Source organism: Aquarana catesbeiana, linkage group LG11 (assembly GCF_042186555.1).
Source record: "Aquarana catesbeiana isolate 2022-GZ linkage group LG11, ASM4218655v1, whole genome shotgun sequence".
Classification (NCBI taxonomy): domain Eukaryota; kingdom Metazoa; phylum Chordata; class Amphibia; order Anura; family Ranidae; genus Aquarana; species Aquarana catesbeiana.
In genome coordinates this window covers 42,192,504-42,254,431 of record NC_133334.1, presented here as the reverse complement: position 1 = coordinate 42,254,431, position 61,928 = coordinate 42,192,504, and the positions used below count along the sequence as shown (strand labels likewise).

At 43.5% G+C, this 61,928-nt stretch overlaps 1 protein-coding gene across 1 annotated transcript; it reads right to left on the bottom strand.

Moving 5' to 3' along the window:
• Positions 1 to 1,192: 1,192 nt before the first annotated feature.
• LOC141111972 (guanylyl cyclase-activating protein 2-like) lies at positions 1,193 to 30,605 on the bottom strand. Its single transcript, XM_073604219.1, has 4 exons — positions 30,123 to 30,605; positions 24,840 to 24,989; positions 11,561 to 11,669; positions 1,193 to 3,885 (listed from the first exon to the last, which is right to left on the bottom strand). Exons 1-4 carry the CDS (start codon positions 30,315 to 30,317, stop codon positions 3,758 to 3,760), a joined length of 582 nt encoding a protein of 193 aa, XP_073460320.1. The 5' UTR covers positions 30,318 to 30,605; the 3' UTR covers positions 1,193 to 3,757.
• Between the last annotated feature and the right edge of the window lie 31,323 nt (positions 30,606 to 61,928).

Here is a 61,928-nt window from a genome sequence, read left to right as displayed (position 1 = left end):
CCCTCCTGGGCGACAGGTATGCGTTAAGGAGCTACCTCGTGCTCCTCCGATCGGGAGGCCCACGATGCTACGGCGCAGGGGTGGGTCCAGAGCTGTCGGTCCTGTGTGATGAAGCTGGACAGCCGAGGAGATCCCAGGGGAGGACCCGTCATGAAGAGATCACGCAGCGTGCTGGTCTATAGAGGGGCCTGGTGACTCGGTTGGAGGACGTATCCAAAAGAAGTAACCATACAGCATAGTGTTGCCGGTTCGGCTTAAAGGTTCAGGCACTGTGACTGACCTTCACTGCAGAAGATCTGACACGTCCTGTGGCAGAGGATTGTGCAGATTTACCCCCCCCCAAGTAAGTCTGTGGCAGAGACTTTAGATTTGTGCTGGCTGCTAGACTGGTGAGAGAGGCCTATCCAGACGAGCAAAGAGTGTATCCCATGAGGGGAACGCATTCCACATAATTATCTGAATTCTATCGGGACATTTGTCGCTAAGATCTTGTAAGAAGATATTTGAGTTTCTCCTGAAGGTTTCCTTTTCTGTCTCTTTCCTGCTACTTCCTAAAGTTTGACTGTTCAATAAAGCATTGAAAACGTACTCCAGTGTTGGTGCGTGTGTCGTCCAGAAGTAAACTCAACGGAACCCCTAGACCCGGTGCCGGTGAAACAGACAGAAGCAAAGTGAAGGTAACAGACCCATTTAAACCAGCAGCTCCACCGTGAGTTAGTGCTACATGTGTGTGTGTATATATATATATATATATATATATATATATACACTGTATATATATAGTAGCTGAGTCGCCCACCCTGAGCTGGTCTGATAACGCGGTGGGGGGGGTGACACCAAGTTTTACTGCTCCTGGTGACACCAACCCTTGTGACGCCACTGGGTGTAAGCAGCACTGAGACCCACAGCCCTTTTTTGGACAACTTGCCCGACAGACTAAGGTGGCATACATGTGGTTGAACCTCTTTTTTTTTTCTTCTAATTAAACAATTTTCTAAAAAGTTCTGAAATCTCCATGTGTGAAGCTTTTCTGTTGGAAATAGTTGTAACTTCCTCCTAGGAGTATTCCTAAACAACGTGATTTTTGTCCCACCATCGCTTCTCGCTTTCAGTGGAGGGTGGGATTCTGTAGTTCGTGACAAGCCTTACTATATACAAACAATGCGTCTTCATTATTAAAACACAAAAAAAAACATGGCAGAGCTGACTTAGACAGAAGAAATCACATTTAAGTAGTATTTATTGCTCAGTCGGTCTTTTAGCATCTCAATTTTTAATGAGACGGGTTGCAATGACTCTGAAATGCTTTTTACTTGGCACACATATTACAAAGTGATTGTATAATCTCCTTCTAATTTACTAATAAATGCATAAGTGCCTTTAAAATTTGTCAATCCTCACATGGGCTTCAGCAAAGCATTTGCAGAGCTTTCAGCAAGCTTTGTTAAAGCTTTTAACCACCAGGTCAAACAGAGGCCAAGATGGCTGCTTCCTTCGCTGAAAAGGATAGGAGGGTTTAGTTCCACTTTAACCACTCAAGGCCTGGAAGGATTTGCCCACTTAACGATCAGGCCATTTTTTGCGATACGGCACTTTGTCGCTTTAACTGACAATTGCGCGGTCGTGCGATGTTGTACCCAAACAAAATTGACATCCTTTTTTTCCCCACAAATAGAGCTTTCTTTTGGTGGTATTTGATCGCCTCTGCGGTTTTTATTTTTTGCGCTATAAACAAAAGAAAAGCAACAATTTTGAAAAAAACACAATGGGGGTTATTTACTAAAGGCAAATCCACTTTGCACTACAAGTGCACTTGGAAGTGCAGTCGCTCTAAATCTGAGGGGAAGATCTGAAATGAGGGGAAGCTCTGCTGATTTTATCATCCAATCATGTGCAAGCTAAAATGCGTTTTTGTTTTATTTTCCTTGCATGTCCCCCTCGGATCTACAGCGACTGCACTTCCAAGTGCACTTTTAGTACAATTTCAAGTGCACTTTCGTAAATAACTCCCAATATCTTTTACTTTTCGCTATAATAAATATCCCACATTTTTAATCAAAAAAACGAAATTTTTCCCCAGTTTAGGCCGATACGTATTCTTCTACATATTTTTGGTAAAAAAAAAATTGCAATAAGGGTATATTGATTGGTTTGCGCAAACGTTATAGCATCTACAAAATAGGGGATAGATTTATGGCATTTTTATTATTATTTTTTTTTTTTACTAGTAATGGCGGCGACCTGCGACTTTTTTTTTTATCGGGACTGTGAAGTTGCGGCGGACACATGGGACTTTTTTGACACATTTTTGAAACCATTGACAATTATACAGCGATCAGTGCTATAAAAATGCACTGATTACTGTGTAAATGTCACTGGCAGGGAAGGGGTTAACACTAGGGGGCGATCAAGGGGTTAACTGTGTTCCGTATGTGTGTTTCTGACTGTGGGGGGGGGGGGTGGGACTGTCTAGGAGGAGAGAGAGATCAGTGTTCATACATAGTATGAACACACAATCTGTCTCCTCTCCCCTGAAAGAACTTGGATCTGAACACAGATCCCGGTTCTCGCTCTGTAACGAACAATTGCGGGAGCCTGGCAGTCATCGCAACCACCGGGCACTCGTCTCCGGGGACACACGCTGCGGGCGTAGGGTTGCTACCTGTCCGGGATTCACCTGGACAGTTTGGGTTTTAAATCGTGTGTCCAGGTTTCAGACCATCTGAAACCCGGACACAATATTCAGAATGGGCTGTGGCTCCCCAAGTAATCAAGTACTACAAATGCCAAGCGCTCCCCTTCGCACCCCTACCCCTCTGTCTGCCCACCCACACTCCAATCCCCAGTGTTCTGTGCCTCAGGAAAGGGATGTGTGGGCTGGAAGTTTGAAGCTCAGCAACTCAGCTCAGATACATGGTGGATGGAAGGTGTTGATGCCTGAGCCTCCATCCTCAGGTGAGTAAGCTCACCATCCAATGTCTGTAACTGAAGTCACCCCTCTCCATCCCTTCTCTCTCCTGCCTCCAAGCAAGTAAGTACACTAAGGTAAGGGGTGCCCTGTGGACTCTGATGTATGGGGGGGCTTTAAGGACCCTAATTTAAGGGGGAATGCTGGGAACTCTGATGTAAGTTGGAGGTTTGGTGAGCATTAATTCCTTTACATCAGAGTTCCCCTTTACACCAGAGTCCACAGTGTTCCGCCTTAAAAATAAAAATTCTGTGCGCCGCTAAAGTGTTCGGGTTTGGCTTGAAGAAAAGGTGGCGCCCCTAGTGGCCAAAAGGAAAAGCGACGTAAGGTAATGCCGATTTGCCCAGCCAAGCCAACCTGCCGCAGTAAAACTGCGGCGCCTGGTCGGCAAGCGGTTGAAGTACTAATTCAGCTCCGGTTTGTAAATGCTGAACACAGATTCTAATAGCAGTGCTGATCGCCACTTTAAGCAAGTTGCTAGCAGGCTTCAGAACTTCTTGGAGCTTGAAGAAAGCCCGCTGAAGGCTGCTAGCAGCTTTCTTAAAGTGGCAATCAGCACTCCAATTAGGATCTGTGTTCAACAATTACAAACTGGAAGCTGAATGGCACTTTAAAAGCTTCAACAGAACTTGCTGAAAGCTCTTCAAAAACTTTGTCAAAGCTTGCTGTTGACACTGCTCCTATACATGCTGAAGCCCGTGTGAAACAAGCCTAAGGGAGATTGTACTATCAGATTGTAACGTGAGCGGCCACCATTATGCATTTCAGAATAGGTCCGATGTCTTCTCTCTAAAACAATGCACTTTTCCTCCTTTGCTCCATAAACCAGGTACAGGGATTAGTATCCAGTTGTAACATCCTTGAAACCCATCTGTCCTTTTTAGCTCCTTCCACAAACTCGTGTAGCGTGAGCTGGCCTGAAAAAGAGGAAGATTAAAAAAAAAAAAAAAAAGTGTTACTTTTGCAGATCATTTGATTTAGATATGGATGTTTTTTCACAGTTTTTTGGGCTCTGACCATGTTGGGTACTACATGGAGGCACCACTACCTTTGCCATATTGCAGAATACTGTGTATTTTTATGAATATTTGGTATTGGTTGACACAATAGTATTGTCAGTGATAGCAGAGTTTAATTGCTGTCATAACATTTGTTATCATGATTGCAGAAATTTCAACTTCTGTATATGTAAACCCAGACAATGAACGTCTCTTATTTGTTTCATTTTGGTCTGCCACTTGCCGACCAGCCGGCAGAATGGCACGGCTGGGCGAAACGACGTTATGTAACATCGCTTCGCCCTGTGGCCACTAGGGGCTGCTCGCCCCCTGAGCCGATGCGAGTGCGATCGCTCGTGACACACCGAGAACCGGGATCTGTGTGTGTAAACACACAGTTTCCTGTTCTCTGAGGGGAGAAAAGACAGATCGTCTGTTCATAGAAAGTATGAACAACGACCTGTCATCTCCCCTAGACAGTCCCATCCACCCTTCAGTTAGAACAGAGAGAGGGAACACAGTTAACCCCCTTGATCGCCCCCTAGTGTTTAACCCCTTCCCTGCCAGTGACATTATTACAGTAATCAGTGCATTTTTATAGCACTGATCGCTGTATAAATGCCAATGGTCCCAAAAATGTGTCAAAAGTGTCCGATGTGTCCGCCATAATGTTGCAGTCCTGATAAAAATCGCAGATCGTCGCCATTACTAGTAACAAAAAAAAATTAATAATAAAAATGCTATAAATCTATCCCCTATTTTGTAGACGCTATAACTTTTGCGCAAACCAATCAATATACGCTTATTGCGATTTTAATTACCAAAAATATATGGAAGAATACATATCGGCCAAAAGAAAGCTCTATTTGTGGGGAAAAAAGGACATCAATTTTGTTTGGGTGCACCGCCGCACTTGTCAGTTAAAGCGATGCAGTGCCAAATCGCAAAAAATGCTCTGGTTATTCAGCAGACAAATCTTCCAAGGCTGAAGCTATTAAAGTGTTACTAAACCCCGGACCCTGCATTCACTATATCTGGTCTCCCACAGTACACAGAACATGGGAATACAATTATTTTAGTAAATTGAAACTGCTAAATACCTTTTCTCATCAGCTGTATATAGCAGTCTTGTGACTTCTGTCAGTGTCTGGTTAAAGCTTGTAGGAGGAGTTTTCATTCTACTCTGTCCTATGTGGCTGCAGGACCCCTGACCCTCTGTCTGGACAGTGTTGATTGGCCCTGAGCTGATCACATGCACTCGCCCAAGAAAAAAAAACTCTCTAGCAATACACACCAAACTGAGCACCTGTAGAGTGCTCCAAGGCTCTATAATTTCAGGATGGATTGGGGACTATGGAAGAAGGGGAGGATCAGAGAAGACAGGATTAAACAGCCTTATTACACAATGTGCAGGATTAACCCCTTACGTTCCACAGTGAGTATAACAAGCATGCTTTACTGTATATACAGACTGATTTTACTGTTGTGGGTTTAGTAACACTTTAAATAAACTATTGAAAGTGTTTTGATATATCTGCTGATAAGTTAAAAAATACATGTTGATCCTGTCAGAACTAGGGTGCCACCTGTACAGGATTCACCCGGACAGTACGGGTTTTGAATGGTGTGTCCAGGTCTCCTTCTGCCTGGTACCCGGACACATGATCCAGACTGCACTGTGGTTTCTGTGCTCCATCTGCTCAGCTGGTGGAGGAACACGACTAGTTAATGTTATCAGGAGTAAGTTCTTATCTTTATTCAGCAGTTCCTACAATCTAACCTGAGTCCCCACATCCACTTCTATACAGATCCACCGGACAGTGTAATTGCTGGGAATCGCAGCACAAGATTTACTCCGCCTGAGCCCGAAAATCAGCAAATAGCCCCGGCGGAGTAATCCTTGTGCTGCAGTTCCCGGCAATTACGGGAAATAGTGTTCCTTCTCCTGGCCTCCAGCTGAGCAGAAGTATTTTGGAATGGCTGCAGACAGGAGGTTATTCCACAGAATATACCGGCATGGCTGAACAGCCTTAGCCTGGGTTCACACTTGTGCCAACACAGACATCGCATGTGATTCGCACCTGCATTGCTGTGCCGATCGCATTCGATGTCTGTGCAATGCAAGTTCAGCCATACAGTTGTATACAGTTGTATGGCTGAACTTGCATTAGATTTGCAGGAATATTGTGCAGGGACTTTTTTTTTCCCCCTCACTGGAATCAGATCGCATGGGTGTTCTCACCTATGCGATCTGATTCCTGTGCGAGTTCACAGTTCACACTGCGATCTGTGAACCGATATGAGGGTGTCATTAACAATGTAATGACACCTGCAGATGGCAGTGTGAACTGCCTGCGGGAGAGATGCAATGCAGGAACCGGCGCTGGAATCGCGCTGGTTCCCACATCACATATGTGTGAACCTAGGCTCAGGGCTCCTTTACACATGTGGTGCCCTCTGAAAAGCAATCCAAGTTTGGATTGCTCTTCAGAGGGAATTTGACAGGCAGTGAGGAGGTGTTATATCGCCTCCTCACCACCTGTTTAAACCCCACAGCAGCACCCTGCTACTGAATGCATTGCACACGGATGCAGGAAACCCCCCTTCACTTGGATGGGCCACATTCAGCAGGCATTACTGCTCGCTGTACCCAACAGTGCAGACAATTTTTGCCACACTGTAATGCAAAGATTTTCAGCTATTGCGTGTGTACATGCCCCCCCCCTGCTGCCTTTGCAGCTTAAGAGGAACAGTTGGGTAGCAGTAAAAACACAGCTCAACCTCTATTTTTTACTGTCCCCAACAACAAGTGTAAATGAAGTCACAGAGCACTCTGAAGAGTAATCCACAGTGGATAATTTTTAAGAGTATTTGACAGGTAGTGAAGAAGCGTTATGTTTTCTCCTCACCACCTGTTTTTAACCCCTAAAATCCCATGCCACTGTCCTGTAGCCATGTGCATTGCACACAGTTACTGCACAGCCCCATTCAGTTGAATGGGTGAAGTTAAGCAAGCGCAGTGCCATAGGCTAGTGGGCTCTTTCACATCACGATCCTCCCGGCGGACTCCGCTTTGCTCAGCTGGGGGATCGATCTGCTGATCTCCGCTGAGCAAGCAGATGACAGGTCCGTCTCCGCTCACTGTGCAGAGATGGACCCATCAGAGCCCCGTTCTCCATTTTCATCCGATCCGCCAGACGGATAGAAAATAGGGTGTTTATTTTACTGACAGAATCGGATCGCAAAGCGGCGGGTGTCAGTGAACATGTCACCGCTGACATCCGCCGTTCCATAGAGATGAATGGAGGCTCCGATCAGGTCCGCCTGAAAAACTGACAGGCAGACCTGATCAGAAAACCCGTGTGAACGGGGCCTTAGTGTTCAAGTTTTGCTTGAAGAAAAGGTGGCAACCCTAGTCAGAACTCTTGTCAGCTAATAGCTTCCTGTGCTCTCTGCTTGTATTACATTCTTATCAGTTGGCAGTGGTGATAAACTTGATATAGTGAGCCTTAAATGCTGTCAATGACATTACCAAAGGGCCACACATAATATTTAGTCAATATAATGTTACAGAAAGCTGTGAGAGGCTACAGGCATTTTATAAGAGATGGTCAGAGACTGTGGACATGCTACAGGAGATAGTCAGACTGTAAAATTGCTACAGAATATGGTCAGAGATTACAGGCATGCTATTGGAGAGGGTCAGAGACTGGAGACATGCTACAGAAGGGGGTCAGAGACTATAGCCATTCTACATGAGATGGTCATATACTGTGGACATAGTACAGGAGATAGTCAGAGACTACAGACATGCTACAGGAGTTGGTTAGAGACTACAGACATGCTATAGGAGAGGGTCAAAGACTACAGCCATGCTACATGAGATGGTCATATACTGTGGACATACAACAGGAGATGGTCAGAGACTACAGACATGCTACAGGAGATGGTCACAGATTACAGACATACTACAGGAGATGGTCACAGACTGTGGACATACTACAGGAGTTGGTCAGAGACTGTGGACATGCTACAGGAGATGGTCAGAGACTACAGCCATGCTACAAGAGATGGTTAAAGATTGGAAATATGCTTCAGGAGACAGTCATAAACTGGAGACACATTAAATGAGACCGCTAAAGATCACTATTACTGTACATATCATTGCTTCCACATTTGTGGTCTCTACAGCCCACGTACTACCGCATTTGATATTTTTCTCAGCAAGATCCATTATAAAAGATCAAAGGAAAAAACACTTAGTTGTAAAAGTAATAAACCAAACCTAGCCCCTTCGGTACGAAAAAAAAATCTATGACTTTAGATCAACTTTCTCATTTTTACATTTACCACCCTGACTGAGTGTTTCTATGTATTTCCTAATAGACCAATATCTTTGTACCCTGTGCCCTCTAAGGAGCTCCTGTGCCCTCCGGGGTGGGTCATCCTTTCTTGGGTCCCTGGCAACCTGACACTCTTGGTAAGACAGTTGATCATGAAGATACTCACAGCAGATGCTTTATTTACACTAGTATAATATGCCATTATGGTAAAAATAATGTTTTTTTTTTGTTTTGTGACTAATATATATTCTCTTTACCTCATTGCTATGTAATAATCAGCTTTTAATCATTATCTAACTGTATAATAAAGCTCCTGAAGAAGCGACTAATGTGGTCTGCAAAACATGTAGAGCAACCAACATACAGATGGTATCCATATTATAGTTGTCACATTGTAGTGCGACTGTAGAAGTGAAACTAATACTTGCTTGATGATCACTATTGGTTTTAATATGTAAAGGTCAAATGTTATATATGTATACTTTTGTAATAAACTTTTTTCAATATATTATCTACGACTGTCTATTGTCAGTTGGGATACGGTACCATTAAAGTCCATTATAGCCTACCCCTCTCAAATTGCACTTTATACTTTTGGGACGAAGGTACCACTTTTAAAACTATTACTGTTAGTGCACTCTTCTATAATAAACCAAACCATTTAGCTACTAGAAGCCATTCTGAAGAATATTTTTCTTTACTGGCTTGAGTAAACACCAAGATCACCCAAAGGCCGCACATAACGGTGAGTGAAAGTAAGGTTCCAGCAAGCTGTGAGAGACTGCAGACATGCTACAGGAGATTGTCAGAGACTACAGGCATGCTAGAAGAGATGGGGAGAAACTGTGAATATGCTACAAGAGATGGTCAGAGACTGATAAAATGGTACAGGAGATGGTCAGAGACTACAAGCATTCTGCAAGAGATGGTGGACATGCTACAAGACATTGTCAGTGACTGTGGACATGCTACAGGAGATAGTCAGAGACTACAGGCATGCTACAAGAGATAGTGGACATGCTGCAGGAGATGGTCAGAGACTATTGACATGCTACAGGAGATGGCCAGAGAAAACTGACATGCTACAGGAGATGGCCAGAGACTACTGACATGCTACATGAGATGGCCATAGATTACAGGCATGCTACAAGTGATGGTGGACATGCTACAGGAGATGGTCAGAGACTACAGACATGCTACAGGAGATGGCCAGAGACTACAGGCATGCAATAAGTGATGGTGGACATGCTACTGGAGATGGCCAGAGACTACAGGTATGCTATAAGTGATGGTGGACATGCTACAGGAGATGGTCGGAGACTACTGACATGCTACAGGAGATGGTCAAAGACTACAGGCATGCTACAAGAAATGGTAAAGATTGTGGACATGCTACAAGACTTTACACATGCTTTAGAAGTTGATGTAGACTGGGTAAATGTTTCAGTAGACAGTCATAGACTGGAGACATAATACATGAGATGGATAGAGATCACTACTTTTACATATCAATTCTTCCACATGTGTGCTCCCTACAGCCCCCTTACTACCACTGATATTTTTTCAGCACTATCCATTATAAAAAATCTGAGTAAAAAAACAGAGAGTACTTGAGGATGGACAACACGGCGTAGAATAATGTGAAAGAAGTAAAACAGACCATTTAACTACTAGAAGCCATTTTAAAGCAGAACTTCAGTCGTTTTTCATCTTTCCATCTAATAAATCTTCTGCCCTTGTTGTTGTTTTAACTTTGGATAGTAAAACATTTTTTTTTCTGCCAGTAAATATCTTATACAGCCCACTCCCTGTTTCTTGTCTGGTAAAAAGCCTAGGCTTATGACATCATGCACAGCTCTCTCACATTTGTGAGAGTTTGCCAGGAGGGGGGGGGGATTAGTCATAAGAGGGCCAATGGGAGCTGCAGAGCTGGAGGTGTGCCTTTGTGTGTCTGTGTAAATCCAGGAAGTGAACAGGCAGCAGCTTCAGCTGCCCACAGTTAAAATGATTGCAGCCATACTCAGTGGAGGGAGATTTCTGCAGAATATTTGGCAAGTACAGAATTACAGCATATATAAAATAATATGCAAAGTGGTTGGAGGGAAGCTTCAGAATGGCAAAGATATTTTTATTACAAATTATGTGAGCAGACTGCAGTTCCTCTTTATGGAATATATTCCTTTACTGGCTTGGGTGAGCACCAAAAATCCCATGGGTTGCACAACAAGTTGCAAAGGTCATATGTGGCCCCTGGGCCACAGGTTGGGCACCAGGGCTTTAGTGTTTAAGTTAATATTTAGGGATACGTTTGGGAGCGAGGCTAATGCCGCATACACACGATCGGATTTTCTGACAACAAATGTTGGATGTGAGCTTGTTGGCGGAAAGTCAGACCGTGTGTATGCTCCATCGGACATTTGTTGTCCGACTTTCCGCCAACAAATGTTGGCTAGCATGTTCTCAAATTTTCCGCCAACAAATGTGTGTTGTTGGACTTTCCGATCGCGTGTACACAAGTCCGTCGGACAAAAGTACAAACACGCATGCTCGGAATCAATGCTCACCAAACACAGCATTAGCAGAAGGAGCCCAAAGGGTGGCGCATGACTATTGAACTTCCTTTTTATCGGCTCGCCGTACGTCTTGTACGCCACTACGTTCGGAATTGATTGTTGGCCAACGGTGTGACCGTGTGTATGCAAGACAAGCTGGAGCCAACAACCTTGGAACAAAATTCCACGGTTTTGTTGTCGGAAAGTCCAATCGTGTGTACGGGGCATTAGAGTTTCTAAACCCAATAACAAAATGTTCAGTTGCAATTAACTATACAGGTTTCCTGATGTCTCCTATACAGGGGCTTGTGTGCAATATCTTAACATTTTCTTATATTTTTATTAAAGGAATGGACACAAAGCATGGAAATGTGTGGAGGGCAGGGGCGGACTGACCATTCGGGCACTGCCCGAGGGCCCTGGGCCACTAGGGGGCCCCATCAGGGTTGTCAGCCTCGGTAAAACCAGGGACAGTATGTATAAATCTGTGTTTTTTTACATCTGTCTGTGTATGCTGTATGATTGTATACTGTGTGTGTGTATACTGTGTGGCCCCATAATCTCCTATTTCCCGGGGGCCCCATGAGTTATCAGTCCGCCCCTGGTGGAGGGGGTAATTAAATATGATAAAGCACAGAATGCACACAAATATTGCTTTTCAAGAGAATGTGTAAAAGTTGAACTTTAGCTCTCTCTTACCATCACCATTTTCATCCACCAGTCGAAAGATTCTCTCACAAATATCATCCGGGCTCAGTAGTTGTGTGTCCTGGGCTCTCTTCCAATCTTTCTTAACGCTGTAAATTGACTGAAAACAAAGTTTATGCAATTCCTATTTATAACTCTGGCTTGCAGCACAAAAACTTTTTTAGGCCTATTACAGTATATTACCCCCCCCCCCCAAAAAAAAAAAATGCATAGAAGAGTTCCTCGTTCACTTCCGTTTAGAATACTAAACAAAATTAAATTGTATTTGTAGTGAAAACTATTTTTTACTTCAGATAAAGTAGTCAAGGATTAAAAACCTTGTCCTATTACATTTTGCTGTTTATGTCCTGTTGGGGAAATTCCATTCCTGTCTTCGAGACGCAAAAGGAAGATTGAAGAACGCTGAGAGGAATTTTCATATATTAAATATATATATATTATATTTATACAGTATCTCACAAAAGTGAGTACACCCCTCACATTTTTGTAAATATTTTATTATATCTTTTCATGTGACAACACTGAAGAAATGACACTTTGCTCCAATGTAAAGTAGTGAGTGTACAAGTTGTATAACAGTGTAAATTTGCTGTCCCCTCAAAATAACTCAACATACAGCTATTAATGTCTAAACCACTGGCAACAAAAGTGAGTACACCCCTAAGTGAAAATGTCCCAATTGGGCCCAAAGTGTGAATATTTTGTGTGGCCACCATTATTTTCCAGCACTGCCTTAACCCTCTTGGGCATGGAGTTCACCAGAGCTTCACAGGTTGCCACTGGAGTCCTCTTCCACTCCTCCATGATGACATCACGGAGCTGGTGGATGTTAGAGACCTTGCGCTCCTCCACCTTCTGTTTGAGGATGCCCCACAGATGTTCAATAGGGTTTAGGTCTGGAGACTTGCTTGGCCAGTCCATCACCTTTACCCTCAGCCTCGTTAGCAAGGCAGTGGTCGTCTTGGAGGTGTGTTTGGGGTCGCTATCATTTTGGAATACTGCCCTGTGGCCCAGTCTCCGAAGGGAGGGCCATGACACTCCCACCACCATGCTTAACTGCAGGCAAGACACACTTGTCTTTGTACTCCTCACCTGGTTGCTGCTCACACTTGACACTATCTGAACAAAATAAGTTTATCTTGGCCTCATCAGACCACAGGACATGGTTCCAGTAATTCATGTCCTTAAGGGGTTGTAAACCCTCGTGTTTTTTCACCTTAATGCATCCTATGCATTATGTAAAACTATTAGAATAGAATGGGGTACCTTGAGACTGTCCATAATTTTAAAGGGTGCCTTGACTGAAAAAAAGGTTGAGAAACACTGCTCTGGACTAAAAAAGTTAAGAGAGGCTGATTTTTTTTTTTTTTGGGGGGGGGGGGGGATATCTTTCACAAAATTTGCCAAATGAATTTAAAAACTCCTGATTTTCTAAGTTCCCTGGCTGTGTTGTTGATTCAACAGTTTCAATGCTTTCTTAATCATTGACCCAGAGCAAGTTTAGAGATAATAGATTCTGACTTTTCTCTAACTTTAATTTGTAACTTTTTCTGGTGTTCTGACAAGAAGTGTCCTCCTATCGGATAGTGTCTGCCCCGTACTGCGCAGGCGCAGCGCTTGCGCAGTACGGAGGACAAGGAGACGCCAAAAGTGTCCGAAGTTGATCAGCTGACCATCAGCTGTACACGGCGCTTGGGCACTTAATAGTGAAGGCTTTGTAACAGGGCCCCTCGCGGGCTCGCTTCGCTCGCCACACTTTGGGCACGGCCTCGCTACGCTCGGCATCTTTTTATTCTAACTCTATGTCCACTTGGATAGTGGGGCATGAACCTGGACACAGGGCACAATAAGTGCGCAGGCGCCGTGTACAGCTGTTGAACTTCGGAGACTTTCGGCGTCTCGTTTGTCCTACGTACTGCGCCTGCGCAGTACAGGGCGGACACTATCCGATGGGGGACAGTATTCGACAAGACACCGGCTCAGTGTGGACGGGCTTTGATTTCTTTGATTTCTGGAGTTACAGGGAAATTATCCATTACAAAGAATGGATAGTGGTTTTGCATATACACTATATTACCAAAAGTATTGGGACGCCTGCCTTTAAACACACATGAACTTTAATGGCATCCCAGTCTTAGTCCGTAGGGTTCAATATAGAATTGGCCCACCCTTTGCAGCTATAACGGCTTCAACTCTTCTGGGAAGGCTGTCCACAAGATTCTATGGGAATGTTTGACCATTCTTCCAGAAGCGCATTTGTGAGGTCAGGCACTGCCATTAAAGTTCATATGCGTGCAACAAGTTCCTTTTTGGAACACTTTGTTTTTAACAATCTCTATGTTTACCACAAATTCATATAGAAATACCACCATTGCGGTGATAAGGAAAGTGAAAGTAAATAAGACATTTTTCAGTAAATGTATTCTGTCATTCAACAGATTCAATCACATTTAATCTGTCACAAGTTGTGCCATTTGTCATACAACCACAATCCAATGAGTATCTATTACACTATTTATGCATTTCACAGCTGTGTTTTTTGTTTCAATTATTTTTATTGAAAGTTGCAAAACATTTTAGACATTTTGGAGTAAACTGTTTGCCATAGCTTAGTATAATTATACAACGTGTTCTTTGCAGAAAAGTAAATTATTTTCTTCCGGCCTGCACATCTGGTATCGTATTATTACAATTCCGAAAAAAACAAAACATTAACACAGCCAGTCAATATTTCTGTAGTCTAGAAGTTAATTATGAACATTTCCCGGCCCCCCCCGGGGAGGTGGGAGGGGGGGAACCACAGACCAAAGGAAAGGAGTAAAAGTAATAAGAAAGGAATTTCAGAGGGGAGTGCAATCCCTAAGATTGATTTGATTACTCCCTGATGTCTCACAGGGGGTCAGACAAGTATTTTACCCAGGGTACCCATATCTTGTCAAATAGGGTCCGTTTGTCCTGTAAGATCGCCAAGAGGCATTCATTTACCATGATCCATGTCAACTTATTTTTTACCAGATCGAATGGGATCATTGGTGTCTTCCATGATCTGGCAATTGCTATTCTGGCTGCTGTGAATATAAAGGCTACAAGTTTCCCTGCCTGTTTATGTGTGCCCTCTACCGGGTGACCTAGAAGAGCTTGTTGCAGTGATTTAATTAAATTCACCTGTTTAAGTGAGAAGATAAAATTGTAAAGACGGATCCAAAAACGTTTGACCTTGGGACTGGACCACCATATATGGCTCATCGTTCCTTCCAATCCGCACCTTCGAAAGCAGGAGGGCGAGGCCCCTGGAAGGAACAAGGCTATTCTTGTCGGTACCATGTACCATCTAAGCAAAACCTTGTAATTTGCTTTGATTAATGAGGTATTTATGTATGATTTTGACGCACACTGTGACGTTGTGGACCATTCGGCAAGAGTGAGTGGCTCACCTATATCTTGTTCCCACTTCTTCATGTAAAACAATTTTTCTGGGGTAGAGGTCAATATACTATAGATTTTGGAGATGAAGCCAGTGTGCTTACCAAATGATCTACATAAGTACTCCATGGAGGTGGATGTGGTTATATCGACTGCATGTTGCAAGGTGTGCAGAAAGTGCACTATTTGCACATAATGAAAAATTTCTGAATTTGGGAGGAGGTATTTCTCTTGAAGGGATCTTTGTGTTAGAATCCCCCTATGATCACAGAGATCAGCTATGCGTGTCAAACCCTTGTTTGTCCACCAAGCAAGGGACTGGAAATTGAGACCTGGGGTGAAATCTGGATTGCCCACTAGGGGGGTCATGGGAGTATGTGGGGATTTGAAATTATGGGATTTCGTCAGTTTATCCCTTTGGTTTAATAAAAATGATAATGTAGGACACATCGTGACTGGTCTGTCTTTTGGTTTCAGCCACATCAAGTGACTGATTGGTTTAGTGGGATGTAAAGTAGATTCAATTTTCATCCAGATGGGCGGGGGTGTTGAGGAGTGGAAGCGAATTAACTGTGCCAAATGCGCTGCATAAAAATATCTGGCTAAGTCCGGGACTCCCAAGCCACCCCTCATCTTAGGCGTATATAGGGTGCGCTTATTCACCCAAGATCTCTTATTTCCCCATATAAATTTCAAAACCTTGTTTTGGAATCTGTGTAAGTCTGGCATACGAATTGAGATAGGCAGTGTTCTGAATAGGTACAGTAACCTTGGCAAGACATTCATCTTAATCACATGCAGTCTACCGAACCACGACGGAGGATTATTAACCCATCGTTGGAGATCAGCCACCATCTTGTTGCATAAAGGGGGATAGTTTAACTGATACAGCTTATCTAGAGTGGGGGTTAGGAAGATTCCTAAATATGGGAGGGCTTTTGTCTGCCAATTAAATGGGAAGGATATTTGTAGTAGTGCTACTGTGTCCATGTCCAGTGAGAGGTTGAGGGCAATCGATTTCGAATGGTTGATGGAAAGACCCGAGATCATGGAGAAGTGGCGCAATGGTCGGTATAGGTTTTGTAGTGACGTGACCGGGGATGAAAGGAGCATGAGGATATCGTCAGCAAACATCGCACACTTGGGCTCCAGCCCACCACAATGTATGCCCTTTATGTCAGGATGATTCCTAATTTTGGTAGCCAAGGGTTCCAGGGCCCATAAAAATAGAATGGGAAATAGGGGGCACCCTTGGCGAGTTCCTCTATGGATATCTATTTGAGGTGAAGTGTATCCCCTAAAGTATAAAGAGTCTGCAACACCCCCAAAAATTTTGGGCCAAACCCGTAGCCTTTTAATGCATAAAATAGGTAGTCCCATGACAGGGAGTCAAAGGCCTTACAAAGGTCTAATGATGACAGCATGCTCTTCCTGGGTACACAATTGTTCCAATTGGACTGAACCGCTGATATGACATCTATTAATCGTCGGGTCTGATCAGGCGCTTGGCGATTGGGCACAAACCCCACCTGGTCATGATGGATGTAACTGGATAGGAAGGTATTCATTCGTTTTGCCAAAACTTTGGTCATCAATTTAAGATCTATGTTAATTAATGAAATTGGGTGATAGTTGGCACAGTCCCCATGGTCCCTCCCAGGTTTAGGGGTGACATGAATAAAGGCTGCATTTTCATATGTGGGTAAAGCCAAGCCTTTCTTCAGATCATTAAAAAAGGAGCATAGGTGGGGCACCAACAACTCCGAGAACTTCCTGTAATAATGACCCGAGAATCCATCAGGTCCGGGTGCCTTTAAGAGGTGTAGACTCTTGATAGCCACTTTGATTTCGCCCTCTGTAAAGTCTCCCTCCATCAGCTCAATATGATCGTTTGCTACCTTTGGTAAAGATATGTCCCTAAAGTACTTATCAGCTAGAGTTACGGGGAATGCGTTTGGGGAGGCATATCATTTAGAGTAGAAGGTGCAGAATTCCTGTACCACTAGTTGTGAATTCTGGGTCAATTTACCGTCTCTCAAGCACAATTTTGGTAGGGCTGGATTATATGGGCGAGGTGTGAGTTTCCTAGCGAATAGGGTGTTTGGCTTGTCTCTCAAGGTGTAGAATCGGTGTCTGGACCAGCGGAGTTTTTTCTCAGCTTTAGTAGTGAGACTAAGATTTAAAGCCGTGCGTGCTGCGTCGATTTTGTGTCTCAGTTTTTCTTCTGCTCTCGTATAAGGGCCTTTAGATCAGTCTCCTGTTATCGTATTGTTTGGGCATGTATGCGTTTGGTCCTAGAGGCTAGTTGGATTAACTGGCCGTGAATCCTGGCTTTGTGCGCTGCCCAGTTGATGCTCGGATTCGTATCAGTGGCTCGATTTTCGGCAAAGTATGGCCTTTTCAATTTTGGCGGATATAATAGGGTCGTTAAGTAGGGAGGCGTTAAGGCGCCATGTCGTTGGTTTCGGTTTTGTCCCCAAGTCTGATAAGCAGATTTGCACCGGGGAATGATCAGACCACGCCGTGGCCAATATTTTGGCTGATTTGATTGATGGGAGCAAGTGTGATAAGGTGAAAACATGATCAATTCGGGAGTAGGTTTTATGTACGTGAGAATAGTTTGTATAATCTGTGGTGGTCAGGTAGAGATCTCTCCAGACATCTATTAGGTTGTAAGAATGTAACAGCCTAGCCAGTTTACAGCCCTGCTTAGGAATGTGTTTCAAAACTGGTTTGTACATTACTGTCTCCGCCTATTATGGTCTGACCCTTTGCATGTGGGATTAGTGTCGCTAGCATGGTTTCAAAGAACTGTACATGTCCCCCGTTAAGGGCATAATAGGAAACTAAGGTTATGACCTGTTCATTGATTCTTCCAACTACTCCCTTCTTTATCTTTTATGACCATCTTAGGGATGAAGGGTGCGCGTTTAGCAATGCAAATCGCGACTCCTCCTTTTTTCTCTGGGCCACTGGAAAAGTAACCCGTGGGGTATCTGGCATTGAAGTATATGGGTGCCGAAGTCTGAGAAAAGTGGGTTTCCTGTAAGAGCACTACATCTGCACCCCAGGTATGATATTGGTGGAAGGCCTTAACCCTTTTGGTTGGTGAGTTTATGCCCTGCACATTATGGGAGACAAGAGTGAGCTTGGGTGATTGGGTACTCAACATGGTGGTTCGATAGACTGCATTTGCCTATTGTGGCTTTCCATCGTCTCATCTGAGATCCTGTTGCTCTGAGGTGGGACCACCGGGTTCGGAGCTTGGAGTGCACTTAGATAGAAAGCAAAAGAAAAGAAAGGAAAGAGTAGTAAGTTAGAACAATGTACCGCCACACTGGTTATCAGCGCGTCAAAAAAACTTCCAATACATATAAACAATGTAACGTCTCGTAATGTAATGTAGGTCAGTGACCTTTGGGAATTCAATGTTCCCATAATGTATCATGAGTTTGTCGCCCTCTAAGCGAGGCCGGACAAGCTCACCAAGAAGTGGCATGCGTTTCCTCCCCAGTTTCTCTCCACTTCTATTACTGTGAGGGAAAGATGTATCCGGGAAACAAAACCTCAACATACAGTAGATGTAACCAGGCACGTTTAGTGAATAAAGTAGAAAAACGGTATCTGGCCAAAGCGATTTTCTTTTTCAGCTTAGGACCAAGATGGGGAAGAGGGAAAAAAAAAAAGGGTATCACCCTGTCCCAGAACTGGATTAAGGTGTCCACTGCTCAGTTTCAAAACAATGCAAACCATAAGCATGTGCATGGAACGAGGATGAGAAAAACAACAAAAAAAAGGGGGGAAAAAGTCAAGGAGGAACAGAGTGTCCAACATCTGTCAGGTCTGGGTATCGGCAGTCAATGCCGCAACTCTGGATCAGAAGATCGGGATTCAGTTCAGCTTCATCTGTGTGCTCCCATGGCTGGGTCGGACCACTTGGATGAGGAGCGGCCTTGTTGGGACCATATGGGTGAAATCGGTCGTTCCCTTGCTTGCCGGGGAGAGGGGGATAGAGGTTCCCTAGTGATCAGTCCGAGGTCTAGCAGGATTTCCTCCCCATCTCGGAAATCGGCAAATGAATGTGTCTTACCCTTGTAGGCAAAGGAGAGACGGAAGGGAAAAGACCATCGATATTTTATGTGGCGATTGATTAGGTGCGACAATAGGGGCTTCAGTGCACATCTCTTCTGGATGGTCTGTTGAGAGATGTTCGCAAATATTTGGACTTCTTGGAATCCTGTAAAAGTGTGGTTTTATTAACACATCCCTGGGAAGGCCATCCGTTCTCAGGGCAATTAAGGCTCAATGCCCCCTGTCGAGCTCCAGATGATGAGGGGAAATTCCTGGGATCAGGTCCTGCATCAGGGTGTGTACTGCATCTTCCAGATCAGTGATCGATTCCGGCAATCCGCGCAGCCTAAAATTGTAGCATCTGGATCTATTCTCCAGATCTTCGATTGTTGTGTTGGCTTGGTCAAATTGGTCTTGCAGGGAGGAGATCATCCTAGAGGCTGCAATTAGTAGGCACAGAGGCTGCAATTGGTGGACACAGAGGCTGCAATTGGTGGGCACAGAGGCTGCAGTGGTGGGCACACAGAGGCTGCAATTGGTGGGCAAAGTGAGGCTGCATTCATGGGCACAGAGAAGCTGCATTTGTGGGCACAGCGAAGCTGCATTGGCGGGCACAGCGAGGCTGCATTGGTGAGCACAGTGAGGATGCATTGGTGGGCCCAGGGAGGCTGGATTGATGGGCACAGTGAGGCTGCAATGATGGGCACAGAGAGGCTGCAATGATGGGCACAGAGAGGCTGCATTAATGGGCACCATGAAGCTACAATGATGGGCACAGTGAGGCTGCAATGATGGGTACAGTGAGGCTGTAATGATGGGCATAGTGAGAATGCGAGGCTGTATTGATGGGCACCGCAAGGCTGCATTGATGAGCACGGCGAGGCTGCATTGATGGGCACGGCGAGACTGCATTGATGGGCACAGTGAGGCTGCATTTGATGGGCACTGATGAGGTTGCATTGATCTCTTGTATCACGTCTGCAGACTCTGGACATCTCTTGTACTATGTCTCCAGTCTCTGACCATTTTAAGTATGATCTCCTGTACCATGCCCGCAGCTTCTGACACCTCCTGTATCATGTCTGCAGCCTCTGACATCTACTGTATCATGTCTGCAGCATCTGACATCTACTGTATCATGCCTGCAGCCTCTGACCATCTCTTGTATCATGCCTGCAGCCTCTGACCATCTCTTGTATCATGTTCTCAGTCTCTACCCATCTCTTGTATCATGTCTGCAGTCTCTAGCCATCTCTTGTATTCTGTCCTCAGTCTCTAAACATAACTTGTATCATGTCCGCAACCTCTGACCATCTCCTATCTTATATCATGTCTGCAGTCACTGAGGGAGAGTCTGGAGAGTGGGAGTGCTGCCAGGATGGGGGTCATGGGAGAAGTCAGATGTGTGTGGACTGTGGAGAGGAGACTATAGGATAAAACCAGAGCCACCAACCTGGAGCTGTCTAACAGCTCTGCACAGTGCACCTGAGAGGAGGTCAGTGACAGAGCCGCCAGGCAAGTCTGAGGGGAGGTCACTGATGTAAGGGGGGGAGTGAATACAATAATATAAGGGGGCACTGATATAAAGGTTCCCCCTTATATCATTCTTTCTGCGGAAGGTGGTCTCTGGAAAACACGTTCCTGGTGTGCCCCTTGATGATGGACCAATTTTACCACTGTTAACTGGAATTTGCTTTTATATATATCTTCTGATCCGGCGCCATCTTGGGAGAGGGGGTCTGACGTGCTGCAGGTACCTGGTGCTCCGAGTGGGTCGTATGGGGGTAGCACTGCTGGGGTTTTTTTTGCCGTCCCCGCTGCCCTCCGATGCATCGTATGGTCTGGTGCCCGGGAAGGTGCTTACTGCACCCCGATTGCTGATTGTGGCTAGGAAAGCCCGGCGGCGAGCGGAGCTCGGTCAGATCATGTCCGCTCCTGGCGCCACGCGCATGCGCACTCCACAGCTGTGTTTTAATTTCAAACTAGCAATTGTAGCTCTGAACTCCTATTCAAATTTATTCAGACTAACAACTGCTTTGCTGAAAAAAAAAAAATCAATTTGTTTACAGAGAAAAATAGCTCAAGCTGAGAGGTACACACATACAACTAAATAAGTCATTCATCCTGTTACCTATTGTGTTCCAACAGCTCTTTTGAAGTTTGAATAATAGAGAGAGGCAAACCGCATTTGCTTTTTTAACGCCTCATCCACACAGCAAATTTGGCTGTGGTCTGTGACCAGGATCCCAGGTGTATGCAGACAGTCACAGCTGGGAAGTCTCACAAAGCAATGACAGGCTGACAACTACCGCAGCTGTCACTTGCGGCCCATCCATAAATTCCAATGGGTTTTTTTTTTTGCTTTTTTTTCTAGAAGCACGTAATTAGAGCCAGAGGCTCTAGCTGACTATAAAAAAGGATGAACTCGGGGTGCACTGCGCCATGAGCCCACCCAGTTGTGTGACAATAGCGAATTAATATCCACTGATTCTCCTCCCGGCCATTCAGGAACCTGGTCCTGAGACCCGTCACCCGATTGGCTGGGAGGAGGATAGGCTGAGGGGAGGGGAGGAGAGGGAGTGCTGACTGATCAGAGACCGTCCTGCTCCTGGGCTACTCATGGACTTTCCCAGAGCCTCCGGCCGCCGCTCTTACTGGATGGTGTTCGGACTGTAGCTGGGGCAGGACCTGTCTTCTGCAGCAGATCGAGGTTAGCGCATGCAGTTGGCGATCAGCCCTCTTCACCAGGGACATCGCTGGGTACACTGCTGGGGAGGGAATCCGTGTAAGTGCTGCTGGTCCCCACATCTGGCCATTGGAGATGGAAGTCCCAGCAGTGGGTGTGTGTCACTTGTCAGCTGGCACCAGGTTGAATAGCTGCCCAGTGCCCTGTGTAATTAGCAATCTGTGCTGGTGACAGAAGAGCTGTGCCTTTCATCTGGGACCCGACCGCCACCTTCCCATCCGTCTCCCCCTGAGTGGGGGGTGTCTGGCATTAGTTTGAACCCCCCCAAATATTTAGCACCAGCCGCCACTGCCTATGATTAGGGACAGATGATTGTCCTTGGACACAGGCTGCATGCAGGTAATTTTTTCATGTGTGATTATTTTCGCACATTTGAACTCCGGGGCTGCTGAGCGCAGTTTTCCGCAAGATGCTTGCAGCACAGCAGCCGATTTGTCCATGTGCATGAGGCCCTAACATTCTCTTTAATTCCAAATAATGTAGCAGCCTTTGCACTCCCCCACTATGCTGGAGCCAAAAGCCCCTTGCCCCTGATTTTATTATTTTTTATATTTTTTTTTTCATACATACCTTTATCTAAGTATCTTTTGTACATTCACGTTACAAAAGACATCACAGGTCCTCATTCTCTTCTTTTGTCCTAGTGGCTGGTCCTTTCACGGGTCACTGTAGCGTTCTCCTGTAAGCCCAAGCCGTTATGATGATGCACCCAACACCTGGGCTCCCAGAAAGTGGATTCAATGATATTGGCACCATTTAACCCAGAGAGGGAGTACCACTGGATTTTAGAGCAATGTGTTTGTGGGGGACAGCGTTAGTGAGGAGGTGAATGAAGCAGTTTTTTTTTTGTTTTAAAAAGTGTTGGGCAATATTTTTTTTTTTTTACGTTGGAATTTGGCTTTAATATTTTTTATAAACAATGGGTAATCTGAATATTAAGCCGCCCTTAATTCAAAACTACCCCCACTGCGCCAGTGGATAGAGTATAAAACAATCAGGAATGAGGCCCAGTGAATGGCCCACTCGATGTGCAACAAAATATATATATATAACTCACTCAATAAAAAGTGAAAGAGAGCTGCCCCTTTAAATGGTTATCAACATTAAAAATTATCTGATCTCATATATCCTTTTAACCCAACGAACCTTCTCCTAGATACATAAGAGCAAATAAGAGGCGCTCACATCCCTAGTGTTAAAAATCACATGTGCTGTAATCCAATCAAATAATAAATAAGTTCATGCATAAGCTTAATGGTATAAACCAGCTCTGATTAAACCATACAATAATACATCCAATGTGTAAGTGAACAAAGCTGTGACAGCAGAATAATATTAAATGGCCAAAAATCCCCAAACAATGTGATTCACAAAAATAGGTGATAATAAGTGCAAACCAAATTGTAAATAAATTACAAAAAATTGTGTTTTACAAAAAATAATTTTACAAAAAATATTTCTTTGAAACATGAAAAATCAGTCCTTAAAAATCTTGTGACAAAAAATTAATGTATATAACGTGATTAATTTGTGACAAAAGAAATAATCGCACAAATCTTCTAAGGTGCAGTGATCTTGAAAGTGCTGAACTCCACGTGCCTTTCACCTCACCAACGTGAAACGTGAATCCACTCCCAAAGGAATCTCACTCACCGAATAATTTTGCCAGCACTCTCATGCACGGCAAAAAACGCTTAGTAGCCACACTCCAGAATTATCCAATAAGCAGTAATTCCACAGTGTTTAGAATAATTCCACATGTAAAAAAATTGAAGAACTCACATAGCGTAAACCAGCACGGCACGTTTATTTAAAACCACTACAATCTTCAATGGAAACACTCACATTTTAAAAGATATAAACCAGCAGTAAAAACCATGTGATTCACAGCAACTTCAAATTTTGTGGATACACTCAGAACAACAGGTGGTCACGGCGGACCCAAGGTGTGTGGATGCTAGGACTCACGGTCTCTCTCACCCCCCCTCTGTAGCGCGCCGTGCAGTAACAAACTCTCCTCCGTATAGTGCGACTCTCAGCGTTGCTCGTCACATCTCATAGCCACGCCCCCGACATGTTTCGTCATAGATTAGACTTATTCATGGGATAGGCCAATCCCATGAATAAGTCTAATCTATGACGAAACATGTCGGGGGCGTGGCTATGAGATGTGACGAGCAACGCTGAGAGTCGCACTATACGGAGGAGAGTTTGTTACTGCACGGCGCGCTACGGAGGGGGGTGAGAGAGACCGTGAGTCCTAGCATCCACACACCTCGGGTCCGCCGTGACCACCTGTTGTTCTGAGTGTATCCACAAAATTTGAAGTTGCTGTGAATCACATGGTTTTTACTGCTGGTTTATATCTTTTAAAATGTGAGTGTTTCCATTGAAGATTGTAGTGGTTTTAAATAAACGTGCCGTGCTGGTTTACGCTATGTGAGTTCTTCAATTTTTTTACATGTGGAATTATTCTAAACACTGTGGAATTACTGCTTATTGGATTATTCTGGAGTGTGGCTACTAAGCGTTTTTTGCAGTGCATGAGAGTGCTGGCAAAATTATTCGGTGAGTGAGATTCCTTTGGGAGTGGATTCATGTTTCACGTTGGTGAGGTGAAAGGCACGTGGAGTTCAGCACTTTCAAGATCACTGCACCTTAGAAGATTTGTGCGATTATTTCTTTTGTCACAAATTAATCACGTTATATACATTAATTTTTTGTCACAAGATTTTTAAGGACTGATTTTTCATGTTTCAAAGAAATATTTTTTGTAAAATTATTTTTTGTAAAACACAATTTTTTGTAATTTATTTACAATTTGGTTTGCACTTATTATCACCTATTTTTGTGAATCACATTGTTTGGGGATTTTTGGCCATTTAATATTATTCTGCTGTCACAGCTTTGTTCACTTACACATTGGATGTATTATTGTATGGTTTAATCAGAGCTGGTTTATACCATTAAACTTTAATATTTTTTATGCATTGGAATAGAAAACATGGTTCTTATAAATTGTATTATTACCTGAATAATCTCCTTCAGCTCCTTCTTGTCTACACAACCATTTCCATCCTTATCGTATATTTTAAAAGACCACTTCAACTTATGTTCCAGCTTCCCCCGCAGAGCGAGATTCAAGGCAGCCACGTATTCCAGGAAATCTATTGTGTTATCCTGGGATGGAAAGAAATTGTGGATACATATCAGGTCTTCTAAAACACAGCTGTAAGAGCCAATCTCACCAAGAACCTTCAAATGGAATAAGTCTAAATCCCTGTACACACGACCGGTTTTTCCGACGGGGTTCCGACGGTTCCGACGGAATTCCGCTCAAGCTGTCTTGCATACACACGGTCACACCAAATTTCGACCGTCCAAAACGCGGTGACATTCAACGCGTAGGATGGGACTAGCAGATGGAAGTTCAATAGCCAGTAGCCAATAGCTTCCGTCTCGTACTTGCTTCAGAGCATGCGTCGTTTTTGGTATGTTGGAACAGCATAAATTCCCAATTGGAATTGGTTCAGTAGGAAAAATTTAGAACATGTTCTCTTTCTAGGTCCGTCAGAATTTTCGATGTAAAAAGTCCGATGGGGCATACACACGATTGGAATATACGATGAAAAGCTCCCGTCAGACTTTTTCTGTCGGACATTCCGCTCGTGTGTACACGGCATAAGGGGTTGATTTACTAAAGGCAAATAGACTGTGCACTTTCCAAAGTGCAGTTGCACACTGCAAGAGCAGTTGCTCCAGAGCTTTGTAAATGAGCAAAAGCTCTGCTGATTCCATCATCCAATCATGTGCAAGCAAAAATGCAATTTTTATTTCTTATTTTCCTTGCACGTGATTGGGTACTTTTTGCAGAGTAAAGCTTTACCTAATTTACTAAGCTCTGTAACAGCAACTGCACTTGCAGAGCGCAACTGCAAAGTGCACAGCCTATTTGTCTTTAGTAAATCAACCCCTAAGATTCACACTTGCATTTTCATGCTTTTGTTGTGTGTTTTAATGTGTTTTCATGTATTTTTGTGATGCGCTTTCATGCATTTTTTTATGCACCCCATTGAAGTCTAAGTTGTAAAAAATGCACTAAAAGGAGCACGTACATCTTTTCACAAGCTGCACAGAATCACATTTCATGGGTATAAAAAGATCCCATAGACAATAACATGATTCCTCTTTTTCGTGCATTGTCACAAGACAAATGACACAGCTGCACAGGTTTAAAAGGAGAACAAACTTGCCCCAGTATTCTGCACAGGTCAGCTAACAAATGAATGCAGTACATGCACAGAAGTTCCCTTCCTTTTCTATGGAGACTGGTTACAAAGATTTACAGTTTTCTCTAATTTGTAAGGCAGGGGTCTCCAATGTTTGGCCCACCTGCCACATGTGGCTCAAGGTGGACACAATCGTAAAATTACTTAAAAATATTGAATTCTTTTTTTTTTTAAGCTTTTGTAAAAATGCATTTAGACTTAACGAATACATGCGGCCGAAGAAAATTTTGACAGTGTCCCTTTACTGGACTTTTATTAGTTTTATCTTCAGAAAGAAAAGCATCCCACTCTTCACAATTATGCCTTATTCGTGTCATAAGCTTTCGCAGCACCTATATTTGTGGGCAACTATTTTCAAGGATGAAGCACATGTAGGGCAAAATTAGAACCAAAATATCCGATGAGCACTTTGAGAATTCATTGAGAATTTCTACTCCAACCAGATATCAATTCGTTAGTTTATCAAAATCAAATAAAATATCGCACTGGTTTTATGTTGCCCTCTTTCACTTTTATAATAAAAAAGTATTACAAAAAATATATAAAATAAATATATAAATATAAATAAATAAATATATATTATATATATATATATATATATATCTATATCTATATCTATATCTATATCTATATCTATATAGATATAGATATAGATATAGATATATATCTATATCTATATCTATATAGATATATATATATAAAATTATTATTATAAAAAATGAAGATTTATTACTCAGGTAGGTACATTATCTATATCAGTGATTGTCAAGTTGTGATCTGCCTGACTTTTTCTGCTCATCAGTTATCCTTATTGTTGGTGTATTTTAATGCGTGGTCCAAGACTATTCCTTTTCTTTCAGTGTGGCCCAGAAGGGTCAAAAGGTTGGACACCCCTGTTGTAAGGGCTCTTTCACAAGGGCAGCTGGGGGGTATTAAAAACAATTGGCTGGGCTGCAGTTTTACCTCTCACCCGAATCCTATTATTACAGCCAGATAGGGCTGTACACATGCCATGACATTTTTTAACTCGGCTTGCAGAGTTTGACAGGTGGCACCAACTGATAAAACTTGCCCATTGAGTACAATGGGGCTACACTGCAACGGCAAGCCAAATGCTAAGCTCATTGCGGCATGGACCCACATTGTTAAACTGGTGCTTGGCAAATAAGAAAAAAATGTGGAAAAAATAAAACAGTTATCAAAAGGCAGCTGTGGTGACTCTTGAATGCCTGTTAGCCTCTTTAAAAAATGCGGCCCACCACATTGCCTCATGTCTGCTAGAAACGTAAGAGAATCTGATCAAGTTACAAAAAATAAATGAATGCAAAAGGTTATAGTTTTTCCCTTAAAGTCCAAACCCAAGCAACATATTTTTCTTATAAAGGAATGTGGAATTAAACCTCTGTTTATTGCAAAGCAGAGCATGGTATATGCTTCAGATGTGCCATGGGGAAGACCGACTCCCCATGGCACATCTCAAATGATTCCGCTGCCCCTCTGAAATATACCAAAACCATGCTTTGCATTCTGGGTCAATTGTGAGTGCATTACTATGGGGGTTATTTACGAAAGGCAAATCCACTTTGCACTACAAGTGCAAAGTACAAGTGCAAAGTGCACTTGAAATTGCACTGAAAGCTATAGATCGCTGTAGATCTGAGGGCGACATGCAAGGAGAATAAAAAACAGCATTTTAGCTTGCACATGATTGGATGATAAAATCAGCACAGCTTCCCCTCATTTCAGATCTACCCCTCAGAATTTTCAAGTGCACTTTCAGTGCAATTTCAAGTGCACTTTGAACTTGTAGTTTGCACTTGTAGTGCAAAGTGACTTTGCCTTTCGTAAATAACCCCCTATATGTTTACTTAATAAATACCCATTGGGGGTTATTTATGAAAGGCAAATCCACTTTGCACTGCAAGTGCACTTGGAAGTAAAGTCGCTGTAGATCCGAGGGGGACATGCAAAGAAAATAAAAAACAACATTTTAGCTTGCACATGATTGGATCATAAAATCAGCAGAGCTTCCACTCATTTCAGATCTTCCTATTAGATTTAGAGCGACTGTTCTTCCAAGTGCACTTTCAAGTGCACTTGCAGTGCAAAGTGGTTTTTCCTTTAGTAAATAACCCCCATTATCCCGTGCGTGGGTTTATTTATCTTTTTTTCTGATTTGCATGTCTCTGGAGCTTCCCCATTGGCCACCCAGCAACACTGGACTCTGGTATAGATTAGCTGTACATTGTTTAGGGCCTGGGCACCCATGACCATTCAAATATGAATCTACACTGTCTATGGTGCCTTATTGTGCACTGCAGTACAAGAGGTTGCATTCTATTGTGCATTTTATTGCCTAGTCATTTTTTTAAATTCATTTCAGTCATATACCTATTGATATATTTTTTATTTGCATCATTTTTTCCCCATTCCTTTTAATACTATCATACATTATACACTACAAATCATATATATTTTACTTTTGTTTACACTGGCCTTTTGCGATGTGCGCTTAGCTGTGCTATCATCCAAAGATGATAGCTAACTATCAAACCCATTGCTGATAAAGACACTTAAGCCAGCCATAGACAGTTCAAACCATGCATGAACAAGCTTAATGTACCCAAGTTAATCAATCAATCAGTACAACCAGCCTGTTGGTTTTTACAAGCGATTATTGGTAGCAGCTGTTATAGCCACTAGCAATAATCACTGTGTTATCCCGGTGGGGACTCCCCCGACTTGGAGAACACAATGGCTCCACGGGAGGGATTCCCCCATCAGCACTGACCGTGATGATGGGGAAATTGGGCTATTTACTTAGAGCTTGGCCGGCCTTAGTTGGCATGCTCTTTTAGGGAACAGGAAGAGCAAACATTTAGAAATTTTAAAGTTTAAACTTTTTTTTAGTCCTCGATAGAGAAGTGAGGGATTAGAACACCTGTTAGGTATTTATTATTGATGCCTGTTCCTCTATTAGGGAGAATCACTGTTTTTACTGGTGACCATTATGACTGGATGTGAAAGTGAAAGAAAATTCTAAAATTTGGGTTGTCACCAGAACAGTAATAAAAGGGAAATCTAACAATGGGAACACCGTTTGTTCACACTGGTGACAACCAGAGATTTTCCTCACTTTGGTAGGATCTCCTCTTACATAGTAGGTGAGGTTGAAAAAAGACACAAGTCCATCAAGTCCAACCTCTGTGTGATTATATGTCAGTATTACATTGTATATCTCTGTATGTTGCGGTTGTTCGGGTGCTTATCTAATAGTTTCTTGAAACTATCAATGCCCCCTGCTGAGACCACCGCCTGTGGAAGGGAATTCCACATCCTTACCGCTCTTATGCCCCTTACACACGATCGGAATTTCCGTCGGAAAAACCTCAAATGTTTTTTCCGACGGAATTCCGCTCAAGCTTGCCTTGCATACACACGGTCACACAAAAGTTCTCTGAACTTTCGACCGTCAAGAACGTGGTGACGTACAACACTATGACGAGCCGAGAAAATGAAGTTCAATGCTTCCGAGCATGCGTCGAATTGTTTCCGAGCATGCGTAGGAATTTTGCGCGTCGGAATTGCTACAGACGATTGGAATTTCTGATAGGAACTTTTTCCGTTGGAAAAATAGAGAACATGCTCTCAATCTTTTGTTGGCGGAAATTCCGCCAGCAAAAGTCCGATGGAGCATATACGCGGTCGGAATTTCCGGCCAAAAGCTCACATCGGATTTTGCTGGGGGAATTTCCAGTCGTGTGTAATGGGCATTACAGTTACAGTTACATTTCCAGTTGTGGCTATGGGACAAGAAGTAAAAGGGAAATCTCCCCAGAAAACTGTCATATAACTTTTTTCTTGTCTTTAGTTCTACTTTAAATGATTTCCATTATTGGTTTTCTTAGGCTTTCATCGCCCATAGGGTTCCTTCCTCTGGGAGTGATAAAAATGGTTCTACAATTATTTAGCTTGTACTCTGTAGTTGCAGAATTATTATATAAAGAATTTACCTTGTACTTACCCCATTTCTGTCAAAAGAGGTAAACACTCGATCGATAAACTGAGATTGTTCGTTATTAGTCGAAATTCCAAAGAATCTTTTACATTCATGCAAATATAAAGCTCCGCTGGGGCACTCCGTGACAAACTTCTTGTACATTTCCTGCAAGTCTGCTACATCAATTTCTTCCTTAGCAGAACTCTGGTTTTGTCCCATAATGAAGTGACCGGCTTATTTATTGTTACCAGACCATGGTGTCCCCAGTATACCTGAGCTAGACTTGATGCTGCAGGCAGCCAATGAAATTCTTTGAGGAACCTCCAGCCTTTAATGACAGTGACCTAGTGAAACTGACCAAATCTGATAAAATGTGCACATTGGCTGCTTCTTTTCATGATCCACCTATAATCCCTTCAGTGATCCGCAGCTAGAAAAAGAAAATGCCCTTGAGAAAGAATTATTTTCCTTTTCTAGGTGATTGTATATCTTATTATCCAGCCAAAAGACTTTACATGTGACTTCTGCTAATAAAGGAAATTGCAGTTGACTAGTTCAGCATTTCTCAACCTTTTTTTACTTGTGTGCAAAATCTCAAGGCACCCAGTCAAAAAGTCTAAAAAACATAAATGTTATCAGATGGAAACCTGAGCCTGGGATGATGCCCACAACCACCTTTATGAAATGAACTTTACATCAGAAGCCCCTGTAGTGCTGCTGGAAAATGACTGACCCCAAAGGTTGCCCTGCCCTTGCCATCCACCCGACATCTCTGACACCCTGGGTTCGGACATACACTATAATACCAAAAGTGTTGGGACGCCTGCCTTTACACGCACATGACCTTTAATGGCATCCCAGTCTTAGTCCGTAGGGTTCAATATTGAGTTGACACACCCTTTGCAGCTATAACAGCTTCAACACTTCTGGGAAGGCTGTCCACAAGGTTTAGGAGTGTATCTATTTGTGAAGTCGGGTACCTGTGGGATCCCTCTAGAAACTGGAAATCACTGTATATACACCAAAACTCCAATGATCTCCACTAGCCTGACCTCAACCCGACAGAACACCTTTGAGATGAATTTGAGTGGAGACTGCGAGCCAGGCCTTCTCGTCCAACATCAGTGCCTGACCTCACAAATGTGCTTCTAGAGGAATGGTCCAACATTCCCATAGACACGCTCCTAAACCTTGTGGACAGCCTTCCCAGAAGAGCTGAAGCTGTTATTCAACTCAATTGCAACTCAATATTGCACCCTACGGACTAAAACTGGGGTGCCATTAAGGTTCATGTGCGTGTAAAGGCAGGTGTCCTAATACTTTTGGTAGTATAGTGTATTTCAAAGTGATAATGCAATTACAGAGACACCAGACTACGGCAAAGTAAACAAGTATTTTACTTAAGATTCTTGAAGCACAGGGTTGGCTGGCCATCTGGGTTCTAGAATTGGAGGGGGAGGTGAGGTTGGACTATGTTTGCTTCTTTGGGTGAATGTGTGTGGATGTGTGTGTGTGTGTGTGTGTGTGTGTGTGGCGTGAATGTTGAGTGAACAGAAATATCTCCACTACCTACAGCACTAAGATCTATGGTAGTTGGGCCCTACGTGCCCCACATTTATTAACCTTTTATACCTAGTGGCAAAGTTCATTCCTCCGTTAAGGAATCTTGAAGTATGATATACAACTATATTAGTTGGCCCCTGTTGGGCTATTGTAATTTCTTTTCTATTTTGTAAAAGAGATTTGTTTATGGATACCTCTGTAATGTATGAACCTGTAAACTATTTTCTATCAAGACAAATAAAAACTATTTTCATAAAAAAAAGATTCTTGAAGCAGTTAAGAACAAGAATAACAGACACCTTTCAGTGTTAAATTCTTTCTTTTGGTAAATAAAGGGTATGCAATGCAAAGAAAACTACAATAAGTCAAACAGTAGTAACTAGTAGGTCCTGTAGGAACCTATGACCGCAGGTATAAAAAGGGAAGAGAATGACCTTTTAAGTCAGACTGCTTTCTACGAATCCTTAATCCTTAATTCAAATACTTAATCTCTGAGTAGAGTTCCCCTTAAAGTGTACAGATATTATGCACAGAGTTCTTTAAGTGGAAGGAGAAGAGGAGAGTGGAGCAACAGGTGTCCAGAAGGATTGATGTGCAATGGCGACCAGCAACAGAAAATATCATGTGTAAAGAGTATTCGTAAAAGTTCTCCAATTGGTTAGCTAGGGGAGTGAAATATATCCCACAACTATATTGTGGGGGTATATTGCGCGATTTTCAATCACTCCACGCAGAATTTAACTTACCAAATACCTCATTTTTCCAATACCTGCAACTTAGGCATGCTATAACAGCACAGGCTATAATATCCACTTGGGAGCTATCCAGGTCCCCAGTGATTACACAGCTGATCTTGTCTTCATCCCGGAAGGGACAAATTTCCTCTCTGTACAGTTCTCTTCTGGGTCATGTGTCTAAAGCGATGGCTCTGAATTGTAGAACTGGATGGGGAGCGGACATAGAGTATATCTCGGATGAGGAATGGACTACCATATTAGATAATGTACTTAAAATATCACTATCCTCATCTCAAAAACTTACTCAATTATTTATTATACATCGCACCTACCGCACACCTGAGAGATTACACAGATGGCACAGGAGAGATGATCCGTTGTGTCCCCGCTGCCTTGTAGACACTGGTACACTTGTTCACATGCTGTGGAAATGCCCGAAATTGCATAGATACTGGGCTGAAGTGATTAACACCATTAATAGTATCTGGAATCTTAGACTTACTACAGACCCTAAACTTTGTTTGCTGGGTTGGTTGGATGAGGAACAATACACACCCCATACATATATTGCCATCCTCAGAACTTTATTCCTAGCTAGGAAAATTATCGCCAGAAAATGGCTATCTATAACGGCCCCCACACACACAGAATGGATTACGTCCGTAAATGATTCTCTTATTAGAGAACAACTTACCTATAAACATCGAGGTAGCCCACAAAAATTTGAATCTATCTGGAAACCCTGGTTAGACACCTCGGGACTGGCTCCATTGCGTTTGGTTCAAAATAGAATCTTAGGCGGTAGAACGACATCAATAAATACACCAAATTAGTTTATAATACTGAGAAGAAAGTCTACGATAGAGCAATATTGCAAGAGTGTTAGGACCTGCAAAAGTTTAAATGTTTAGGTTGTGTTATACCCAATGGGTATTGTTTGTTATAGAGCATACTTACAGCTTCCCGCTGATTGAGGGTTAGCGGTAACATACTCCACTCAGAGGCCCCCCCTTTTTTGGGACCGAAAGTGGAGAGGGATAGTATCCTATTAAGAGGACATATAGGTTATTTAAAAAAAAAAATAAAATAAAAAGAATGAAGAAACACTACCACAAATGCCTTATTGTACATATACATCTTTTATTTCTGATATGAAGCTACAAAGCATATTTGAGTAACATAATGTACAGATATTTATGGTCAGATAAATGTGCTTATTATGTGTCCTAAAATACTACTGAAAAACTTTTGTATGTTTTTTGCTCTTGTTTTTTCTTGTTTTTTCTTTTCAATAAAAATTATCTGATTTAAAAAAAAAAAGGGGTTTTCGTTTTGTGGCTTTAATGTAAAGAGATGGGATAACGGTGTCTGCATGCAGTGTCTTTGTAGGGTGTACACAGGGTGGGCTTCTGCCCGCTCACCAATCCTGATCATACCAAGGCTCAAGGGAATAGAATATCCTGGAACAGGCTTTTGAAGAATCTGCAACCAGTAATGGGGGCCTGGCCGTGCACCTAGAGATGCAGGGATTCAGCTGGGACTGTACTGGTGACAATGAGAGTGACCCCCGACAGTGACTTGGCTGACAGGGAGCTGGCAATGGTGGATCTGCTCGCTCACTCGCTGGAGATTCTCCATGCTGGTGCGGCCGGGTCCCTGCTCTCAGCTGAAGGCTGTGGTCTCGAGAGAGACTCCTCCCCAAACCAAGCTATTTATGTCCTCACCCAACATTCTTCTCTCTCTCCCAGCCAGCTGGCTACAATGCAAATCCTGGCTCCTTGGACCACCTGTCCCATGATCCCTTGCTCTCAGCTGTGGTCTCTGCTTGCTCTACATTCAGAAGAAGATGACACAGTTTCCAGGCTGAGCACTAGAGGGAAACAGGCTCACTGCAGCTGGTGTTACAGAATGTCCCATGATGACACAGGCAAAGTTAGCCAGCACCTGGCTACACCCCCTTAACATCAGAGGTCCCACATGCATCAGAACCTCCCTTCACATCAGAGGTCCCCATCAAATGGCTAAGGTATCCTTTATTTGGTGGATAAAATACACACTTTTATATTTACATGACAAAGATATATGAGCATATCAAATCTGAAAGTGACCCTATTAGCACAGGGTCACTTGGCTGTAAAACATACCTGCTAAAATAAAGACTGCATATGCTTAGCTTTCTTACCCGTTTCTTAAAGTGGAGCTCCACCCAAAAGTGGACGCTCCAGTTATCTGCCCCCCCCTCCAGTGCCACATTTGGGACTTTTCAGGGGGGAGCGGGTACCTGTTTTTCACAGGTACCCGCTCCCACTTCCTGGTGATCTCGCTGCCGGGCCATTCACAAAGTGCAGCGCGCTTTGCGCAGTAGAGAACTGGCTGTGAAGCCGCAATGGTGGCAGCAGCACCCAAGAGCAGATGGAAAAATCGGCTGAGGTGAAGACACCGCGGGATCCCTGGACAGGTAAGTATCCTAATATTAAAAATCAGCAGCTACAGTATTTGTAGCTGCTGACTTTTAATTTTTTCAGCAGCTTTCCAAGTTTCGGCAAGTATTCACACTCTTCCAGGTATGTGGAATACCTACTCCCCCACCGCTTGCTTTGGTTCCTACCACACATATGCCACATCAGAGCTGGCAAGAGGAACCACAGCAGGCCACCGGGGGAGCAGGTATTCGATTCATCTGCACTGATCAAATACTTACAGAAGTCCGTGACTGGGGGACGCTTTTCAAAAAAGAGCCACTGGAAAGGTAAGTATATGTAGTCATTGACTAGGACACACCCTCTGCCACACCCCCTTAAAGAAGAATTATACAAAAAAAATTAGTTAAACCCACAAGCGCTTTTTTTTTTTTACCACGACCATTCCTTTATATTGGCTTTTAAAATTTACAAATGCAGCCATTTAGAAATTGGATGAAAGGTTTAGCACTGGGAAACACTTTTTGAAAGATAAAAATTGCATTTTATAAACATCTATATAGATCAGGGACATCTTAATGAGCAGGCACCCCTGGGCACTGCCCAGGGGCCCCAGTTGAATGGGGGGCCCCTGCACTTTACCTGTCCTCTTGTAAACATGTACTGCTCCTTCCCAAGCTCCTTCTACCTTAGGGGGCGAATAAATATATTTTTCTGGGCCCCATCAGTTCAATAGTGAGGGACTATTTTTTCATTTTCGGGGTAGAGGTACACCATCCTGCGATCAGCCACATGCTCTAGAGTTCCCGGCTGCTATCTTTCTTCCCTGGTGTTTTTCTTTTGCTTTTGCTCTTTCAGGTGCTGATGTGAGAGAGCTGGCAGAGAGGGAGCAGTAAAACAAATACGAGTGGAGAGCGGCGGTGGCGGCGGGTAACACGGCAGGCACTGGGCAGCACACAGCGAGTGAGGTGTCACACCCATTGCGATATCCTAATAGAATCATCCAAAGTCCTCACAGTGCCTCTTAACATCTTTATAGCTTTAGGATAATCATCCACACAGGACAGCAGGTTCTCTGTGGCTTTGTCAAAGTGGGTCACATGGCTGTTGGGTGCTGACTGTGCTGTGGATGTACTGTGGGTTACAATCTGTAATGCACAGTTCAGCTATAAATGAACAAACTCAGCACCCAACAGCCATGTGACACACTTTGACAAAGCCACAGATAACCTGCTGTCCTGTCAGGGTTGCCAACCTCTTGCAGCATTTTTTTTCTGACAAAACATGGAAAATTTACTGGGGGAGCACATTTTTTACTGGCAACCTGAGAAATTACAGAACTCCTATTGAAAACAAACACAGTGAATATTTTAACAGTATAAACATGATATTGAAACACTGACAATACCTATAACAAAGTACCGTATTTATCGGCGTATAACACGCACTTTTTTCCCCTTAAAATCAGGGGAAAATCGTGGGTGCGTGTTATACGCCGAACCCCTGCGATCCCCCGCTGACAGATCTTCAAAATCGCCGACCGCGATTTGAAAATGGCGCCGCCGGCGCCGAAATACACAGAGCCGGTCCTCGGCTCTTCTCGGCCACTTTCGGCTTCACTCGAACGCCGCCCGAACCGAGCCGAGTGTACTCGGCTAGGTTCGGATAGCTCCGCTCACAGTCACGCCCATCCCGGGCGGGACTACGAGTGGAGCCGAAAGTGAACGAGAGCCGCCGAGAGGAGCTGAGGACCGGCTCTGTGTATTTCGGCGCCGGCGGCGCCATTTTCAAACTGCAGTGACAATGAAAAGTCACTGCAGTTTAACTGCAGCCTGAGCAAGGCTGCAAATCGACACAGAAAGCTACAGATCATCAATGTAAAAGCTGCAAGGCATCACATGGACACTGATAAGGCTGCAAATGACACCAAGGCTGCTGACTGCAAGGCTGCAAATGACACCAAGGATGCTGACTGCAAGGCTGCAAATGACACCAAGGATGCTGACTGCAAGGCTGCAAATGACTGCAAGGCTGCAAATGACACCAAGGATGCTGACTGCAAGGCTGCAAATGACACCAAGGATGCTGACTGCAAGGCTGCAAATGACTGCAAGGCTGCAAATGACACTGGACAAGCATGCAGATGGACGCTGTGCAAGGCTGCATTGATGGGCATTTAAATGTAAGTTTTTTTCCTTAAAACATTTTTTTCCTTATAATTCCCTCCTAAACTTGGGGTGCGTGTTATACGTCGGCGCGTGTTATACGCCGATAAATACGGTAATTTGCTTGATTTACACTAAAAAAGTCAACACACCATGAAATGATCAGCCCCTGATATTTACTGGCAGTTGTAAAAAAATCACTGATTTTTACAAACTGCCAGTAAATTTACTGGCGGTTGGCAACCTTGTGTCCTGTGTGGATGATTATCCTAAAGCTATAAGACCTAATGCACTCAGGATGTTTAAAAAATGCTCCTCCTCTTGGCAGTAGTCTCATGGCAGAAAAAAAAGCATTAGACACTTTTGCAAGCGTCACATTTACACGTGTCAAGCATTTTTTCTGCCAAAATGCTGCTGCTCCTGGACGCACTGGCCCTGGGTTTTTTTTTCCTGGCGTTTAGAAGCAGTAAAAAAAACACCTGTGTGCATGAGGCCTAAAGATCATAAGGCACTGTGAGATGCTACTTTACACTTGTCTTTCAGGGGGGGGCGTTGCAGCAATAAAAACACTCAGCTGAGCTGCAGCCAGGAGTGTGTGTATATTTGTAAAGGCAACTGTCAGGTTTCATGTGGAAGTCGGGGAGGGGAGTAGCCAGAGATGGGGATACAAAATGCACTTTTTATCTTTCAAACAGGGCTAAACCTTGCATCCAAATTCTAAATTTCTGTATTTGAAAATTCCAAAAGCCAGTATAAAGAAATAGAAGTGGTTAAAAAAGCACCTATGGGTTTAACTAATATTTTTTTCTGTATAATTCTTCTTTAAGGGGGTGTGTTAGGGGGCGTGTCCTATGCCTTCATACTTCTGCTAATAGGTGTCCCTCATTCCCATCTCAAAAAGTTGGGAGGTATGTGTAATCGGTGTGGCAAGTCAGCTAATGCAGCGTGCTTTTCGACCGGACTGGTCCGATGGTCTATCCGACGGACTTTCGGCGGACTTCCGACGAACTTTCCGAACAAACGGACCTGCCTACACACTATTACACCAAAGTCCGACGGATTTCTACGTGATGACGTACGACCGGACTAAAATAAGGAAGTTGATAGCCAGTAGCCAATAGCTGCCCTAGCATCGGTTTTCGTCCGTCGGACTAGCATACAGACGAACGGACTTTTCGATAGGAACTGGGTCCGGTGGCAGAGTTCCGACGTATAGATTTGAAGCATGTTCCGAACCTAAAGTCCGTCAGATTTTCGACCGAAAAAGTCCGCTGCAGGTCCGATGAAGCCCACACACGGTCGAATTGTCCGCTGGTTTAGGGCGTCGGACCAGTCCGGTCGAAAAGTCCGCTCGTGTGTACGCGGCAGAATAGTCTAAAAAGCAGGCAGGAAATTGGGCATGGAATCTAGGTGGGTCAAAAGAGAACAAGCATCACTTTAAATGCACATTTCAGTCACGCATTTAGCGCTTTGGCTGTAATTAAATTAATGCTAGCAAGATACTATAGATAGTACAAGAGAAGTAGAAGATTGGGACCAAATAGGTTTCCATTTATTCAGTAGAATCACTGCCAATCACATTTCCATTGCTATTGGTACTGTGGTGTCTCTGAGTAAGTGGATTACAGGATCTGCAATTTATTGACAGCCTTTGTTGGTTCTGTCCGTCTCTTTAGACACACAGTGGGTCCATACGTTGATGGAAGGTCTGGACAAAACCTTGTTCTTGTGTCCTGTATGTCTTGTTTTGGCAAATCTCTGTTCCGGTCTACACAAATAAGCATGGCTGAGCTTGGTAGAAATAGATGGATTGCTCAAGGAACCAAGAGGGCGAGGTGACCTGTGAATGGAGCTTCTGGGTAACTCAGGAAGCTGGACAAACTGTGGAAAGATATACACCGCTAGTCAAAAAGAGTCACAATCACATCATAAAGATTTACTTTACTTTAAAAACACGTTAGCTCTTTTGAGCACTTGGCCAACTGTGCTCAAATTTTTTTTGTTTGCTTGTTTTGCAAGTCGTTTTGCAAGTCCTATAAAGACTTTTACTTTTAGACTTCATGCACACGAGACGCCGTGCAAATTTTGCTGAACACATGTTTTTAAAAGCTGAAACTAGTGTTTAGAAACGCCCGTTTTGCCGCGTTTGCATGCCGCGTTTAGCGGCGTTTTACCGCGTTTGCGTCTAGAAGCCTTTAGTTAAGATAACAAAGACCCTCCCCAAGCTCAGAAAGCATAATAAATTGTAACTGCTGCAGTCCAGAGAATGACATTTTGCGACCCGACTTTGGGGCCCCATATCTCGGGGCCACTTGGTGGAAAACTTTTGTGTCTGAACCCATTTTTTTGCTTCTGGAAAAACGAGGTTAAACACAACTGCCAAAAAATGCCAAAAAACGAGACTGTGTACATGGACACATAGGATAACATTTAATGAGTTCAGGGGCAGTTGAAAAAAGTGTCCAACTGCATCTGAACGTGCGTTTAACAGCGTCTCGTGTGCATGAGGCCTTAGCAGCTGGCTGGTAATCTCAGGTTCTCTCCATATTACAATATGTTACTGCTTCCATTTCTGTCATTTGGAAACAAAGATATTCTGGGTTTCATACACATCTAATATACTTTGGGGTTGATTTTTTTTATTTTTTTTTATTCAATTCTATATTATTTTTTTTTTACATTTAGAACAAACCATACAATACTGTGCTAAAAGATATATAAAAACAAAGAAAACAATTAAATAGTAGACTGTATATATACACTTTTATCTATGCTCTCCTACCTTAAATCACTTTTCTCAATGATATCGTTTATCTAATAAACACTTCTATACAATATTTAGAACCCACCATCCCCACCTCATCCAAACAATAAAAAAAAAAACCCAAAACAAGACCCAACCAACCTAAAAGTTTGGGGTTGATTTACTAAAACTGGAGCATGCAAAATCTGGTGCAGCTGTGCACTTCAGCTTTATCAATTAAGCTTTGACAAAAAAACAAACAAACTGGAAGCTGATTGGTTTCTATGTAGAGCTGCACCAGATTTTGCACTCTCCAGTTTTATTATTATTATTATTATACAGGATTTATATAGCGCCAACAGTTTATGTAGCGCTTTACAACTTGGGGGTAGACAGTACAAATACAATACACTTTAATACAGTAGGAATCAGAGGGCCCTGCTCCTTAGAGCTTACAATCTAAGAGGGGGAAGGTCAGGAGATACAAGAGGTAATAACTGTGGGTGATGTGCTGATTGAGAAGATAAATGAACAGTTGTTAGGTGGGGGCCAGATAGGCTTCTCTGAAGAGATGAGTTTTCAGGGATCGTCTGAAAGTGGATAAAGTAGGAGAAAATCGGACGGATTGGGGTAGAGCATTCCAGAGGATGGGGGAGGCTCTGGAGAAGTCCTGAAGGCCAGCATGGGATGAGGTGACAAGGGAGTTTGAGAGCAGGAGGTCTTGGGAGGAGCGAAGAGAACGATTAGGTTGGTATTTTGAGACTAGGTTAGAGTTGTAGCTGGGGGCCAGGTTGTGGATGGCTTTGTAAGTTATAGTTAGTATCTTGTATTTAATTCGGTGACTGAGTGGCAGCCAATGGAGGGATTGGCAGAGGGGTATAACAGACACTGAGCGGTTTGTGAGGTGGATGAGCCTGGCAGCAGCATTCATGATGGACTGAAGTGGGGATAGCCTATTTAGAGGTAAACCAATGAGGAGGGAATTGCAGTAGTCGAGGCGGGAGATGACCAGGGAGTGGATTAGAAACTTTGTGGTGACATTGGTTAGGAAGGGGCGTATCTTGGAGATGTTGCGGAGATTGAGGCGGCAAATTTTGGATAGTGATAGAATGTGGGGTCGAAAGGTTAGTTCAGAGTCCAGGATTACACCTAGGACCCTAGCGTAGGGAGATGGGTTGATAGTTGAGCCGTTGATATTGACAGAGAAATCAGAGGAAGTGGCACCTGAGGGAGGAAATATCATGAGATCGGTTTTGGACAGGTTGAGTTTGAGGAAGTGATGTGACATCCAGGCTAATATGTCTGCTAGTAAGTTGGTAATGCGTGAGGAGACAGATGGAGAGAGCTGGGGGGTGGAGAGATAGATTTGGGTGACGTAGGTTTTAGTTTTAGTAAATCAACCCTTATAGCATCTTTTTTTTTCATGACTGTTTACCAACTGACCTTTTCACCATTTAAAACAGACAACACTTTCACTACGGTCGCTCGATCAGTTCTTTTGCGTTTTGCCGGTTGTGATGTTTTTTTCCCTGCTGGATTATTGAAAGCCGTCTTTAGAACCCTCATGGGCTCAAAGTAAACATTGGCTCCAAAGGATTGCCAGACCTGTGTTAAAAAAAAAGATCAAGCACCATGCTTGGAAAACTTAAACATAAAACATACATACTTCCAAACCAGTAAAGTATTTCATTCAAAGCTGAGCCCCATGCACAAATAAATTGTAGATAAAAATTAAATAATTATAATGAATACATAATTAAATGCATTTTTAAATGCAAGCAGTGTAAGTACCAAAATCTTATTTGAAGTGAGACTCTGACAGTGTACTGTACAGTCTATACAGCAGAGCTCAGAGAGGGGGAGGGAGTAGCAGTACAAGGAGTCAATCCTTGTAAAGGAAGGTTGAATTAAAGCTTATGTAGGGTTATAGACCCACCCTCCCCAGCATAACTCAGGGTCCTTGTGGGAAGAACAGGAGTCCAGGGTTGTGCCAAGGGTAGACAGAAGAGGCAACCATCTTGAGTTTAAGCGCTTCAGCAGAAGGGCGGGGGGGGGGTGCAAAAAGGGCAGGAACTACAACCGATGCTTCTGAAGTAGTTCACAGCACATGGTGGGGGGAATAGGGGGCTCAAGGACATTGTCTTGCTACTGCGGGAGCCCCATGCTCCCCTATACCCAGAGGAATTAGGTATTTCACTGGTCTATGATAGGGAAAACAAGCAAATAAATGGGCAAACGTATGAGTACATTTTTTAAATTCTGGTGCTTACAGTGAAGTGGACTATTACAGCATACAAATACAGTACATTTTAGACAATTGCGCACTGCCAACCTCCTTGTGGCCACTGTTTGACAAGACCCTTTTCTGTTCCAGCATGACTGTACCACTGTGCACGGTTAAAGATTTTTCACGATATGGCCTAAAATAACTGTTGATCAAGTCAGCCAAATTAAAGTGAAGGAAGCTCCTTATTTATGTATCTTATATATCCTTGAATATTTAAATAAAATGTATGTCCTTTCTTGAAACTGGACAGATCTGAGATCTGATAAATGTAAACACTTTCTGAGAATTTAGAACACATGCACACACACTTCAGCAATGATAATCTGTGGGGCAGCACAGTGACCAAGTGGTTAGCACCTCCACCTAGCAGTACTAGGGTCATTAGTTTGAATGCCAACCACAGCACTACCTGCCTGGAGTTTGCATGGTCTCCCTGTGCCTGCGTGGTCTTCCTCCCACATTTCAAAGACTTGCTGGTAGGTTAATTGGCTCCAGTCTAAATTTGCCCTAGTATGTGTATGTATGAATGTGAGTTAGGGACCTTAGATTGTAAGTTCCTTGAGGGTAGGGACCGATGTGAATGTACAATATATATGTAAAAACACTGTGTAAATTGACGACGCTATATAAGTACCTGTAATGAGTGAATATGGCCAACCACTAGGAGGTTTATTGCCAGTGGTGAATATAAGTACACAGAAGGAACTTTTGCTTGGGAAGTCAGCCATCAGTCTTCCACCCTGAGATGGGAGGGATGCAGTTGTATGTCTGATCCCCTTGGACCAGCTGTCTAGAGAGGGTATCCATGTGATTGTGATTAAAGACCTCAAATTGACCTGAGAAAGGGAATTGAAGCACCATGGTGGAACTTCAGCCTCACTGGGGTACCACAGGATCTGGGTAGAAATTTGGTCCTTGACTGAAGTTTGGTGACCTCTCTTTAATAAGAAGATACAGTTGTGTGAAAAAGTGTTGGCCCCCTTCCTGATTTTTTATTGTTTTGCTCGTTTCTCACACTTTAATGTTTCAGATCATCAAACAAATTTAAATATTAGTCAAAGATAACACAGGTATCGATGGGGAATAAGTACAGCGCTTCTCCAATGGTGTTATAAAGATAGTTACACAATAAGCGGCCAACACGCCTCTAAGACATAGGTAGAAGTAAATTAGCAGAAAATATATAGTGTAGCGCTATGTGTATAAAAAAGGTATGAAAATAGTGAGTTAGGCTCGAGCCATCTCTCAATGGCCAGCAAATAAGCAAGGAATACTTCAAAATTAAATAAAAGTGACTTAATACAATCAAAAGTGCACTATATGTTACAAAATAACATGTAAAATATAATGATTACAATACACCAGTGAAGAGTGAAAAAACAAGACCAAATTATAAATAAATAAAAAATCAACCGAAAGAGTCCATAAATGTTTAAAAAATGTGTTCCTGATAAAAATCAAAAACCACCACCAAAAAGTCTCTGAAGGTTAACTGGTGAAAACAGCAATGGGAAGCTTCTGGTAGATGAAAAAATAGAACACCAAATGAAATGAGACGTCTAAGTATATGACAGGACCATCACCAGAGCATCTGAGGAGGTTTACCGGAAGCAGGGGACTTGAAAAGACATACTTCTTACAAGTCTCAGAAAGCTTATTTAGCTGCCAGGGCTGGCAAGATGAATCATCGGGTATCCACAACTTCAAATAGGGGGGAAGGGGAGATCTATCACAGCTTCAACCGTCCAGACGTTTCAGCAGGCCAACCGGATGTTTTTAAAAACCATGGGGGAAATGAAGCTTACATGGCATGATATCGTTTAAAAAGCATGCATTTATTAAAATAATAAAAAGGGAACACTCGCATGATATAAGATCCTAAACAGCTCAAATTGTATCAAACGCGGTGATCATAGGGGGTCCACCCAACATGCTTCGGCTAACAAGCCTTCATCTGGGGTGTGGAGCCCCCCTATCCCACCGCTATTTAAACTGGAAATGACCCCCACTGGGAGTGTCACAACCCAAGAAGTGACCGACTGACGTCACTTCCGGTTCTCAAATTAGTATTAGTGCATATAAAATATACAACGTAAACAATGCAGTGAGCGGTGTTTATACCGCTAACCCTAAATTTATGAATCAGAAATAAACGAAAATATTAGGAAAAATAACACAAGTAGTAATAACGTTATGATCGGCCGATCCGGAAGTGCTCAGGATACGAACCAAGGCACGGCCAGATCACATAAGTCAGAGCACCCTCGCGCTCCGCCTACCAGATTCGGCCAGACACAGAGGCCGTGCGCAATAGCGGAACTCACAGAGGGAAGTCCGCCAGCGCACCAAGCCTCACGTTCAACCAATAGATCCTATAGGTCGGGGCGCCGTTACACCCCGCCCCTGGATCTTACGTCCTTTGCTTATGTGAAGAACGTGGCCCGCCTCCGTCAGTTATGGCGCGCCCACGTTCCAATAACAAAGCCAAGCCTCTCATCCACGTCAGCGGCATGTAAACTTCCTGTGTGGAGGGAGGAAAGCCGCGGTAGGATAGAGAGGACCGGAACTAAGTCCCGGCGCTCTAGCAGTAAAAAACAGTGTCAGCAAAGGTGGTATAAATGAAAATTAAACAAAAACCAAATGCCATAGATCTGAAGATCCGGCAAGGATACAAAATAATAATAGAATATTAGGTAAGAACAATAAACCTAACAGAATATTAATTTAAAAACGTTTGTTAATTGTATGAGTAGAAAGTGACACTACCAATGAGGGACATCCCTTACATCCTATATATTACAACACATATAAGGGAAACTAGCAGTGACAATCTTTCAAAAAGAGGACATCTACTAAATTAAAAATATAAAGACTATTGAAAAATGACGCAATATATAAGGTGTCAATAACCAAAAGTCTTTAACTGGCAATGATACGCCAATGTAGATGTATGCAGAAAAATATGTCCAGAAAATGCAAAAAATGGAATTAAAAATAAAGTAAAAATAAAGTAAAAAAAGGAGGATCATGAATGTAATAACTATGCCTGGTTGATAAATGAATTGATGTCCCATTCTACATTGATACCTTGCAGAAAGTGGGAACCCAACTCATAAATCCAGTAGGTCTCCAAACGGGAGACCCCCCTAAGTGTTGACCCACCCCGCCAGGGAGCCACATATTTGTCAATGATGAGGAACTGGGTACCTTCAGGGTTTCGATCATGGAATTCCCTGTAATGACGGGGCACAGTGTGCTTGGTACTACCTGCCTTAATAAGATTGATATGCTCGGAGACTCTTGTAGTGAACGACCTAATTGTCCATCCCACATACTGTTTGCCACAAGGGCAAGTCAAGAGGTAGACTACCCCCGTGGCGGCACATGTGCAAAACTGCTTTATCTTGTAGGTACGGCCATTCACCATAGAGGAAAAGGTGTAGCTAGTACGCCTACCGCTGGTATTATACTGACAAACTAAGCATTTTTTACAAGGGTGGAACCCAATCAGGTTGTGAAAAAAAGGAAGGGTTGGTTGGAGGATTGACCACATTAGGTGCCAACTTATTACGAAGGGATGGAGCTCCCTTAAAAACTACCTTAGGGGTTCCGGGCAGTCTAGGGCCCAGGATCTTATCAGTTTTAAGATATAACACAGGTAAACACAACATTCAGTTTTTAAAGGAAGGTTTTTACTATTAAGGGAAAACAAAATCCAAACCCACATGGCCCTGTGTGAAAAAGTGTTTGCCTCCTAAACCCAATAACTGGTTGGGCCACCCTTAGCAGCAAGAACTGCAATCAAGCGTTTGCAATAATGTGCAACGAGTTTGTTACAGCGCTGTGCAGGAATTTTGGTCCACTCATCTTTGCAGGAGTATTGTAATTCAGCCACATTGGAAGGTTTTCAAACATGAACCACCTTTTTAAAGGTCATGCCACAGCATCTCCATAGGATTCAGGTAAGGACTTTGACTAGGCCACTCCAAAGTCTTCAGTTTGTTTTTCATCACCCATTCAGAGGTGGACATGCTGGTGTGTTTTGGATCATTGTCCTGCTGCAGAACCCAAGTTCGCTGCAGCTTGAGGTCACGAACAGATGGCCACACATTATCCTTCAGGATTGTTTGGTAGACAGCAGAATTCATGGTTTCATTTATCACAGCAAGTCTTCCAGGTCCTGAATCAGCAAAACAGCCCCAGACCATCACACTACCACCATCATATTTAGATATAATGGGACATACACCTTCCAAAAAGTTCAACTTTTGTCTTGTCAGTCCACAGAGTATTTCCCCAAAAGTCTTGGGGATCATCAAGATGTTTTCTGGCATAACGAAGACAAGCTTTTATGTTCTTTTTGCTCAGCAGCGGTTTTCGTCTTGGAACTCTGCTATGCAGGCCATTTTTGGCCAGTCTCTTTCTTATGGTGGAGTCATGAACAAGGCAATTGAGGCCTGCAGTTCTTTGGATGTTGTTGTGTGGTCTTTTGTGACCTCTTGGATGAGTTGTCGCTGCGCTCTTGGGGTATTTTTGGTTGGCCACCCAATCGTGGGAAGGTTCACCACTGTTTCATGTGTTCGCCATTTGTGGATAATTTGGGACACTGTGGTTCGCTGGAGTCCCAAAGCTTTAGAAATGGTTTTATAACCTTTTCCAGACTGATAGATCTTAATTATTTTCTTTCTCATTTGTTCCTCAATTTCTTTGGATCTCAGCATGATGTGTAGCTTTTGAGGACCTTTTGGTCTACTTCACTTTGTTAGTCAGGTCTTATTTAAGTGATTTCTTGATTGCGAGCAGGTGTGGCAGTAATCAGGCCTGGATGTGGCTAAAGAAATTGAACTCAGGTGTAATAAACCAGATTTTTTGATTTTTTGAAGATGTTTTAACAGGGGGGGGGGCAAACACTTTTCACACAACTGTAGCTGTACCATTCAGTAATTTGAAGCCAGGAGCTGAAATCACAGAATGCTGGTTTGGCTTATAGGTACTCTATCTGTGAAGGCTTTAAGTACTTTTTGTACTTCTGGAGTCTGCCACATCACATCCATAGGTGCTCTGTACACTATGACTTTCTTCCAGAAGTTTAACGTTAGGCTAATATACTCCATGTTTTTCTGAAGTGTAAAGCACCCTTCCGTACACGTTATTCCACTACTGCCAAGGATCAGGCTATGACGTGAACTGCTAGCCCATCTTGCTGCTGTGGTTCCTCACATGCCATTGGGGGTTAGGAGGGTGCTATGCATCTTAGAAATCAATTGGAACAGTACCTGACCTCACAAATACTATTTTGGCTGAATGGACACTCCTTCCCACAGGCCCACTCCAAAATGGAAAACATTCCTAGGAGAGTGGAAGCCACAAACGGGAATGGGGCAACTCCTAATTGATGTCCATGGCCTGGGAATGGGATGTCCAACAAGCTCATATAGATATGATACAACAGATAGGGCGGCTATGAAGGGAATCAGTAGCTTTACCTAACTGGGTAAACATACAGGTTTGCTTTAAAGTTGATCATGAGCCAGATATAAAAGACACACATTCATGCAGCTCTGTACTCAGTTATACATCATAAATGTATTTTTCTTTTCAAGTATTTTATTGGCAACAATCAATAAACAGTAACAAATAATCAGTTGCGGCTACTGAAAAGTAATTACAGCTTACAAAGATGTATTGTTAGCGTGATACAAAAAACAGTGTGAGTATTTCGGAGATACAAAGTTGAATAGGGTAACGCGAACAACTAAATTTTAATTGGTTCCGGGTAAAGCAAGCTGTTTAGAGACAAAAATCTACTGTGATAATAAGAGAGGGATGAGGGTATAATTCAGTGGAATGAGAAAGAGGCAACAGATAGATACAGTACACGAGATGATCGTGTCACCTTCGGTATAGGTAGGATAAGAGAAGAGGGTAGAGTGGGAGGGGAAAAATAAGTTAGTTGGAGAGGTAAGAGAGGAAAGGCAAGAGTTGCCAGGTGGAGGGGACGGCGGTGTCGCATGGGCTTCAGTCAGGTTTGGTTGAGGACCCTGGAGGGTAGGGGGGGTTAAGCTTCTAGGAGGTGCTTATCAAAGTCTGGGGGCAAAAAGTGTTCGATCCATGGATGCCATATTTTAAGGTGTTGGGGGATTCTGTCTAAGATTGTAGCTTCAATTTTGTTGTGTATCATAGCTTGGGTGATTCTATTCTTGGTCTTTATTAAATTCAGCGTTGGAGTTTTCCAAGCCTTAGCTATCGTTTGCTTGGCCGCTGTAGTAAGAAGAAGGAGGAGGCGGCGTTGGGCTCTGGTACAGTCAATCGTGAAGTGATTCAGTAGCGCAAGAGCTGGATCGGGGTCTAAGGGGGCTCGGAGTGGTGTAGAGGCCATCTGGAAGATGGAGGTCCAGAAAAGCTGCACGGTCGGGCATGACCACCATGTGTGGATATGTGTGCATCTGTCTCCGCAACCGCGGAAGCATACTGGGGGAAATCCAGGCAAGAATTTATTAATCCTCACAGGGACCAAATACCACCTCATAAGGACTTTGTAATTTGCTTCAAGTGCTATAATGAATGACAGCAAATTTATCTAATATTTGAATGAGGTTTGGGAGGGACATATGGGGAGAAGTTATGAATAGTAGGGCGTCGTCGGCAAAGAGACAAAGTTTGTGGGAGGTAGAGGCAGCCTCTAGGCCTTTTATATTGGGGTTAGCTCTTATCAGGGCCGCAAGTGGCTCAATTACTAGGGCAAAAAGTAGGGGGGAAAGGGGGCAACCCTGCCTTGTCCCCCGCTGAATAGGGAAGCAGTCTGAGCGGAACCCAGAGTATTTGACATACACCTGGGGTTGGTCATAGAGGGAGGTTATCCATTGTAGAAAATTTGGAGCGAAGCCCCAGCATTGCAATATGAAGTGTAGGTAGGGCCAGGAAACCCTATCGAATGCCTTCCTAATGTCGAGGGACAAAAGGTGCATGGGTATGTTGCGGGTTTTAGCAAGGTGTTGTAGGAGGATTACTCGGCGGATGTTGTCACTAGCCTGACGTCGTGGTATGAAACCAACTTGGTCCTTATGTATAAGCCCTACAATGATTGGATTAAGTCTTGTGGACCATAGGGTGGTATCTGCATTAGGTTTGGGTATCATAGATATGATGGCAGTCAATGTGTCCCGCCCAAAGGAACAGTGTTTAAGCAGGGCATTGAAAGAATTAGTCAGGAGCGGCGCTAGGGTAACAGCAAATTTTTTAAAGAACGTGCTCGAAAGACCGTCTGGTCCTGGTCTCTTGTGGGGTTTAAGCGATTTAATCGCTAGAAGGACTTCATCGGTCATAACCGGACTTTCCATGGATTCGCGGTTGGCTTCTGATGACTTGGGCATAGGAAAATTTTCTTTTGGAACAATATTTCTGCCTGGTGCTGCGGAAAAGATGCTTTCGCTTCATATAGCACGGCTAGTCTCTTACGGAACTCCGCAAGCACTTTAACAGGATTGCTTGAGTGTATGTCTTTAGCCAACTTGAGTCGGATGGGGTTATGAGTTCGGTCAGGTCGACGAAGTCGCAGAGCTAGGAAGGTGTCTGGCTTATTAGCCTTAGTGTAAATGGTGTGGTTAGATCTATGAATGGCTTCGTCTGCCGTTTCTGCTAGTAGCAGGTCTAGTTCCACTTTGGTTTTTTCTAACTTTATTCTGTGAGGTTCTGTCAGAGAGGTTTGGAATTTGAGGAAGTGGTGGTGATATTCTGTTTCGAGTTGTTGTAGCTTGAGTTTTATGTCACGTTTAAGGTGTGTAGAGACTGAGATACATGTGCCTCGTATGACAGGCTTGTGTGCTTCCCACAGTAGAACTAGGGAAATGTCTGGTGTTGTATTATGTGTAAGGTGTGTTTTGGATCATTGTCCTGCTGCAGAACCCAAGTTCGCTGCAGCTTGAGGTCACGAACAGATGGCCACACATTATCCTTCAGGATTGTTTGGTAGACAGCAGAATTCATGGTTTCATTTATCACAGCAAGTCTTCCAGGTCCTGAATCAGCAAAACAGCCCCAGACCATCACACTACCACCATCATATTTAGATATAATGGGACATACACCTTCCAAAAAGTTCAACTTTTGTCTTGTCAGTCCACAGAGTATTTCCCCAAAAGTCTTGGGGATCATCAAGATGTTTTCTGGCATAACGAAGACAAGCTTTTATGTTCTTTTTGCTCAGCAGCGGTTTTCGTCTTGGAACTCTGCTATGCAGGCCATTTTTGGCCAGTCTCTTTCTTATGGTGGAGTCATGAACAAGGCAATTGAGGCCTGCAGTTCTTTGGATGTTGTTGTGTGGTCTTTTGTGACCTCTTGGGTGAGTTGTCGCTGCGCTCTTGGGGTATTTTTGGTTGGCCACCCAATCGTGGGAAGGTTCACCACTGTTTCATGTGTTCGCCATTTGTGGATAATTTGGGACACTGTGGTTCGCTGGAGTCCCAAAGCTTTAGAAATGGTTTTATAACCTTTTCCAGACTGATAGATCTTAATTATTTTCTTTCTCATTTGTTCCTCAATTTCTTTGGATCTCAGCATGATGTGTAGCTTTTGAGGACCTTTTGATCTACTTCACTTTGTTAGTCAGGTCTTATTTAAGTGATTTCTTGATTGCGAGCAGGTGTGGCAGTAATCAGGCCTGGATGTGGCTAAAGAAATTGAACTCAGGTGTAATAAACCAGATTTTTTGATTTTTTGAAGATGTTTTAACAGGGGGGGGGGCAAACACTTTTCACACAACTGTAGCTGTACCATTCAGTAATTTGAAGCCAGGAGCTGAAATCACAGAATGCTGGTTTGGCTTATAGGTACTCTATCTGTGAAGGCTTTAAGTACTTTTTGTACTTCTGGAGTCTGCCACATCACATCCATAGGTGCTCTGTACACTATGACTTTCTTCCAGAAGTTTAACGTTAAGCTAATATACTCCATGTTTTTCTGAAGTGTAAAGCACCCTTCCGTACACGTTATTCCACTACTGCCAAGGATCAGGCTATGACGTGAACTGCTAGCCCATCTTGTTGCTGTGGTTCCTCACATGCCATTGGGGGTTAGGAGGGTGCTATGCATCTTAGAAATCAATTGGAACAGTACCTGACCTCACAAATACTATTTTGGCTGAATGGACACTCCTTCCCACAGGCCCACTCCAAAATGGAAAACATTCCTAGGAGAGTGGAAGCCACAAACGGGAATGGGGCAACTCCTAATTGATGTCCATGGCCTGGGAATGGGATGTCCAACAAGCTCATATAGATATGATACAACAGATAGGGCGGCTATGAAGGGAATCAGTAGCTTTACCTAACTGGGTAAACATACAGGTTTGCTTTAAAGTTGATCATGAGCCAGATATAAAAGACACACATTCATGCAGCTCTGTACTCAGTTATACATCATAAATGTATTTTTCTTTTCAAGTATTTTATTGGCAACAATCAATAAACAGTAACAAATAATCAGTTGCGGCTACTGAAAAGTAATTACAGCTTACAAAGATGTATTGTTAGCGTGATACAAAAAACAGTGTGAGTATTTCAGAGATACAAAGTTGAATAGGGTAACGTGAACAACTAAATTTTAATTGGTTCCGGGTAAAGCAAGCTGTTTAGAGACAAAAATCTACTGTGATAATAAGAGAGGGATGAGGGTATAATTCAGTGGAATGAGAAAGAGGCAACAGATAGATACAGTACACGAGATGATCGTGTCACCTTCGGTATAGGTAGGATAAGAGAAGAGGGTAGAGTGGGAGGGGGAAAATAAGTTAGTTGGAGAGGTAAGAGAGGAAAGGCAAGAGTTGCCAGGTGGAGGGGACGGCGGTGTCGCATGGGCTTCAGTCAGGTTTGGTTGAGGACCCTGGAGGGTAGGGGGGGTTAAGCTTCTAGGAGGTGCTTATCAAAGTCTGGGGGCAAAAAGTGTTCGATCCATGGATGCCATATTTTAAGGTGTTGGGGGATTCTGTCTAAGATTGTAGCTTCAATTTTGTTGTGTATCATAGCTTGGGTGATTCTATTCTTGGTCTTTATTAAATTCAGCGTTGGAGTTTTCCAAGCCTTAGCTATCGTTTGCTTGGCCGCTGTAGTAAGAAGAAGGAGGAGGCGGCGTTGGGCTCTGGTACAGTCAATCGTGAAGTGATTCAGTAGCGCAAGAGCTGGATCGGGGTCTAAGGGGGCTCGGAGTGGTGTAGAGGCCATCTGGAAGATGGAGGTCCAGAAAAGCTGCACGGTCGGGCATGACCACCATATGTGGATATGTGTGCATCTGTCTCCGCAACCGCCGGAAGCATACTGGGGGAAATCCAGGCAAGAATTTATTAATACTCACAGGGACCAAATACCACCTCATAAGGACTTTGTAATTTGCTTCAAGTGCTATAATGAATGACAGCAAATTTATCTAATATTTGAATGAGGTTTGGGAGGGACATATGGGGAGAAGTTATGAATAGTAGGGCGTCGTCGGCAAAGAGACAAAGTTTGTGGGAGGTAGAGGCAGCCTCTACGCCTTTTATATTGGGGTTAGCTCTTATCAGGGCCGCAAGTGGCTCAATTACTAGGGCAAAAAGTAGGGGGGAAAGGGGGCAACCCTGCCTTGTCCCCCGCTGAATAGGGAAGCAGTCTGAGCGGAACCCAGAGTATTTGACATACACCTGGGGTTGGTCATAGAGGGAGGTTATCCATCCAAAATTTGGAGCGAAGCCCCAGCATTGCAATATGAAGTGTAGGTAGGGCCAGGAAACCCTATCGAATGCCTTCCTAATGTCGAGGGACAAAAGGTGCATGGGTATGTTGCGGGTTTTAGCAAGGTGTTGTAGGAGGATTACTCGGCGGATGTTGTCACTAGCCTGACGTCGTGGTATGAAACCAACTTGGTCCTTATGTATAAGCCCTCCAATGATTGGATTAAGTCTTGTGGACCATAGGGTGGTATCTGCATTAGGTTTGGGTTTCATAGATATGATGGCAGTCAATGTGTCCCGCCCAAAGGAACAGTGTTTAAGCAGGGCATTGAAAGAATTAGTCAGGAGCGGCGCTAGGGTAACAGCAAATTTTTTAAAGAACGTGCTCGAAAGACCGTCTGGTCCTGGTCTCTTGTGGGGTTTAAGCGATTTAATCGCTAGAAGGACTTCATCGGTCATAACCGGACTTTCCATGGATTCGCGGTTGGCTTCTGATGACTTGGGCATAGGAAAATTTTCTTTTGGAACAATATTTCTGCCTGGTGCTGCGGAAAAGATGCTTTCGCTTCATATAGCACGGCTAGTCTCTTACGGAACTCCGCAAGCACTTTAACAGGATTGCTTGAGTGTATGTCTTTAGCCAACTTGAGTCGGATGGGGTTATGAGTTCGGTCAGGTCGACGAAGTCGCAGAGCTAGGAAGGTGTCTGGCTTATTAGCCTTAGTGTAAATGGTGTGGTTAGATCTATGAATGGCTTCGTCTGCCGTTTCTGCTAGTAGCAGGTCTAGTTCCACTTTGGTTTTTTCTAACTTTATTCTGTGAGGTTCTGTCAGAGAGGTTTGGAATTTGAGGAAGTGGTGGTGATATTCTGTTTCGAGTTGTTGTAGCTTGAGTTTTATGTCACGTTTAAGGTGTGTAGAGACTGAGATACATGTGCCTCGTATGACAGGCTTGTGTGCTTCCCACAGTAGAACTAGGGAAATGTCTGGTGTTGTATTATGTGTAAGGTACTCTTTAAGGGCTAGCTGGATGTCAAAGCAATAGGATTTATTGGTTAAGTGTGCGTCATTTATGCACCAAGTGCGGTTTTTGTTTTGGGGGATCAGGGACATAAATGTATTTTTTAAATGCAAACATTGTAACTTGACAGGTTGACCTGGTGTTAGCCTATTGCAATACCCTGCACAAAACAGTTGATGAGCTTATCACTATGCTGCTTCTCCATTCACTGTCCAGTCACATGTTGGGGGCGGGTCCAGGACAACCTGGGGTCGGAGGAAGTGGGTTGAATGATGCTGGTCATTAGACCTAGGACATCTTGTAGTATAAAAAAGTATTGCAGGGTAAATTTCTGGATTTAAGCTGAAAATTGTATTTCTTTATCTTGTTATTATCTTTTTATCTTGTTATTTTTTGCTGGAGCTCTGCTTTAAGATAACAACAAGAATAGCGCCTACCTGGAAAACAAGTATTTTTTAGGCAAACTAAGAAAAGAAAGTCACCTGTGGATTTACTGATACATAGATGCAGTATATTCATTTTTAATATAAAAATGTTTATATAATAATGAATTCATACATCCTTCCTGCACATTGTACAAGTCACTTGTAGGATCCTGCTTTGTTGTGAATAAATTAAATAAATTCAGGTGGCTGTATATGTTTCTTTCCTGAATGTGTCATAAGATTATGAATTGTCAGAGCTCCAAATGCCTCCAAATAAGCACATTCTTGTGGATACACAGACGGTCAGTTTAATCCTTTCTTAAGAGCTGTGTCTATGAAGAATCCAATCAGAGTAATTGGTTAAGCTTATTTCTCACTGAGGATGCTACTAAGATACAGAAAAAAAGAAGATTAGGGATCCAAGGTCATTGCATATTATAAGGTTATGACATATATATATATATATATATATATATATATATATATATATATACTGTGTGTATATATATATATATATATATATATATATATATATATATATATATATATGTAGTGGGCACCTACTTTTAGGTAGGTGACCTTTCTTTTCTAGCTTTCTATTTCAGCTAAATTTAGAACAGGCTTGTGCTATTACAGCAGGCCTGTGTTGTCAAATTGCCATTTGAGTGACAGGTAGTTTATGTGATAGTCTTGACCAATCATTGATTTGCTTGGTAATGCCCGGGATTCTTATATAAAAAGGGTGTCACGTGGTACCCGAGGGAGTCGTGAGAGTTGGAGTTCGAGTCCAGTCCTGCTCTGAGGAGCGGGAGAGCCAGCCTGGTTCCCGGAGGGGGAGGTGGAGGTTTTTTCCCCTCCAGGAAGCCAACGGAGCTTCACCCTTGCGAGATGGGTGAAGGACCGGCCCTCATGGAGGAACGGACGACATCTTACAGCATGTAGTCACTGATGTCGTTGGCCGCCCCTGCGGGGAGGGGAACGGCCACAAAGGGGCAGAGGAACTAGGAATCCTTGCGGGAGAAGCGGAGTCAAGCGAAAGGAAACTGGGTGATCGACCGCTTAGGAGCAGCACACGGGCTATTGATCAAGTGACTGAAAAGCCCAAGAGAGAAGTACTGTCCAGAGGCTGAGGGATGTTGGTACATAAGTCAGCAAGACAGGTGGTTGTGGCCTGTGACTTTGGGTTCAACATTGCCCCGGGATTCCAATCAGTCAAGCGGGAGAGGTCATTCAGAGTGACTCTTATCGTTTATTCTGGGTCAGAAATTTACTCCCTTCTTCTCTGATGAAGTAATCATCCAGTTTTATATTGCTGTCTCCCGCAATGCTGTGAGTTTTTGCAAGTGAAGCAAAGGAAAAGATCATAAATCAACCAAAGAGCATCTCAAAGAAAGTCCTTCTCCCATCCCAGTTTATGTTGATGAATAAAGCATTAAGAAAAAGCATTAAGGACTGTGACTTTTAAATCTATGAGCTGCGAGGGTTGAGTGGTAAACGTGAATTACGGATATAGCAATTGTTTAGCCGCTCCTTTGGGGGTAAGCACTTCATGTGGGGGCGTCGTCCGGGATATCTGTTTCACATTTGCCGCTAACTATCTCCCATAGCAACGAAAACCTGCATTTTAGTGACTGTTGCCAAGATAGCCTGCAGTACAACGGTACCTACCACCAGGGGTCGCCGGGGAGGACTTTGAAAATGTACAGCTACAGTTCCTCGCGCGCTGAACCAATAAGGGGGGTGGAGCCACGCCCCAGAGAAAAAGTTTTTATGTTCAGCGTGCTATGCGCCAGAGCAAGACAGGAGGAGGAAGATGGCGGAAGGTGTTGGGAGTACACTTGCCATGCAGCGGCTATCTGATTTGCAGGACCGGATTTTGATTGACACCGGGGTTCAGTTGGAATTGACCGGAGGACTGGCATTGGGAGTGATCGACGGAGCGGAGAAGCTCTGTATGCTGTGTCCTGGATGTCGGAGGCCTACAGTCGGAGTCACCGACCGGGCTCAGTGTGGACATTGCGGTATCCAGTTAATGCGATTGGGACCCGTCCAACAGGAAGTTAAATATTATTCTGTTAATGTTACAACGGGACTTTGTCTGCCTCAAGAACAGGTGATTCGGAAGGCCGGAGAGGGTCGTGTATCACCTGCAGTAGCAGTTGAGGAGCTCCCGTCTGATTCGGCTGAGTCAGAGCCATCAGGAGATCAGGTAGGATCTACTGAAAAAGCCTGTGATCTGGCTGGGGACCCAGGGACTGTAGAAGTTATTGTCCAGTCTTTGAAGGAAACCCCAGAGGAGCCGGTTAACAGTGAGCCTTTTGATTTACCCGTCCGGAAGGAGCCTAAGTTACAGGAGGGGGATCCCTCGGGTGAGCCGGACGGGGTAAATGAAGATCGGGTTATAGATTGGGGATCGCCACAGATCTTGCAGAAATATGGATCGATGGACAATCTATTCGAATGGTCATCCCCTGAAGAGTTTAATTCAAGTAGTGAGGAGGAATGTTTTGTTGAAAGCTCAACTTCAGTGGAAGCTTCCACAGGATTGTCCGGTACAGTTAAAGTTCCAGTACCCCCCATTTAGTGTGTCAAATACTACCGTTCCTAGCAGGCCAGCTATGTTCCAGCAATGGGTCAGTAGAGCTACTGATGATTGTGTTTTGCCTGGTAGAAGAAAGGCTAAAGATTTGCCTAGACTCTCTAGATTCCAGAGAGAGGTTCAGCGAAGGGTAGCTCAAGAATGGGGCTTTGATTACCCCTATGTCCTGGAAAAAATTATGGATGTTGGGGAAAGTTCCCGGGAGACATGGGAGGATGAACTTGTGTGGGACTATCTACATGTTCCCAAGCCAAAAAGGACACCTGACCAGTGGCGTAGCGTGGGGGATGCAGGGGGTGCCATGGCCCCGGGCGCGACATTTAGGGGGGGCGCCAGTATGTGTCACTGGCTGCCTCCTCCTAATTTCTAATTCCTGTGTCCCTGGGCTCCGGTCACCATGTTAAGTGTCCAGTGCCCTGTGATTTGGCGTATGGAGGTCATGTGAGGCGTAGGGCTGGCCTGTCCTCGATCGCTGCTGAAGTCCCGCCTCCGCACATGACCCCCCATTCGCCCAATCACAGGGCGCTGGACACTGAACATGGCAGCAAGCAGAGCGCAGGGGAGAGAAGAATGTGAGCCGCCGCTGTCTTCTCCTCCTCCTTCGGATCGATGCAGGCCAGGATAAGAAGGTTAGTGAGACTCCCTCGTGAGAGTCTTGTTACTGGCCGGGGGGGGGGGCGAGAGAGACTGTAGGCAGGACAGTGTAGTGTAGTATAGTGGTCATTATAGTGTAGTTTAGTATGGAGGTCAGTGTAGTGTAGTGGTCAGTATGGGGGGCAGTGTAGTGGACAGTGTAGTATGGAGGTCAGTATAGTGTAGTATAGTGGACAGTATAGTGGTTAATGTAGCAAAGTATAGTGGTTAGCATAGTGGTCAGTATAGTGTAGTTTAGTATGGAGGTTAGTGTAGTGTAGTATAGTGGTTAGTATGGTGGTTAGTGTAGTGGACAGTATAGTGGTCAGTATAGTGTAGTGTAGTATAGTGGTCAGTATAGTATAGTGGTCAGTGTAGTGTAGTATGGTGGTCAGTATAGTGGACAGTGTAGTGTAGTATGGTGGACAGTGTAGTATAGTGGTCAGTGTAGTGTAGTATAGTGGTCAGTATAGTGGTAAGTGTAGTATAGTATAGTGGTCAGTATAGTGTAGTTTAGTATGGAGGTCAGTGTAGTGTAGTGGACAGTATAGTATAGTGGACAGTGTAGTATGGTGGTCAGTATAGTGTAGTATGGTGGTCAGTGTAATGTAGTATAGTGGACAGTGTAGTATAGTGGACAGTGTAATATGGTGGTCAGTATAGTGTAGTATAGTGGACAGTGTAATGTAGTATAGTGGACAGTGTAGTATGGTGGTCAGTATAATGTAGTATGGTGGACAGTGTAGTATGGTGGACAGTGTAGTGTAGTGGACAGTGTAGTATAACAGACAGTGTAGTGTAGTATAGTGGTTAGTGTAGTATAGTATAGTGGTTAGTATAGTGTTTAGTATAGTGGTCAGTGTAGTGTAGTATAGTGGACAGTGTAGTATGGTGGTCAGTATAGTGTAGTATAGTGGACAGTGTAGTATAGTGGTCAGTATAGTGTAGTATAGTGGACAGTGTAGTATAGTGGTCAGTATAGTGTAGTATAGTGGACAGTGTAGTAAGGTGGTCAGTATAGTGTAGTATAGTGGACAGTGTAGTGTAGTGGTGAGTGTAGTGGACAGTATAGTGGACAGTGTAGTAAAGTGGACAGTGTAGTATAGTGGTCAGTATAGTGGTCAGTGTAGTGTAGTATAGTGGACAGTGTAGTATAGTGGTCAGTGTAGTGTAGTATAGTAGTCAGTGTAGTATGGTGGTCAGTATAGTGTAGTGGACAGTGTAGTGTAGTATAGTGGACAGTGTAGTATGGTGGTCGGTATAGTGGACAGTGTAGTATGGTGGTCAGTATAGTATAGTGGACAGTGTAGTTTAGTGGTCAGTGTAGTGTAGTATGATGGTCAGTGTAGTGTAGTATGGTGGTCAGTGTAGTATAGTGGACAGTGTAGTATGGTGGTCAGTATAGTGTAGTATAGTGGTCAGTGTAGTATGGTGGTCAGTATAGTGTAGTATAGTGGTCAGTGTAGTATAGTGGTCAGTGTAGTGTAGTATAGTGGTCAGTGTAGTGTAGTATAGTGGACAGTGTAGTATGGTGGTCAGTATAGTGTAGTATGGTGGTCAGTATAGTGTAGTATAGTGGTCAGTGTAGTATAGTGGTCAGTGTAGTATAGTGGTCAGTGTAGTGGTCAGTGTAGTGGATAGTATAGTGGTCAGTGTAATATAGTGGACAGTATAGTATAGTGGTAAGTGTAGTATAGTGGACAGTATAGTATAGTGGTCAGTGTAGTGGACAGTATAGTATAGTGGTCAGTGTAGTGGACAAAGTAGTGTAGTGGACAGTGTAGTTCTCAGTGTAGTGGTCAGTATAGGAATCAGGTAGGTCAGTACTATTGTATTTGAAGGGACTCAGGGATAGCTAAAAGTCCGCAGGTTAGGGGGCGCAAATTACTTGCCTTGCCCCGGGTGCTGACAACCCACGCTACGCCACTGCACCTGACAGTGAGGTTTGGGTCCGGTCCAAAGATATTTTTTTCGGGAGTGGAAGCTGGGAAGAGCGATCCACAAGGACAGAGTATTAGTGGTAAAGGCTGGACAAAATACCCGCAGCTACGCTATCTCGGTGAGAGGACCAGGAGATAGTCGGAAGAGGTTGCCTGACCCGAGATATTATTTGTGAGCAGGATTGCATTCACAAGTGTATGTTTTCTACCCAGATTGACTGCAGGATGGCAGATGGGTTAGGGTGGGTTTTCCCCTAAGTAAACTGTTAAGCAGGAGACTCGCATTCATGGTGCCTGACAAGGACAAAGTTATGGACACTAGAGTGCGCTGTTTCTGCTAAATGTTGTCACTAGCCTGACGTCGTGGTATGAAACCAACTTGGTCCTTATGTATAAGCCCTCCAATGATTGGATTAAGTCTTGTTGCTAAGATTTTGGCTAGGATCTTGATATCAAGATTAAGCAGGGATATAGGCCTGTAGTTGGACCATAGGGTGGTATCTGCATTAGGTTTGGGTATCATAGATATGATGGCAGTCAATTTGTCCCGCCCAAAGGAACAGTGTTTAAGCAGGGCATTGAAAGAATTAGTCAGGAGCGGGGCTAGGGTAACAGCAAATTTTTTAAAGTATGTGCTCGAAAGACCGTCTGGTCCTGGTCTCTTGTGGGGTTTGAGCGATTTATTCGCTAGAAGGACTTCATCGGTCATAACCGGACTTTTCATGGACTCGCGGTTGGCTTCTGATAACTTGGGCATAGGTAAATTTTGGAACAATATTTCTGCCTGGTGCTGCGGAAAAGATGCTTTCGCTTCATATAGCACAGCTAGTCTCTTACGGAACTCCGCAAGCATTTTAACAGGATTGCTTGAGTGTATGTCTTTAGCCAACTTGAGTCGGATGGGGTTATGAGTTCGGTCAGGTCGACGAAGTCGCAGAGCTAGGAAGGTGTCTGGCTTATTAGCCTTAGTGTAAATGGTGTGGTTAGATCTACGAATGGCCTTGTCTGCCGTTTCTGCTAGTAGCAGGTCTAGTTCCACTTTGGTTTTTTCTAACTTTATTCTGTGAGGTTCTGTCGGGAAGCATTGGAATTGGAGGAAGTGGTGGTGATATTGTGGTGTGGTGGTGATATTCTGTTTCGAGTTGTTGTAGCTTGAGTTTTTTGTCACGTTTAAGGTGTGTAGAGACTGAGATACGCGTACCTCGTATGACAGGCTTGTATGCCTCCCACAGTAGAACTGGGGAAAGGTCTGGTGTTGTATTATGTGTAAGGTACTCTTTAAGGGCTAGCTGGATGTCAAAACAATAGGATTTATTGGTCAAGTGTGCGTCATTTATGCACCAAGTATGGTCTTTGTTTTGGGGGATCAGGGACATAAATGTATTTTTTAAATGCAAACATTGTAACTTGACAGTTTGACCTGGTGTTAGCCTATTGCAATACCCTGCACAGAACAGTTGATGAGCTTATCACTATGCTGCTTCTCCATTCACTGTCCAGTCACATGTTGGGGGCGGGTCCAGGACAACCCGGGGTCGGAGGAAGTGGGTTGAATGATGCTGGTCATTAGACCTAGGACATCTTGTAGTATAAAAAAGTATTGCAGGGTAAATTTCTGGATTTAAGCTGAAAATTGTATTTCTTTATCTTGTTATTATCTTTTTATCTTGTTATTTTTTGCTAGAGCTCTGCTTCAAGATAACAACAAGAATAGCGCCTACCTGGAAAACAAGTATTTTTTTTCTTTAAAACTGCAGGCAAACTAAGAGAAGAAAGTCACCTGTGGATTTACTGATACATAGATACAGTATATTCATTTTTAATATAAAAATGTTTATATAATAATGAATTCATACATCCTTCCTGCACATTGTACAAGTCACTTGTAGGATCCTGCTTTGTTGTGAATAAATGAAATAAATTCAGGTGGCTGTATATATTTATTTTCTGAATGTGTCATAAGATTATGAATTGTCGGAGCTCCAAAAGCCTCCAAATAAACACATTCTTGTGGTAGATTTTGATTGACACCGGTGTTCGGTTGGAATTGACCGGAGGACTGGCGTTGGGAGTGATCGACGGAGCGGAGAAGCTCTGTATGCTGTGTCCTGGATGTCGGAGGCCTACAGTCGGAGTCACTGACCGGGCTTAGTGTGGACATTGCGGTATCCAGTTAATGCGATTGGGACCCGTCCAACAGGAAGTTAAATATTATTCTGTTAATTTTACAACGGGACTTTGTCTGCCTCAAGAACAGGTGATTCAGAAGGCCGGAGAGGGTCATGTATCGCCTGCAGTAGCAGTGGAGGAGCTCCCATCTGATGCAGCTGAGTCAGAGCCATCAGGAGATCAGGTAGGATCTACTGAAAAAGCCTGTGATCTGGCTGGGGACCCAGGGACTGTAGAAGTTATTGTCCAGTCTTTGAAGGAAACCCCAGAGGAGCCGGTTAACAGTGAGCCTTTTGATTTACCCGTCCGGAAGGAGCCTAAGTTACAGGAGGGGGATCCCTCGGGTGAGCTGGACGGGGTAAATGAAGATCGGGTTATAGATTGGGGATAGCCACAGATCTTGCAGAAATATGGATCGATGGACAAT

Excerpts from the sequence above, each read along its gene's own strand:
- LOC141111972 (XM_073604219.1), bottom strand. The coding sequence starts at position 30,317 with ATGGGACAAAACCAGAGTTCTGCTAAGGAAGAAATTGATGTAGCAGAC. Across the intron at positions 24,990-30,122 it reads CCTCTTTTGACAGAAATGGG|GATAACACAATAGATTTCCT; the intron begins GTAAGTACAAGG and ends TTTCCATCCCAG. Across the intron at positions 3,886-11,560 it reads GGTGGATGAAAATGGTGATG|GCCAGCTCACGCTACACGAG; the intron begins GTAAGAGAGAGC and ends CCTCTTTTTCAG.